At 46.9% G+C, this 71,390-nt stretch overlaps 2 protein-coding genes across 2 annotated transcripts; one reads left to right on the plus strand and one right to left on the minus strand.

Moving 5' to 3' along the window:
- The first annotated feature begins 27,694 nt into the window (after positions 1 to 27,694).
- Positions 27,695 to 32,664, plus strand: PCBD1 (pterin-4 alpha-carbinolamine dehydratase 1). Its single transcript, XM_010116978.2, has 4 exons — positions 27,695 to 28,019; positions 30,906 to 31,037; positions 31,397 to 31,477; positions 32,017 to 32,664. The coding sequence occupies exons 1-4, from the start codon at positions 28,017 to 28,019 to the stop codon at positions 32,113 to 32,115; spliced, it is 315 nt and encodes a 104-aa protein (XP_010115280.2). The 5' UTR covers positions 27,695 to 28,016; the 3' UTR covers positions 32,116 to 32,664.
- A 738-nt stretch (positions 32,665 to 33,402) lies between these two features.
- SGPL1 (sphingosine-1-phosphate lyase 1) lies at positions 33,403 to 53,978 on the minus strand. Its single transcript, XM_086752236.1, has 13 exons — positions 53,813 to 53,978; positions 52,010 to 52,077; positions 50,465 to 50,612; positions 49,049 to 49,128; positions 47,440 to 47,568; positions 40,802 to 40,890; positions 39,634 to 39,739; positions 39,064 to 39,162; positions 38,307 to 38,456; positions 37,706 to 37,944; positions 37,155 to 37,301; positions 36,546 to 36,666; positions 33,403 to 36,447 (listed from the first exon to the last, which is right to left on the minus strand). The coding sequence occupies exons 1-13, from the start codon at positions 53,943 to 53,945 to the stop codon at positions 36,307 to 36,309; spliced, it is 1,650 nt and encodes a 549-aa protein (XP_086608362.1). The 5' UTR covers positions 53,946 to 53,978; the 3' UTR covers positions 33,403 to 36,306.
- Positions 53,979 to 71,390: the final 17,412 nt, after the last annotated feature.

Below are 71,390 nucleotides of genomic sequence, written 5' to 3' on the forward strand. Positions count from 1 at the left end.
TGGGGCATATAGCAGAAAAATCAGAAGGCCAGAATACTGTTGCCCACCTAGTAAGCCCTCTCCACAATTCTCTATTTTCAACAAAAGCGTGGAAAAGCGTGCCGCTTTTGTGTTGCATTCACGTGCAACACAGTTGAGGAAAACGAGAACAAAAAATACCCCAGTAACAAATGCTTTCTGATCTGTTTGGAGACTTCAGCATCAGCTACCAACTCTTCACGGGCTCAGCTCCTCTCAAAAGGATAAATTGCAGCGAGTCATTAAAAACCGGAGCTTACTGCATACCATCTGCAGGCAGAGATAGTTCCTCTGTTCCCAAGCCGTCGCTGTTTTCCTGGCGGGCTGCCACTTCGACCTGTTGCGAGATGTCTTCGCGCCCGCCTGCCGCGTGCTCCCCGAGGAGATGGGTCCGCCGTAAGGGGGTCAAGTTTAGCCGCAGAGAGAGCGGAAGACAAGACAATTTGAACACGGCAGCATCCAAGCTACCAGAATATTCGCTTGATCCGCACAAAAACCAGAGCAAAACCCACCTGTGCAATGACCAGCTGCTGCTACGTCGGTTTATAACGGGAATAATGAGAGAATACATTTTCCCTTAAACCCAGACGACAACCCAACCCAGATAGCGGAGGCAAGAAATCATCTGTGGTGAGACTAACAATGGGCAATTTAGCTTGATTATATCCTTGCAGATCTTCCTATTTATAACCGTTTGCATTATTTTGAATGCAAACCGGGTTTTGGTTCGGTTTTTTGTTTGAGCATCAGCTCGCACAACCAAAAGTTGTCATTAGCTCCTGATTAAAAGCGGCTTTAAATAAAAGAGTGGAAACAAGCCCAAACAAAAAAAAAGGGGTGCTGCATCCCAGCCCTGTTGTATCAGACGGCAAATGTCCATTTTATTCACTATTTGGAGCTTTTTCTCTTGTAGGAGAGGTGAAACTGGGAATACTGGGCCAGGTGGAAGAAAAAAAAAGTCAACAGAGAAGAGGTAAATAAATAAGCTACCATAGGGCCTGGGTTGTGGTAGTTCATGCTAGCGACATACATCCAAGTTTGTCCACTGACGCAGCAAAGAAATTAAATAAGCTCCACTGGTGAGAGGCTGACCTTTTCCATCTTCCCCCCCAGCAGAAATCCCGCTCCGACGGGGACCAAGAGGAGGGTTAGAAATAGCAAAGATGACAAAGCCAGGCAGCAGAAGCACAGGAGACAGAACGGGAAGAGACAGGCAGGTGAAAGGACCACCTCAAGAAATCCTGAAATATTGCAAGTCATCCCCCGTCGCCAAAATACCACGGGACGTCACCCATCCCACTAAAATATCGGCAGCGGAGGATGTGACCAGGTGAGGCTCCATTTCGAGGGCAAGAGGAGTCTGCTCTGCTTTATACATTCAGCGGCTCCTTTCGGCACACGCTTGCCACGTTATTTTTTAGCGGAACAGAACTCCGCTCCAGCAAGGTGCAGGCAAGATTCTAAACAAGATTACTTTGAATTTTCCAGCCTCGACGGCAGCCAGACCACACGAAACCGCGCCGACGATTCCAAGTCGCAGGTTCCTGACCCCAGCGAGGGCCGAGCCACGGCCTTTAGGGAACGGCTGCACCGATTCCGCAGGCCCAACCCTCAAAAAGCAGGAAAAAGCCAACTTCAATAAATGCAAAGCAATTCCATTCGCTCCTGCCTTTTAAATGCAACACTTAATTAACCCTACCGGGGCCTTCTTTCGCTCTAACCGCTTGTGTTTCCATGCCACCGAGGTTAGGAAAACACTTTCTCCCTTTGCGCAGAGGCTTTTCCCTCCCTGCTCCGCGCCGGCGTTACGTTAACCAGAGGCCAGGCCCTCGGGAGCACGGTGCCCAGCCCCAAACAGAAACAGCTTTTCCTTCAGAAACCTGCGACCGGCTGGTAGCTTTGCTTTTTTCCTGCTCTGGTTGACCCTCACTTGGCCTCCAACCCTACTGGTAGTCAAGTAGAAGAGGAGAAACCAAGCTGCCAAACCCCACCAGATCCAACATTTTGAGCGCTAAACTCGCCAAAAACAGAGAAAGAAAAAGAAAAAGGAGGGGGTGGAGGGAGAACAACCCAAACCAGATGTTTCCAAGCAGCTGGCATCTCCATTTCTCCCAAGATGCTGATGAACGCAAACTCTGCAGCCTGCAGACCCCCATCAGCCGCCCTCTTCCTGCGAGCAGGGAATCCAGATCAGCGCTGCTGGATTTAATCATCTTCTCCCCTTAAATAATAAACTAGGGGGAGGAGAGGGAAAGGATTTATTCATGTCACTAGCTGTTAAAAAAAAAAAAATGTTTACTGTGCTAAAATAACCTGGGTTCTTGAACTGCAGGAATAAAAAAAAAATTAAGAAAAAAAAAACTCAGGGGAGAGAGAACGGTGAGACTATCGGCTCCGCACACGAGAGGCATGGACATCCCCAGGTAGACATCGAGACGGGACATACGTGAGGTCTTCCAGCAGATATTTACAGGGAAACACGGTGAAAGCAGAGCAGGGAGAAAGGAGGGGGAGGCGCTTTGGTTGACTTAGCTCAGCTATTCCAGCTGAGCTCTGCTTTTTGGACACAGCTGAGAACACAATTTTTTTTTTTTTTTTTTTTTTTTTTTAAGCAGAGCTTTGTGGCACGCATGCCAAACCCCAGCGCTAGCTCAACAGTTCGCGGAGCGGCTCCCCCTGGCCCTGGCCTGCCGCCCTCTGCGGTAGCAGACCACCCTCTCTAAAGCTCTGCGGAGAGGAAAAATGAGACATCAGAAGCGGGACTGCAAGATGCTCCTCCTGCCAGAGAAAGGTCAGGGCATGAGGACACCCTAGAAGTAGCCGCAAAAACTCAACGTACCAGAAAAAAAAAAAAACAAAAACTTTGGAGTATTTCTGGAATACGTCTCCAGCTTCATCACACGAGGCATGAACTCCTTGCAACAGGGCACGCGAAAGGCCTGCAACACAAATGTTTATGCAAACTGGCAGAAGTCCATCAAGGACTATTAAACATCGAGTTACAGATTAACTTCCAGCTCAGGAAGCCCTAAAGCTGGAAAATACCCCAGACTGGGAGGGAGCAAGGCAGGGGCACAGGATCCCTCTCAGGCACATCATGAGGTCCCATATCTAGGACCCCTTCATCACCTGCAGCAGGTAACTGGGGCAGGAACAGAGGAGACCCCACGTTGAGCACCTCATCCTGCAACACACCCAAGCGATGGCATCACAATTGTACACAGAGCAAGGATCGCTTTTCCAGAGCGTGGCCCTCAAAACAGCCTTTCCAGAGGCTGGAATACAGCATATTCCACCAGGACGATGAACAACTTGCCATGAAAACATCCCAGCCCCCCTAAAATTTATCTGAGTCTTATACAACCCAACCTGCCTCCTTTCTCTCCCGCAAGCTTCCATCCTTTTATACTGGTGCCCACAGCTGGAACCCTGTACAGGTCTATTTTTCGGTTGTTTTAGCACGTTCCCAACCTTCTGCAGGTCTCCTGTGCGGTCGCTGTTATTTCTCAGCCTGGGAGACACTCTGCTGGTGGGATCTAACAGCACAGCAAAGGCGGTGGGAGCCAAATCAGCGGCTCACATCTCCCAGTTTGAGGTTTAGAGGCAACAGCCACCTGCAGAAAACAGCCACCAGGAGAATTAGCCACCAACAGCACAGCCAGTCCCTGATCTTCTCACTGTCCTCACGTACCCTCAGGCTGCCCAGCATCTGGGAAAGCTAAGAGGCCTCTCTGGATAAATCACTGCAAAGCCACAGTGAGGACAACCTTATCAGGGATAATATTGATACAACTGAATCCAGGAACAAATTGTTTTCCGCTATAGACCATGCCCTTCACCACGCTCCACAGGGGACAAGCGATGGAATGAGATTCCCTCGTGTCAGAATTAAATCGAGACACCTATTTACAGGAAAATGAACTCAACTGCTGCACAATATCCTTTCGATATTCCTGTTTCACGATCTGGAGGTGGCTGAAGCACCACGGTTTAGCAAGAGCTGGAGGGCAGGCTGACCACCCATCACTCACTCTGTCCACAGACCGCAAGGACGTCGGGCATGCAGGATGCTCCTGCTTGAGAACCAGGAACCACAGGGAAGCAATTGCTCTGCGACAACTGACGCCTCAAACAACTTATTCCAGCAGCAGGATGTCATTCCAGCTCCACCTGCAGGAATTTCTGTCGGTGAGAAAGCCGTGAAGGTTAGATGGGAAAGGTATTGCTCAGGGAGGTGAGCAGGCTGAGGTCGGTGGGGAGAAGCAGGGACGGTGGTGAGTCTTGGGGCTGCATAAAAATACTATTAAAGAGCTTGGAGAGTCAAGAGGTTTGGGTTCCTTGCTATAATTCCACAGGCAAATGCTGAATGTACCTTCCCAAGAGCATGTTCTAGCAACGTTCACGAGTTCTCTGCTCCAGCCTCTCTGCACGGTTCAACAGCTGAAGTTTCCAGAAGGAACATTTGCTGAAAGGGAATTTTACAGGAATATTAGAGAACATTCGCAAAACGTAATCTGAATTGACAGAAGGGGACATTCAGAATACAAATGTCACTCAAAAAAAAAAAAAGAAAAAAAAAAAAGAAGTTACTCATCTGAATTAAGGAACCTACAATTGGTACATCCTTGCAAAATTAATCACTTATTTAATTACAGGTTTGAACATCAGCAGCTTACAGCACTTGGGAACCTACAGGCGAAAAAACATTGGCTGGTGAATAATCACAAACAGGAGCAGGAGAAAACTGTAATCTTCTCCCAAAAGGTTTCACCTAGAGAAAGTAAAAAAAAAAAAAAAAAAAAATTGTCACATTGAGATGAGGTAGATGCCCAGTAAACACACCAGTAGCAGCAAGCCAGCAGGTTCCATAGTAACCCCTCCTATTAAACAGGGAACACCAATAAGAGGTTCAAAAAAAGACCTTCAGTGCTTTCTCACCAAGGGTAAAGCCTTCAAACTTACTAGATTCCAGAGGATAAGGGGAAAAAAAACCCCTTCAAATCTGCACAATTTTAAAAAAATATATATTTAAATGTTATCCATAGAGCACCAACAGCAACAAGGAAACGTGTCAGCACATTGCAGCTCGAGGGAGGAATCCCTGCAGATAAAGGACAGCAAAACAGGACCTGGAGTACGCCAGAGAGGAAAGTTCACAGCGCGGATCGCCGCTCCCGGAGCGGGCGTAAAGGCACGGAGAGAGCCAGCAAACGAGCTGCACGCAAGAAACGAAGACAACCGTGACCTTGAGCTGCCGAATGGATTTGTAATAGATCTATAAAGATGCCAATCTCCTGTTTATACAGTGGATGAATACCTGTGCAGCTACCCAGGAAGCCATGCATAAAAATTCTGCACCAAGCTCCGGAGAAAAATCTCACGCCAGAAACTTCTCTGCTCCTGTCTCCATACCGATCCACTGCAGAGCTGTACTAAATGCCTCTTTTCCTCTCCACAGCTAACGACACCAGGTCTAAACGCTGTGCGTTTTATCTGAATTATCAGCGTTTGCTGGGTCTGGCTTTACCTACGTGGACAGCAATCATGGAAGGAAAAAAAAAAAAAAAAAAAAAAAGGAGGAAAAAGCCTGTACAGCTTATTCAAAGGCTGGTAATGTCTCCTAGCCCTTGTTGTTACAGGGTGATTTTCTTGCATTTCTCTTCCGACAGAAAAGCAGCACGGGAAGAACCCGAGATCTAAAGCGGCAGCTGGACTGACGAAGAAAAACGTTTGGTGGAAAAGCAAAAAAGACTGAGGGCCAGGGTGGTACACGCTGAGCAAAACCAATAGCAGCCTCTGCGTGAATCGCCCTCAATTGAACTGGTTTTAGCAGTTTTGTAAACCAAAATTAGGCTTGTAGGAGACTCCAGAGAACACTGGTGATCCAAAGTCAGAAAAGAGTCTTTTACTGGCTTTGCAGAGAAAGCCACAGCAGCAAGAATGTTCATAACATCAGTGCAAGCGCCTGTGCGTCCTCATTGCAGGGACAGACTGAAGGAGGCTCCCACAGATGCCACCACCACAGGTTGTCCACAGCGCTGGTCTTTGAAAGAGGAGGGAGATGCGCTTTCCACTTTGGAAACAACCGACCCTTTGGGTGTTCCCATGAAGGGAAGCACAAAGAGCTCACGTTAATCTTTTCCCCTCTGATGCTGATAGACCAACAAATTGATATTATTCTCCTCAAGTAGAGAAGTGCCCTCTGAGAAGCCAGGATTAATGCAGTCACAGCCCAAAAGGCCAAGCAGGCTCTAGACCCAATAGTATTCATGGAAACCATGGCCCAGGTTGAGATGCCTTGAATTTTCTCTGGGACCCTGTGCCAAACCATTTCTGTCAGACAGACACCTCCAAGCACCCTTGAAAAGCCAACGGGGAGCACCAGGCACGGGCACCAGCCCGGATTCAAGCAGTTTGCCTTTCACACCTCTGCCTTCCCAGCTTGCTGCTTTCCCTTCTCCAACCCTGGAGGAGCTCTCTCCTGCCGCAGCACCGTCCATGACCATCAGGACTCTGCTCTGAAATATGACAACGACAACAATGTGAGTTTTCAGAGCATCAGCTCAGGTCTCTCAATACCTTTCGTAACATCCACCCCTTTAGCGTTTCAGGAGCACACGCTGCCACAAAGACTCAAAACAATTCCACCCAGGGTTAAACTTCTCCCTCCCAAGGCGCTTGGCGCCCTTTTTTTTTTTTTATTTTTGCTTGCGAGCAATGATTAAACTACTGATTCAACTTTGACAGGGGACTATCTTGGACCCAGAGGAGAGGCACAGCAGGGAAGGGATGTGTTATTTAAAGGAGGGCTTGTGTCTTCCACCCCAGCAGCCACCAGGAGATTGCCAGGCAAAGCGCAGTACCACAGAGACAAAAATCCAAGTGCCCCTAGATGAACATTACGTGGTAACGTACGCTTAAATAATCCCTTTATTACATCTTCCGATTGTAATTTTAACAAGGCAAAAGTTTTACAGCTAACATTTTGGAGAACTGCAACAGCTTTTTTTTATGGCACGCCAAGAATTCACTGGGGAACGAGTCTCACACCTAAGTTTACTTCTTCCATCAGGGGACTAAATAGATTTTGCACATAAAATTACCCATCACACGGTGCCTATAAAAAGATGCAGCTGTAAACGTCCCAGTTTCAGCCTTACAGCCCAAAAGTTAGTATCACAAGGAGAAAAAAAAAATGGTTAACTGCAATAGATTTTACACCTGCCTGGAAAGCTCTTCCTTCGACACCGCGTGATCACACACGCTCCAGCCCCTCGGCAGGTGCTCAAGCGGGGCTGTGCTGTTGGTGTGCAGCAGGCACTGTCTGTGTTTGCCTATCATTGAAAGTCAATGTTTCTCCCTTTTTTTAAAAAAAACAAAGAAAAATTAACCTTTGGAGGAAAAAAAAAAAATAAAAAATAAAAATGCATGGACCATCTCCTGCAGTGTTGACATAATAGTTTTCATTTGCAAGCAAATGGAAGTTGAACTTAAACGTCAAATATTCATTTATAAGCATTAACCTCGCTTCCCCGCCCCCCCCCCCCGCTTTGCTCTGACAGGCATTTTTCTCGTTTGGTTTTAAGCGTGCTCACGGCTGTGTGCGTAAAGCTATTTTGTTCCTTTTGCTTTGTGATCGGCTTCCCCAGATCACCCCCTTGAACTTCTCTGACCCATTAGTTGTCCCCTGTGACAGGGTTGCCTGTTTTAGGCAACATTATTAAAAAAAAAAAAAAACCACACATCAAAAAAGTCAAAAAACCCAACAGAATCAGGCTTTCAAACACACTCCCAATTTGGGGAAATCCATTATCATTAATGGCAAGCCTCCCAGAATCTGTTCTTCATTTCTTTTCCATTTTAAAATGTCAATGTGTGTTGTCAGAATGCAATTGTTTTCCTTAATCATCCGCTGCAGTGAAGTAGAAAGTACTCATCTTTGTGGTGTGAAAAAGTCACTCGCTGTATTCACATCACACTCAAATTTTGAGAGGATGCTTTTCCAGGCTGATTTTGCCCTCCAGAATCAAGGCTTATACAACTCATCTGCCGTACGAGGCTGCGTGAGCGATGAAGATCCTTCCACTGGGAAACTCCGGTCTCTTCGCTAGGCTTGCCACTGAAGGAAAGGTACCAGGACGCGTCTTCACAGCACCCTGAAGGGAAAGCCATCTAGAAAACTGGGCGGCATCTTACTTTAAAGCTTGGGAACTGGAAAAAGAATTGAGGCACTGTTGTCATCTCCCATTTCCGTCAAAGCCAGAAAGGCAAACCGCAGAAGGTCGTTCCACTCCATCATCGCTTCTCGAGAGCCGTTCCTCCACGCAACAGCTACACACAATCTTGTCAGTTTGGCAACTGTTGGTTTGGTTTTTTTTTTTCCCCCCAGCAATCACAAAGAGAAGCGGGAAATAGACTTCTTAAAGAGCTGTTGACAACTCCCAGGAAACTTTTACATTTCAAATGCACTCTGCCCGCATTTCCGATATTTTCTGCTGTTCTTAACTTCCTCAATTTAGCACACAAAGCTATTTGCATGAAAATAGCATCTTGAGAGTTTCTTATGGAAGACTTGCAATGCCTTTCTTAAAAAAAAAAACAACACCACATAATTGTAGAATTGTGTGTTGAACATCTCAGGTAGCGGGGGTAAGAGGAGAATGAAGCTCAAAACTGATTGCAAACATTTTTCTTTCATTTTAGATCCCATCAAGTTCTCATTCTCCGGCTGCCACTCACAATGGTACTCCTGGACACATTAATCTAGTGCCATTATCATTCTCTAAAGGCAAGGGATGCTTTCATTAAAGCAAAGACAAATAAATTTAATGGCTTGATTGTCTGCGTTCCTAAAAATACACACTGACGACTTCTTGACCTGTAGGCAAGAAAATTCTATCTTGATGTATTCCTGGACGAAACCCACTGCCCATTTGGTAAGCACCCCTTTCCCAAACTCCTAGAGAAACGCCTGGAACCTATGATGCATCTGACAGGGTGGCAGGGTGTTAGCTGAGAGACGAAACCTGTTTCCAAACAAGGTAGTCCTATGCAAACCCACCAGACTATGGACTCTACCAAGACCGTGATTCGCAGTGGAGAAGCGTTACACAACCAAGGAGATAATCTTTTAGCTAGCAAACAACCATCTCACTTAAGGACGTCGCACTTCCAATCAGCGTCTTAAGTTGCATGAGATAGCAAACAGGCAGTTAGCACTTCAGCGTGCTCCAGAGAGAAAAACAGCAATATGTTTACCAGATTTCACACTTGCTGGCGTTCCAGAACATGCTGCAAGGGCAGTCTCACAGGAAGATCGCTCCCAGTGCTGGACGTTGGGATAAGCAAGGATAGGTCACAGCTGGCAGCCAGCCTGGGCCCTAGTGACTACGCAACGGTTTTAGACAACAGAAGCAACCTGGACCCTTCTGGACTCAACGTCTCCTCAGGTTGCCCACAAATATGGGGTGCTAGAGCTGACAACTTGGTCCTGCCAACCCCATCTGCCTACACCTAAAAGCAAGGACTTTCCAACCAAACCCATATCACACAGATGAGCGTACTGATCGACCGAGCAGCTGCATCAGTTAGTGGAAACAGCAGAACCCAAGGTGAAATACCAACTATGTCCCTTAGCTACAAATTCCAAAGGCAACTACAGTCATTTCCCTATACTTGGCTCCATCACCGTCAGAGGGGGGGTGAACCGATTGCAGCGGCTTGGAGGACGTCACAGCAATTACAAGAGGCGAGAAGAGGAGACAGAGGATGATGTAGTTTACCTAGCTGCAGTCTACCTGCTATCACCCATGAAGCAGCTGACGATGTTATTTCAACAGCCCGTGACTCTCAGGAATCGCAACGCTGGGTTTCCAAGAGACAGCCAAAGAAGAGAAAGGCAGCCACCATAGATGCAGGCTACACTGAAAAACTCTGGAGACACCTTGCAGTCTGTCTGATATCTCAGATTGCTCACAAGTGCCTTCACAAGTGGGTCGCTCAGAGCACTCCACCAAGGGCAGGACCAATTTTGGGTATTTCGCAAGCATTTTGCTTGCTTAAGTCCTGAACTCCTGAGCTCCACATTTCTGCTTCAAAGTTCCTAGTAAAGGAGCAACTTCTCACAGAGAAATCTTGAACTTCAACGGGAAAATCACTGCAGGAAGGCCAGTCTTAATAAAACTATTTACCCACCTGACCAGATGCTTGCAGAAATTAACAGCATGCTTTGGGCATCCCGTGGGAACTAGACCTGCCTTGATTTTGGAGAGATCCTAGCAAGAAAGATCTGTCAATTAAGACAATAATCAATATTCTGTAAGGCAACCATTTCCCTTAAGATCATTAGAAAGTCCTAAGAAAGAATTGCTGCCACCATCTTCTAGGCTGGACCACAGGAACTGTGTGTGATGTAGGTAACGGTAAAGGAAAAAAAATAGCGAAGAAGGGAAAGAAACTTCAAGAGGGAAGCGTGACATTTACCCCAAAACCGGAATTGCAACAGGGCTAGTGTGTTCAAAATCCTTACAGGATTTTAAGATCTGGCCTTATTGTCCTTCGATGTACGTGGTTTCTGCTGCAGCCACACAAACACCCCTGAACAAGACCCTGGAGTTCATTCTAAACGGATACCAGAGGCTTTATAGACGACTACAAGTTCTGTTTCACACCTCGCCCAAAATAATACACACACCTCCAGCAGCACAGACCAAAATAATGAGAGGAGATCACAACAGCAGGAATCTGGAAGGGAAGGAAAAAAAAAAAACAAAGCAGCAAATCACTCAGAATAAAGCCAGGCAGCACCTGGACTATTCTTTGCGGACATCCCAGCTTCAAGACTGCTCTTCTCGCGAACGTTGTCAAGATTCATCTAAAATGGCACACAGGAAGAATTTTTTTTTTGCATGAACAAATGCCAGATTATCTTGATGGCTAGCACTACTCAACACATCACCACATAAATTCACGTTTTTTAAATTTACAAGGTGACCTCCAAGCAACTCTTAAGTACCTCCTCTCATGCAAATGTTTGTGTGTAACACAAGAAAAACACAAACAAGAAATGCACTGAAAAGTGAAAAAATATAAAATCATCCCTGTACGTAGAGGAGCTCTCCCACGAGACAGCAGAAGATTTTTTTTTTTTCTTAACACTTCTGACTGTTATTTCAAAGGCAGGAAGAAAAGACAAATTAGAAAGATGAGAAGGCAGCAAAACACAAGGTCAGCAATAACGCGACTCCGAGGCATTATTGACTTCAGCCAAGGTTAATCAGAGAAGCCACGTTTTTACCTTGGTGCCTTCACCAGGTGCCTCAAAATGATATAAGGATCCAGCCCGAGAAACATTAGATTCTCTCATTTCTGCCTCACGAAGAAGTATTTGCAAGACCCTGGTTAATTACACCAATAAACCACAAGCGAAAGCCTGGCCCCGCGCCACGTTTGTACTAGCAAGTCGCGCAGGGGTGTCGCGTTAACAGCCGCTACCCTGTCGCGGGGGGAACAGGGGAGACGGGAGCGGGGAGCAGAGAAGGAGCAGCAGCAGAAAATACAAGATTAACCAGCTGATTTTCAATTAGCAGCTGAAATAAAAATGAAGTGCTTTTAGCGCTCGGCCTTCAAAGTGCCAATACTCTTAAATAACACAGATACCTGGCCGCTCTGCAGCCCTATTAAATCACCTTCGTTTGTTTTAAGCAAAGCTGAGCGATACTTATTTAACAAGCACTTCTTCAAGCATGACTCAACACGCAGGGAGGCATCCTTTCAGGGCAAAGAAAAACAGGAGGGACGCTGGGAGAATAAATTTCTCTTTGGATAAGAAATCACTCACCGCAGCAGCTTCTGGCCAGGCTCTGGAGATGCTTCGGATCATCTGCTTCTGCTGAGGCTGGGGTACATCTTAACTTTGCCCCATGAATCATAGAATCACAGAATGGTTTGGGTTAGAAGGAACCTTTAAAGCCCATCCAGTCCAACCCCCCTGCAAGGAGCAGGGACATCTCCAACCAGACCAGGTTGCTCAGAGCCCCGGCCAACCTGGCCTGGAATGTTTCCAGGGATGGGGCATCCACCAACCTCTCTGGGAAGCCTGTTCCAGTGCTCCACAACCCTCAGCGCAAAAAAAAATTTCCTAATATCTAATCTGAATTTATCTCCCTCTGAGGTATGTTGATGTTCCCACGTGGTAAAGGGGTGAAGGTCAGGACCGTAGGCTCCTCAACAGGCGGTCCCTTCAGTCAGGACACCCTCAACGTTCTCCCCAGTTACCCCTTTCTCCTTAACAGCACCTCAAACCTTCCTACCACCTTGGTTTTAAGTGAAACGGCTGATACGAATAAGAAGCAACATCTTCAGGATACGTGGCGCTACACATCTGCTATCCACAACCGCATCCTTCCCAATATCCTTGCAAGTCCTTGGCTGCCCAGACCATCACCCTCTGTCCAACCTAGCAGCACATCACAGAGCAGTTCTCACCTATCTTGCTTTTTTAGGGCTGAGTGAAGCTCCTGGAGCTCCTCTTCACCACATTTTAAGTGCTCAGGGCTTCAAGTTTCATAAACTGTTACTCTTACATTCTCATTCACTTCAGCTTCTATATCTTGATCTCTTTGATCCACTTACTGCAAGATCCACTTACTCCAATCCCCGACTCCTCATCTTTGATACGACACACACAACCAATTCTTCCTTGGAGCCCCTTTCCTCCTGCCAAAGAGCTCTCCAGCAACAGCTTTGTGTTACAGCCAAACCCATTCAAAGCCCCCTTCGCGCACTCGGTCTCTTTTTTAATCACTCGCCCGTTCTCCATGTGCAAGCAACTCTTGTCCACACGTGACCAAGGCTCTCGTGCACTCGGTACAAAGCATCTCAGAGTGGCGTTTACAAGCCAACGCACATTAATTTTTTCCTCTCAGAAACCTAAACACGGAGAACGACGGTTATCCAAAAGGCCTAATAACCATTCAAGAGCATGAGGCGCACCTAGGCCTCGCTGAGCGTTGAATTGCCTTCCTGGGATGGTTTGATGAGAGACATAATCACAGCAGAAGTATTTTGAAAGAGCACATCTTCATTCTCTCTTAAAAGTACCGATAATCAGTAGCTAATTTTCCCCGTCCCGTTAGAGCTCGTTCGACTTCTTGAGAAATTAATACCTGTCCTTAAGGTTAGGCTGATACAAGCACCACTGATTTTTCAATGGCTCAGCTTCAGGGCTGCTAGAAATAGCAAAATTATCACCATTTAAAGGTATTATTACCTTTAAATAGTGAAAATTCTGTTTTAACTAAAAAAAAAAAAAAGCACCAATATTGTTTGTGATACATGCAGAAGCACACCTCATTTCACATTTTTAGATACCAACATTTTGGAAAACAGCCCCAACTCTCCGGTACTCTCAACGTAATACAAAACTGGGATTAAACTGAAGATGTGGGGAAGGAGAAGCACCACACTGGGAACACAAATAGTTTCCTTCTCACCTGCCCCCATGCATCTAATTTTAAATCCTCCATGCCTTGCCTGCAGGACACTCTGAAAAGCAGCATTCAAATCCTGAGTTTAAAGCGCTTGTTGTCCAATGTCACACAGTTCTCTCTCTAGCGATGCACCTTCAGGGAAAAAAATAAATAAATAAATAAATAAATCAAATTGCTGAAGGCATCAAAAAATGCCCAAGAGCACTTAAATTCTCAACCCAAAGGGCAGAACGATGCTGAAAGAGCCACACCACTCGCCACCACCCGCTTCCCATTTCACTTGTGAGCTCCAAACCATGCAGACTGAGGTCACACAAAGGCATCCCCCCTCATCCCCCTGCCACGGGCCCTTCCACACCCTGGGAACGCGCGCCGCCCCGAGAGGCGAACGCAACCCACGCTCGGTCCAGCCTGGGGCTGACCGCATCCGCTCGGCTCCCGGGAGCAGACGGGGAAGGGGGTGTCTCGCTCTCTCTGCCCCCGCATCCCTCCATTTCAGAAGCAGTGAGTACAAAAAAAAAAAAAAAAAGGGCAAGGCTGCAGTTATTATTTGAGGTTTTGAAACCAGGAGGGATGGGGGAGGCTAGACAATGTCGCAGGCTTCTTGCGGAAGTGACACAGGCTGGCTCATGGGCAAATTAACACAAGCGGGAGAACTGGCTCAGGCTCATCAGGGTAATGAAATGTGATATCCACTGGAGAACGCAGGGGCAGGGACACGCTCTGCTTTCCTGTAGCGGCGATGCCCTTTAGACAAAAGACTCCCTGGTGAAATGCAGAACAACTCTGGGATGGAGTGTATTCAAACAGGATCCAAGGACAGCAAACCCCCGACCACGTCAATAGATTCCTTCTGCTTATTTCTGTGCCGCACGGGGACGCGCCAACCAGTACTTGGGGACGCGACGACTCCTTTCCTGTGAAGACAGATAAATTCCAGCTCTTTTTAAACTCTCCTGTTAGGATGGTCTGTGTCATCTCAAGAACACGCAAGGGAATTTTCCTTGCCAACGCATGGGGCGATCCATGTAGCGCTTGGCACGCCCTGACTAGGACGGCTGGTCCCACCTCTCCAGAATGGCTTTTTGGTGGTGTTCCTGTCCTTCATCCCATTGCACATCCTCCTAACAGCTCCCAGCTCACGCAGCTCTCTCCAGACTCGCAGACGAAGATCTACCTGTTGACCTATTATGGTGTTTCTGCAAGTCAACTTCATTTCAGGGCCCTCTGCCTTGTACATACCTCCCCATCTTCTGTCTCTACAGACATCGGATCAATTTTTTGCCTAAGCGGGGCTCCTGGAGACCTCTTTTCAGAGGAACTTCAAGGAGGTGCTAGGAAAGGTTCTCCAAAATACTAACTCCTCTTGTCCTAACATCATTTGAGCATTGTATATACATTACTAAGCACATGTATAGAGTAGGAAAATACCCATTACCTCACAGAGAACACTGCCTGAGAGCTCCTCTATGTGAGTCTGGTGTAGCTCTGAGTAAAAGAGAGACATCAGTCCTAAGAAGGGGGGGTGGGGAAGAGATCACAGCTTTAACTTTACTTTTCACACTTTCCCTCACAGAGGAAATGCTGCATTAAGATGTTGGGTGAAGCGCCTAACACATCCCACACTCCCCATCTCAGTTTGAAGCGTGTAGCCCTCCGTTACAAAATCCCAAATGGCTGTGCTCCAGCAGGTCAAAACAAGGCGATTCATTTGTTAAATCATTTCTGGTGTTCTTTGGACTTCAATTAGTTTTAACGAGGACACATCCAAAGATGCCAACACTTGTCCATCCAAGACTGGGCTGTTGTGACATCGTGACACGGGCTTTCTCCAACATGGTTACCCTCAAAATCATTTCCTGGACCTTGGTACCAGCAACGTACAGATGTTTGTTTCTCCATACAGTTTGGTTTGGGTTTGTTTTTTTTAAGGACTTTAAAAAGGCTATTGGAAAAACGTTGACTTTGCAAACAAAGTTTTCTACACAGAGCAATTTGTCTGCTATGTGGCATCTTAATTTGGATATGTGTTTTAAAAACGCTTCTTCAGGCAGTAAGCAGCTAAGCTTTGGGAAGTTACATAAATCAGTACATTTACATTTGTATGCGCTAACAAGAAATGAATGCCTCTTTCCCTTCCAGTTAGCATTCGTGTGTGTCACGGGCACTGCTCCCTCTCCCCGCTGTCTTCAGGATATGGCCACAGAAGTTGTCATACTGAATTACACTGATAACCCATCTAATTTAATGCCCTCTCTTCAACAATACCCCACACCAGCTGCTACAGAGGAACATTTAACACTCCTTATAATTGACAGTGATGGAACAGCACCACCACGAGGGACATATTTCCTCTGCATCAGGGGATCCCCTCCTTTCCTTGAGCACATTTTCATCCTAGCTCGCATACCTGTCAATGTTATACTTTGAGAAAATCTGCTTTGGCTTCTTTTTTTTGGGGAGGAGTCAGCAGTATCTTCCAGCAAGGAGAGTTGCAGGTTAGCACGCTAACCAGGTGTGCAATGCGTTGAGTCTTGTATGGCCAAGGGGCCATCTCTTAAATCTCCTAGAAAGGGCTATGCGATGGCGCGGGCTGACTTGCCTGCGTCGTTCACCTTGGTCATGCTCTTTCTCTTCTCCTGCAAATGGAAACAGTCTTAATGCAATTTCAGAAAAGCTTTAAAAAAAAAAAAAAAAGGTGACACCCACCATAGCAGGGAAGCCTTCCCTTGCCTCTAATCATCTTCCAAAACCTTCTGTTTGTGCCGGATCGCCCTTCCTGCTCGCTGGAGGGCTCCAGGCAACACGCCACCTCCCATAGATACTTCTACAAAGGGCTTCCAGACCTCTTTTCACCCCGTGGCAAGAAAAGGATGAGCCAGGCCAGGTTCAGCCCAGCTGGAAGTCTTCCTCCCGCAGGAGAGGAAGGCACACATACAGCCCCGTGACTCAGAGAAACAGAAGACGTGGCTAATTGGATGTTGCAGCCCTCCCATGGCAAGGAGGGGACAGGGTTGGGCCGGCTCGCCGAGTTCAGCTTTCTTCCTCGACAGGGGAAATTTGCAGTGTAATTAAAATGAAATGTTGGCGCCTGCGTTGCACGTTGAAATATTGATGGAGGGAGGCATAAAGCATTTTATGAATGCATGCTTCCATTTTGCGATTTACTGCCCCCAAACACCGTTTTCACAGAGCCTACTCTGGAAAAAAAGGGGAGAGATGAAAGAGCAATAGTGGTTTTATTGCTGCAGAAAAAGAGAACAGAATTGGACAAAGTCAAATACAAAGTATTGAGAGATAAGTCTTCCGCTCTGAACTTTAAATACAGCAGGAGCTCCCTCACACCTGGAAACGGTCCACTGAAGTCACTCATGGAGGTTTCTTCCCCTTTCCTTCTGCCGTACCACAAAACGCTGGGAAGGGGCTACGCTCCCTTTAACCGCAGTTCCAAACAGGTCAAGCCCCTGTTTGTAACTTCTCTTGGAGTAATATACTCCCAGTTGCGTGAGAAGACGATGCCTTTGCTGTAGCTGTAGTGAGGGCAGCGGCTAATTCTCCCTGAAGTTTACTTGCCACAAAAATGAACAGCCAGTTTGCCTCCAGAATGAGTGAAAACTCAGTTCTCAGCCAAAAATGAGACTTCAGCATCCTTTAAACCTCAGGTGAGAGGAACACGGAACAGCAGGGTACCACAACCCAGCTAATCCAATGCTGCCCACCAAAAGCCCTCTCCTGGCATTCCCTAACCCCCACTTCTCTTTTTATTCCCTCCTGCTTCTCTCCTCTGCTCCTTGTAACCAGGTGAAAGCAAGAGAACGGAGTTGCTGGCCCCATATTTGGGCTGGGAAAGGGCTGTGCCAAGGTGAGGCAGCGTCTGCACCCCAGGGTGAGCCCCTGTTAGCACTGTGTGTCCCTTGTTTCGGCACTGGACTCTCAAGCTTTCCTTTCCATCAAACCCCACAAGCAGATGGGGCTCCAAATTTGCCGGCTATTTTCCCAGAGGGTGGCAGAAACATCAGCCTGTTGCTCTCCAGAACTGCTCTCCAACATCTCTCTCCGGACCATCTGCACTGCCACTTTTTCAAACGCACAGCAAAACAGTGCCCCCAGATTCCAAGCTGAGGACACACAAATTCAGCACAGCTCTCCAAACTGACCCAACGCACCCGAAAAGGAGGATTTGTGTTGCACGTACGCAGAAGCACTTGAATCTTTAGGCTGGCACTCAAGCTTCCCAATTCCAGGCTCCTTGCTCAAGGTCCCAGCCACCCTCAGGTCCGACTGAGGTCACGGACAGACCCTCACGGAGCAGTTCAACACACCCAGGATCTGAACCATCCCTTGAGACTCGTTCAAGGGATGGTCCACCCCTTGACCGCACGGTGAGATGACGTACCCAGATGCTTCACCTCAGGGTCTACGCTGGGTTGGGCTCAGCCCAGCTCTCGGTGCTACTCCACTTGCAGACGCAGGTATAATCTCGTTTCACTTCTTTTAATTCCTTCTTGCTCCAAAAATGAAATTTGTTTCATTAGACTTCAGATTTACATTTTCTACCAACATTTCTTCCAAGTTTCACTTCCTTTGCTAAGCCCAAGAACTTGGCTTTCTGAGCCAACTTAAAAATATTAAATTTTGACTGTCTTTGAATTCAAGCATTTAAATGTACAGTTTTGAACCCCTAGTACAAAGCAGACGTTGTCCCATAAGGACGCCACAACCTGAGGCAGAAGAGGCAAAAAACAGAAGCAAACCCAACAAGTCTGAGTATTCAAAGCTGGTTGGAAGAGTCCTTACTAGCTACATATGCTGTGGAAAAAAAAAAAAACCAAACCATTTAATTTTAAGGTTTGATTCTGTTCTAACATAGAGAGATGGGATTTATACAACAGGGCAACTTTTTTGCAAGATGAATTTTTATGTTCCATGTTCTCTTTACAACTCATCCGCTCACTGCAATGCAACAAAACACTTTTGAAAAGTCCCTCGATTTCCTATTTACTCAGCAGAAAATATCAGCAAGAGAGGTCCGTAGGAAATTAAATATATGCACACAGGGAGAAAAACAGTAAGCGACAGATACCGCTCAATGAAATTTTATGCGACCAATAGCTGTTGGTGGATGTGGGATTCAAAGTTTGCATTAAATATCTGAAGCTTTAACTAATCACTGAATAAATAACTTACAGCGGCGGCTTCAGGCAAACGATGGATAGAAGGGTTCTCAGCAGATATGGACGCGTACCGACGGAGGTGGCTCCAAGTTCTACAGGAAGAGGAAAAAAAAGATAAAACCCAAAACAGTTTTGGGAAAACAGAGAGCAAAACGTGAAAGCTCACGCAGTGCCTATGGAGATGGGTCGGTGCTCCCTGCCCCACAGACCACCACCATCTGGGATGGCCAAACGGGTCTTTGGGCAGCACAGAGTACGCCTCCACATGGTGTACAACGCCTGACAGGAGTAGCAAAGCAGCTCAGCCAGCTCAATTCTTCCAAGCTTGGCCTTTAATCTCTTTTTTTTCCTCCCCAACCAACAGGAAAGGACGTGCTTTAGGAGAAAGAAGTATTTAACAGGGGCCAAACCCATCTCCTCCCGTGACATTCATGGATTGGAGGACCACATCATATAATCCAAGAGTAGGGGACAAACTTCAGCATCTCAAGAGGCCTCTCCGAGTTCTTCCAGTTTTTTAATCTCAATTGCGTTAATCCGACAAAAGGAGGAATTGCTTCAGGGCAGATTCAACCAGCAGGAAGGAAATTACACAACTTCCCAACACGATCAAACATTTGCCACGTTAGACCAGCGTTCAGGAAATAACCTTGCAGATGAGCAAGGACAGCGATGCCCTCTCATTCTGGAGAGCAAGGTTGAGCACGCAGCTGGGGTTTCTCACGGCTTCCAGGAAAACACCAGATGTCCAGTGAGGTCAGGAAACACTTCCAAGAAGTCTGATTCCTCCTTCCTGGTTTTGAGGTACAATTTTGGCCAGTTTAGGGTTACCTGGGCGCAGATGCAGCAACAGCACTGGCAAATTTAAGGACAATCACTTGGGATAAGAAGGAGAAGAGCTGAAGTTACAGTTCTTTAACCAACAAGGGGTAGGGAGCGAAAAGAAAAAAAAATATCAGCAAGGTGAGTTTTCACCAGGATGAGGAAGGGACTAGACAGGAAACTGTCCTTTTACTGTCACTTCTGGCTCGTGTTCCTGAGGTTGAAATCCAAGAGCTAATGAAGACAGATGGGTTCATCCATGCTGTTGGGGTCCGGATACTGATGAAAATTATTTAGCGGTCAAGAGCTGTCTCCGGGCACATGGATTAATTAGCAGAGCGAGGAGGAAAGTGACTCTAGCAGCACATCACCTACTAATAATAGAGCCCAGATTGGTCAGGGAGCATATCCAAAAGGAAGATGAGGTGATTGTAGGCTCGCAGCTCACCTTCAACTGCAAGCAACAAAGGCAGAAACTCTTCCAGAGGGCGTATTTCCATCTCCCACCTCCTGCTAGGAAGGGATACATCCAGGATGAGCTGCTACAGGGCCAGGCATCCTCAGGGTGGAACAGTGCCCTGGAGATGGAGGTGACCCCTCTCCACCAACCCAAGAGCGCGGCTGTGGATCAGCGATCGGGAAGCTCAGATGGTCATTCTGTTTCTCAAAGGATCTGCTGGTTTAAGCACCGCTTTTCCCTTTCTGCAAGGGGACCTGCAACCCTTTTGGCCCTGCCCAAGAGACCTCAGCACAGCCTCCCTGTAGGATGATTTTCTGCCTCCTACCTTATGAGGATGCAAACTTTTGAGGAGAACTGGGTCTTTAACACCTCTGAGGTCCTGATTTCCCCTTGCCTCTGTTTCTTACCTGTACAAATAAAACCTCCCCCTGCATCCATTTCAAGCACAATTACTCAGAGCACAAAAATCTCTCTCCCCATGTGTCTATAGGGCCTGAAAAGAAAAAAAAAAAAAAAAAAGAATAATATATATCATATATACACACATTTGTTAGAGCACATACTGACACAGCTGGGAAACACTGACAGCTCTGCAGAGCAAGACTAATTCCCAAGCACTGAAAATCATTTGGAGGAAAGGCTTAGGAGTAAAAATGATCCAGTCAGTCTGACAGAGCAGTCATCATTTCAGTGTCTAACATCTCAGTAATGCCTGAGCCACAAATTATCGTTCTGCATCAGCAGAGAGCAGAGGTCTTAATGCTTTTTGTTGACGTGACCACCAGCTACAGCGATTCAGAAAATAAGTCAGGTCCTCTTTGCGCCATGCTTACCGTCAATGAAGATACAGGCACAGGGCAAAGGGGCCGTTCTCCAGTTTGGTAAAGTTTCCTCCAAGCTCTAAAATACCCTTTCTGGGGTTCAATAAGGAAAGAAAAATACCAGGCATTCAGTGTAAACTGTGGATCAATAGCCGGATCCTAGAGAGAAACATTCTCTTTGCTGAGCAATGCTGCTGCTAGAGCAGCAAGGTTGCTTTTTTTGATCCTGCAGACTTCAGTCCTTGCTACCACAACAGGCAATATCACATCTCCCAGTTGCACTGGAACCGCTGGTCCTTTTTATTAACACAACTTGCTTGATCCACAAACAGGGCATGCTCCTGCTCCTCATCTTCCCTTTGTGTGACCAGCACAAGTACCAAGCTCTCACAAGGACCCTCTGGAGAGCTCATGGTTGTAAGCAGTCCTACAAGACCGGTTGGAGAGGGTCCAGAGGAGGCCACGCAGATGATGAGAGGGCTGGAGCAGCTCTGCTGTGAGGCCTGGCTGAGAGAGCTGGGGCTGTTCAGCCTGGAGAAGAGGAGGCTCCAGGGAGACCTGATAGCGGCCTCCCAGTACCTAAAGGGGGCTGCAGGAAAGATGGGGAGAAACTCTTCAGCAGGGCCTGGTGTGATAGGACGAAGGGTAATGGTTTTAAAATAGATGGAGGTAGATTCAGACTGGACATAAGGAAGAAATTTTTTTATGCTGAGGGTGGTGGAACGCTGGCCCAGGTTGCCCAGAGAGGTGGTAGATGCCCCATCCCTGGAAACATACAAGACAGGTTGGCCGGGGCTCTGAGCAACCTGATCTGGTTGGAGATGTCCCTGCTTCTTGCAGGGACTGGATGGCCTTTGAAGGTCCCTTCCAACCCAAACCATTCTGTGATTTTAAGACATCCTCCTTCCAGAAAAAGTCAGGTCTCTTTCCCAGCAAAACCCTTCTTCCCAACACTACAACAATATCTTCACTCTTCATGGCGCCTCAGATAGCGGCACCACCCGATGACAGCTATCGTACCACAGGACATTAGCTCCAAGATAACAACACAGGGCAGCTGGTGCCACCAGACAACGTTCCCCAGGAGTTCACAGCACCAGTGATTTTTCCACCTCAGGTCAGAAACAACCACCTCCCTTTCTCCTTCCTCCCCACCAGCTTCAACACTTTGCCTTCACAAGGTCATAAACCCAGCCCTACACCAAGCAGCCATCTCCAAGACCAGCTCAGGGTACTACTACCCAGACAACCTTCAACAGCACCTCAGAGTGAGGTCCAAGCACCGAGGCCAGCCAGTATGAGTAAGAGGTCCCCTCCTTTTGAGCCCAAAGTCCTCCTGGGACAGCTGCATCTTGGATGGGAGTGGAGGCAGCTGAAATTAAACACAGCTCCATTTCGCTGTAGCACATCAAACTTCCCAGGCTGCGAATCAGTGATAATTTGTAGTATTTCATCATGCCCCTCCTGCCGCAGGAACTCTTTATCCTCACTCTGTGAGGCGACCTGCTACGTTATTTAATTTCCTATCTGCAATGGGTGAGGCACAGCGGCATTCTGGTTTCTTAGGATTGCTGCGTACACGGTTTTCCCATTAATTTTTATCCCACGTCGAACAAACAGTGCAGACGGCAGGGTCCAGCGGTCACTCCCACTAACAGCAAGGACAAGCAAGGCAGATGAATCCGGTTTGTAAGAAGCAGAATAAACTCATTAGGCTGGGGAGAAACAGAGGTGGCAATATAAATAAGAGAGTAACCTCATCAAAAGAGTCTGTTTAATGTTAACAAGGAAAAAAAATAATAATCAGCGCTGTACCTGATATGAATTTCACACGAGTTTCTGCACCAAAAAAAAAACCCCACAGAACTTGCCAATGCACCTCCACGCCTGGGTGCTGCCCCTGCGCTTTCAGCAGTGCACTACACTTAACCCTACTCACCTTCTCCAGAAGGCTGGAGATGAAGCTGAGGCCCCAAACAGACTCCCATGGACAATCTGTTGCCTGCCGTTTCTAGATCCAATCGAAGAGCAGCTTGTATGCCCCAAAGCTTCTCCACCTTCTCTAATCCTGCCCAATAAAAGGTCTGTGCAGACAGGCCTTGCCTTTACATCCACACCTAGAGCCCCTCTTCCCATCCTTACCTCAGGGCAACCTACTCCAAGACTGGTAGTTGGGAAGCTGGAAATAAAATCCAAGGATTTCCAGGACTTGAAAAGAGTGATGGTAACCAAAGACTTTTAGCAACCTGTCTGGAGAGACATCCTCAATGCTTACGTAGCTATGGGCAACCATGCCCCAGGAGCACCAAAGGACCTCATGAGAAACGATTTGCTAGGGAAAATCCAGCTGAAGAGCCACTTTGCTGGAGCACAACCACACTTTAGCAGAGCTCATGCCAGGTACCACCTCTGGTTTTCCAAATCAGGTGGGTTTGAGACCTCCAACGCTATGCCCTCCTGCCAGGGGCTGCGGATTCAGGGAGCTCTCTCCCGTTTCTCAGCATTTTCCTGACCCCTAGTGACAAAACGTGGCTGTACAGCAGCCGCTTAACATGCGGCACCCAATTCTCCCCACATAAACAAGGAGCAAAACTCACTCTTTAGGATGGGAGAAAGGCTTCCAGCTCCACCACGACACTCGCCCTCCACAACCCCTGCAAGATTTGTCAGAAAATCCAGCCTGTTTAGCAACAACTCAAATTTGAACCGAAAGTCAGGATACAAGCTGAGTGCGAGATGTTTCCCTCACAGCGGGCTCCAGCTGCGCCCAGGGAAGCCAGGTTACGCGATTAATCCACCAGCAGACCGGACAAAGCAGTTTTGACGTACTGCCTTCCCCCAGGGCACGTGCATCCTGCGGCAGGGAACAGGGCGACCTCGGCAGGGCAGCAAACTGCGTGATCTCACCCCATCCACGGAGCAAACTCCTGGGCACCTGGAGGACAAGGCTCGTGACACAGGAGTACGTCAGCTGCCAGGGCCCACGGCTCTTGGTTTTGTCACGCTGCGTGGTTTCAAGGACAAACACAGAGTCAGAGCAGCATTATCCTTGCTCAACTCCTAGGTTTTCAAATCTAATTGATGCCAGGCATCTCCGTGCGTCGGGTTGTCTCTCCCAGCACCAGTTTGATAGAGAAGACATCCGTTGCAACATGCGCTCGGGTACCTTGGATTCATGCTTGCATCATCCTCCTCCTCTGGGAAACGTCCATCCCTTCAAGGCAACACTTCTTCAGCTCCCAGATGCTATGATATTCCACCGTCTTGCCCACGGCTGTCTCCCACTTTGGTATTCACGTTTGCTACGCATCGGAAGGGGTTACGCCACTTTCATTGCCATTTTTCCTTTTTTTCCAACCTAGCCTTCTCCAGGGGTACCTGTACACTGCCTGATCTCAGGGTCCTTTACCTAAAGCATCACACGAGCAGACCAGAGAAGCCTTGATTTGTACAAGCCTCCGATTTATTTTATTCATTGCACTGAGGCCAATTCCTAGCCTTCACTGACTTTGATAAAACGACGCTACGAGAGGTAGCCTCACACAGGAATAATTAACGATTCATCTCTATTTATTGGGCCCTTTTGTCAACTTAAACTTGTCATGACTGCCATAAATCCCCTCCAGTGCTAAACAAACTCTTTAATTAAATCTATTCTGCCACAAAAGCATACTTTAGATACCAGCGCAGCAGTCAGTGATGAAAAGTTGGCCCACCCTGGCCTAAAACACCATTTGAGGGCTGAGGTTCACCAGGACCAGGTGAACTGGATGCAGCCTCCAAAAATGTATTCCTGGCGAATTCCTGAGGCACCACAGCTAGTTAATTGTTTCCCTGCTGACTAAGCAGTTGTTCCCTCCTGCCCACAACACGAGTTTCCATCTCATCACAGGAGAAACCTCAAAGCAGTAAGTACATGGACAACTCTGTACCCACCAGGCAAAAATCTGTTCCCCCATCTCGTGGTTTGCTAACAGTCCTCCTGCCCTGGGTCTCCTCATCCAGGGAAAAGAAGTGAAGCATAACACGCTTTCCTCCCTCCCAAAAGGTGGGAAGAAGGAATGGTCGATGATGCCAGACCTGAAGAGGAAGCAGCACATCAGTTAAAGGTGAAGCAAATAACAGCACCCTCAGGATTTTCTAAAGGCGTTCTCCAAGGAGCAGGACCATCCTGACACAGATCCTGTCTCCAGCTGCAGCCAGAAGCGGACCTGGGAAATGCAAGAACAAAACAAGCACAGATTAAGCTTCTCCCCAGGTTCTGTCTTTGCCTACTCTCAGCCCAGGAGATCTTCACTGGATGTGTGTTTTCTGTTTAGCACACAGCTCCCACTGGGTCCCTCCTGGACGTGACAGACAAACCTCTCCCATGCAGTGCGGACACCCATCCTTTTTTCCAAAGTAGAATATAAACCAAACACTGCCCCTTGCTTGAGATAAAGGCTCCTTCTGCCAGCGATATCAGCAAACACCTCGCTGCCGAGTCAGCAGCTCTGCTAACAGCCCGTCCCATTAATACTTGCCTTGCAGCAAACAAGGTGGCAGAAGCCACCGCTTTCTTTGCTGGTTAATCCTATTTGCCTCACGAGAGGACCCAAGACGCAAAGTCAGAGTGAATTCCTACACACTGGTAGGAAGATGACATTGAGCACGTTTTTAATACTCAAGTGAGAAACCAGCATGGATCATGGGGAAATTAAAAAATAGAAAAGACAAAAAGAAAAGTCAGACCATGTGGGGAAAAAAACCACCAAAAAAGCCATTTGTTGCTGTGTTGGAGAGTCCTAAGCTCCCGCAAGGAGCTTCCCTCTCCTGGAAGTAGCAAGGATCACGCTCTCCACATCTCTGACGTGACTGCAAGCAGCCACATGTTGCAGCCAGCACGCTCCGAGAAGGAAGCTGGTATCCCTCTTCCCTCAAAGGGACCATTAACGTGTTTCAGGGAACAAGAAATGAGAAAGGGGGAGAATTCCAAAAGCAAATATTGAGATGGGAGATGGTCCATGGATCTCAACCAATGCAGCTTTCAGGGTCAGGTATGTTTTGTTAAAAAAGTATTGATAAAATAAAAATAACAGTAGGTGAATGATACGAGAGCTCCCCACAAATACACAGAAGCAACGCACACTTGTGGGTTCAGCTGCCATTGACCGAGCCCCAAAGGAGCAGAGCTCTAAACCAGACAACAAGGGAGGACAAAATTTAAAAAAAATAAAAAAATAATAAAAAAAAAAATCTGTTGCGAGTAAATGAGCCCCTTGCATGGGGCTGCAAACCGCTCCGAGCAAACACCTTGCCCAACATCGCTCAATTAATCATTAAAAGCAAATCCAGAGTGCCATCTCCAAAAGAGAAGTTAAAGCTGTGCAGAGGGGGAGTTTCACGCGCTTAGGAGGAGTTCAGGTGTCCGTCAGCCAAAGGATCAGCCACAATTTCACACCGCAGACCGAGGAAAATCACAACTGCCCCGCTGACACTTCAGCAAAAGCACATCTCTCCGTGAGAGATCTCTTGCGTGCAAGGCTGGCAGTTCAGGCTTGATTTATAACCGAGGAGAGAAAATGCCATTACAAAGGAGGTGGGTGATCAGCAGATGCTGTATAATTACTTGTTTTTCTCCTGATGTTCTCCAGCCATGAAAATTCTCACCTCTAATGAGCTGAGGTGTCCATCAGTTGCTCTGTACTGGCAGCACACGTACTGGTAAGGTAAACAGGATTGGCTCCCAGCTGTGCTGCGACAAAATCTGAGAGGGAAGGGAGGGTACCGTGAGAGTATTTGCTTCCTCCTCCATCTCCAAATCAACAGGGAGGCCTAGCCAAGGTGCATTCAAGGCCCCAACAAGTCACTGTCAACACAGCCACTGTATTTTCTTGAGAAAACCACAGCCAAGATCCCGTGGAACACAGCTGTTACCTGCAGCACCCACATCTCTGCCTGTAAATTCAGGACAATACTTGCTTCCTTTACCTCCTGCTTGTGCCACTATTTACTGCCAGTCCTGCAATTCAAATTTACGCCAAGAAAATACTGTCAGCCTTTCCCAGCCTTACAAACAATCCCACCTTCTGATTTCATGCTGGAAGTCATACAGCACCCCTTCTCTTCTCATCCATAAAGCTTCCACATTCATATCTGCACGCAATTATTTTCTTCTCAGGTGCTGCATTGCTCTCCAAGTCTTTCCTCCCCGGACAGACACTCAGGGTCTCCCAGGACACAAAAAAAAAAAAAAAAAAAAAGCTAATTTTTCCCTTCCATTGCCCTGCAAGCAAATCTATCGAGGCCAAAAAAGAAAAGAAGAATTTGCTTCCCTCTAACTTGCCTGCTCCAGAAACAAGTCAGTGCTGTGGCACCCACAAACCTTAACAGCAGAAAACAAAATGTGCGCAACACAAGGGTTAAAAAATTCACACTGTGCTAAAAAATTTCCAGGATCAGTTGCTTCAAGGGTACAGAAAGCCAAGAGGGTATAGTGGGGTGTGGGATTTCTGTCCGCCACGCACATCAGCACGGTACAAGACTGTTGTCAGTGCTGGAAGATCGCCCATCACGTGAGTGGGTTTAGCAGACGATGAACTGCAGAACACGGGCACAAATCCGGCAGGCTCGGAGAGCGAAAACGCGCCAGGGAGCGGCACGCGGCATCCGTGCAGACACAGTTCCCTCGGCAACGGGAGAAAACACCTTAAAAATGCTCTGAAGTGTTGAGCCGCACACGCTCCCCCCCATCATCCCGGCTCTCAGTCCACGTGCCGCGATATAATCCAGACAGTGCAGCCCTCAGCTCACTATTATCCCTGCACACAGCTCAAAGGGCCGGGAGGCACACGTATGCGCAGCCAGGACGACTGCCACATTCATCACACGTGTTGCTAGCAGCATCCCGCTGCCCTTCTCCATCCCGTTTTGCCTTTTCCTTGTGCAACAGGTTAAAAAAGTGGCCCTTCAGGAGAGGGGCAGGTGATGCATCACCGCTTTGGCGTGCAGGGGTTCAAAGAGCCCCTGTTTTAGCATCCCCCCCGAGCCCCACAGGGTTTCGTGGGCGGATGACCGCTGCCAGGCAGCGTTGGGAAAGGCCAGCACGGGCAGCAGCTCTCCGTGGGTGGACCCGGCCCCCTCGCCACGCCTCCCGTTACCCCGGACAAGCCAAGGCTCCACGGGGCTACGGTCTACGGCCCGCGCCATCCAAGCCTGGACCGGGGACGAAGGCCACGGAGACCCACGGGCGATGGTAAGTCGCTGCCGCAAAATCCAGCTTGTGGCTTTGCAGGCAGAGGACAGGGCAAGGAAGGATTCAGCAGCAGCTCCGGCCTCTGGGAAGAAGCAGGAGGCAAGGGAAAAAAGGAGCAGAGCTCTGCGCCGTGGTTAATAAATAACACAGGGAGCTCCGGCGGCTGCTGCTGAATTACCAAAGCCAGCGGCTCTCTGGGCTCCGTTCCTCTGTGAGGGGGAGGGAGAGGGTCTGTCAGCAAGGCTGGGCTGCCAGCAGGACCCCTCCTCAAACATCGCGCGGCAAGTAGGTCCCCCAACCCTGCTCTGCCTGCAGCCCACGCTGGCTGGGTGGAAATCGGCTTTTTTTTCACAGCAGCGGAGGGGACAGGAGGAAAAGACTGTGAGGCCTCGTGGCATACCTCACTCCAGCCCTGCCTGTGGGTCCTACTCACGCCAGGGCTGTCCCCTTCACCTTCTCCTCGGTGACAAGTCACGTTAGTTTGGGCTGAGAGGGTTGTTTCACCTCCAGAAAGCCCACAGCTCTTCCAGTTTCCCATGCTGGTTCCTCTGCCTCAGTTGCACAATGCATATACTTGGCTGCCTGCTGGCAAAATAAAAAAAAATTTAAAAATCCCAATGCCTTGGCAGTTGAGAGCCAGTAAAAGAAAACAAAATAATTACATTTCCCTAATGAGAAGAGTGTGTTTTAAAGGAGTAAGTGCACATGAAAGCACTAACGCGCCATGCTGACAAAAACAGCCAACCTGCTGGGGTGGAGGAGGAGGGAAGGGAGCGGGACGGTGCTCCGGGCAGAGTGTTCACCACCACAAGACAGAGCCGGAGGAGATGGCTTTTGCGTGGTCCGTTAGCCAAACCTCAGTCCAGCCATGCCTCCTGCCGGCACTGGGCTCTCGGAGAGGAGCTGGGCCTGGAAAAAGCCCTGGGGCCCATCCTCCCATGTATTCATGACCAGAAAAGGGTTCGGAGAACAATTAAGCTGCGTCTCTTCCAAGCAGCCTGGTTCCTTGCTCTGCCAGGAGGCGGCTGGCTCAGCACCCAGCCCCTACGTCCATATCCCTCTGCTCCGGGCAAGGAACATGCCTGGCTTTACGCAGCCTTTCCTCTCTTTAGGACACGCTTGGTCCCCAAACCTGGCACAGCCCCTACCCCACTGCCATGGGAGCCCCCCAGGGCAGCCCCCATGGGTGCCCCCCTGCCAGAGGCCCCGCGCGGAGCCAGCCCAGCCTCCGTCCCCACGTTATCCAGTTGCTAAGCTACCCGCGCCCAGCTTATCACGCCATCGGCGCAGAAGGGCAACGGCTGCGGGTTTATTGCGCTGAGCCGTGTTTACTCACCGCCTTCCCTCCAGATCCAGAGCTGGGGAAGGGATGGGGTCACCATGAGCTGGAGGTGGGACAGCGGAACCATCCAAAACTCGGATGGCACGGGCGGTTTGCGCGCTAGCAGTGAAGCGGGAGCACGCAGGGGCAAGGAAGGCTTTCCCCAAACGTCGTGCGAGAGGGAGAGCGTGCAGCTGCGATGCCAGGGCCGTGGGAACCCCCCCAATTAAGGTTTGGCATGCACCTTGGCACCCTCCATTTCATGGAGCAGGTGACAGCTTTCTCTAAGCCTACCGGTCACAGCTACGCAGACAGGTAAGCACCCATGTGGCCTGATGGCACAGCAGACCCAGTAACATGGGAATCAGGCGTAATCTTTCCAGTCTTCCTCAAAACATGCAAACCCAAAAGAACCCACACAAACCATCAGCTCTCTGGATTTCTACAGCCCGTAAGCAGGTGAACTACAGGAAAGGAAAATTTGCTTTCTTTGGTCAGCAGCCCCTTGAGACGCCACGCGACGCTTGGGTATCGATGCTCAGAAGCAGCATCTCGAACGCCCACGAGAAACAGTGGGCTGCATTTGTCGGGACGCGTATCTAACTTGCCACGCTTTGCTCTCCACAGCATATAAAGGAAAACAAATGGCAAAGAGATGTTGGTCTTCGTCATCGAGAACCAACAACCCTCACTGACTTGAAAGATCAGATCGCCCACTAGGAAAGAATTTTAATTGCCAGAACTTTTTCAGACAGAGCAATATCTCTGCACTCACTCCTGCCTTCCCCACTGAGCCAGAAGGGCAACCCCCATCCCAAGAACTCCGTTTGTTTCATCTTTGCCCATATTCGCTCCCCAAAGCCAAGCAGAACTGCTGCTTTTTGGTTTCTCCTTTAAAAAACAAATAACAGCAGCTCTGCCCAAGAAGGGAAGACAATGCTACATCACAATCCCTGCCTCTGCCCTTTGTTACTCAGGCAGAAACAGCCTCTTAAACTCCACCGTAAAAGAAGGGCGATTGAGAAGGAGCTGAACTCCAATTTAGTGTGACTCATCTCTCTGATTCACACCACTTCTTTCTCCTCTAAAGCAGGCTTCCAGCGCAGATGACCTGCAAATAAAGCCCTCCACGTAGGGAAGTTACTTCACCAACCTCAAAAGCAAGCAATTCTCAGTTCTAGAAGCTTTCAGGGTTTGGTTTTTGTTTTTTTTTTCCCCCCCAGAAAATTGTATGTGATGTATTTGGCAGCTTAACCTCACAGCCACCGATGCATAGTACCTCAGGTTATAATGAAGCAGTAAAGCGGTAGGTGTTGCAGGTCAGGGGACAAAAGCTGGACCAGGTACACGCAGAATGTACGCAGGGCAGGGAGCAGATGTCCCCCATCATCAGCACCCTCCCCAGTTCTGGTCTACACACTTTAACCCTCCCACCCAGTCTGCAGCTGCCTCCTTGGACCCGTAACTCCACGACCCATGGGAAGCCTCACTGCTCTGAGTATCTGCTTCATCCTACCTCTGCCACACTGATCTGCTCCTCTTCGCTTTCCTTTCTGCGGCGGCAGGCAGGAAAAGCCCACAGGCTGAGCGCGGAGGAGAGGGAGCAGCTGCTGCCAAACCTGAGAGCCGTGGGGTGGAACGAGGTGGAAGGCAGAGACGCCATCTTCAAAGAGTTCCACTTCAAGGATTTCAACCGGGTATGAGCATCAGTGGTACAGAGTTTTACAACGCGAGAGTTCTGGTTTGCAGAGCAGGGAGTCCCATCTGCAAGGCTCAGCCAAAAGGAACCCCTCTGTGTTTCTCCTGAAATGTAATGGCTGAGCAAGATTAACCTGCCCAAAACACCAAAGTGCTCGACCCAGCACATGGTTTGTCTTGGAAAAGCTCCCCAGAAAGAGGAAAAGCCATAGAAAACCCCAACAAAGATACAAAACATGCCAGGCCTTGTGTTTGGTGGGGTTACCTAGAAACATGGGGTGTAAAATTAATAGCAATAGGGTAAAAACCATGGGGTAAGCTGTTCAGAGCTAATTTTTCTTCTCACTCCACTGGGCAGGCCTTTGGCTTCATGACCAGAGTGGCTCTGCAGGCAGAAAAACTGGATCACCACCCCGAATGGTTCAACGTGTACAATAAGGTAAGAAAGAGGGATGCTGGGGGCAACCGGAACGCTTCGGGGAACACATCCCTTTTGTGAGGCATGAAACAGCAGCCGCAAATCCTGCTCAGGTCGGTAGAACCTCTTTCCTCAGATGCTATTCCCTTGGCATATCAGACAGCCTACAGCTATCATCTACAGATTCTTTCCTCCTCGTTTTTTCACCTGTCCATTAGCTGCCTGTAGGCTGGCACCAGGTCTGCTTTTTTAAATCAGTATCAGAATTAGCAGCAAGGGGAAAAGCTTCTGGAGAAAGAGTGGGTTGAAAAGTGGGCACCGCTAGCTGCTGTGACCAAGGCAGGGGTGGCAGTGACAGCTCCCAGCCAGGATGAGCCGTAGGAAGGAGAAAACCAGGCAAAACGCCAGACTCACCTCTCCCCACCCCGGGAAATTTTGCTAACAAGCCTGGAGAAAGTAATAGCCCTACCTGCCTTGAGATGCAAACTGTCTGCAGCACTGGGGGAAACTGCTCCTGCTCTTTCTGCCAGCAACACAGTCGGTCTGTCTGTCTGGTCTAGGTTCACATCACCCTGAGCACCCACGAGTGTGGAGGCTTATCGGAGCGAGACATCAACTTGGCCAGCTTCATCGAGCAGGTTGCAGCTTCTCTTTCCTGACTAGAGAGAGGCACACGAAGCTAAAAAAATCAACTCTGCCACTGCCGCAACCCGCATCTCGCCTGCGTGGCTGCACCTAGAGCCTTCTCCCACTTCCAAGCTAATCCCTGGATCCAGGCTGCCCAACACCACGTCAAACTCCCCACCACAGCTCAGATGGATGGAAGCACTTCTTGGGCACCATGCGTATATCCATCTCTTTGATCTCGCTGTTTCCGTTCTCAAACCCTCTACTAGCCGTGCCCTACCGGCCCACCCCTCCAGTTTTCAGCCGATGTGTCCTTTTACCAGGAGTCACGTTACACGATTCCACCGCCCGACCCCATCCAGCCCCTGTGTTATTGCTTCCTACCTCCTGGAATACGCTTTCTGCCCAAAACGTGGTCTGCGAACCCCCTGTAATGTACCAACTGTGATGTGCAATGTGGTTATGACGTTAACCTCTCCAGCAGTATTATAAGCAGGCATAGGATGTCACCCCTATTGTAACTGCCCTTTAGTAGGACACCAACTGAAAATGTTTACAATAAAAAGTCTTGATTAACCTGATGTCAGTTTGGAAGGAAGCCTCACTGTCAAAATTACGCCAACAGGTTTTCCCAAGGTCTGACTGTTCTCAAGAAGGTGCTTCTGCCACGGAAAAGCTTCTTGATAAAGCAACACGGGAAGAAATGGCATTTGCCTTCGCAGGCTTGCACCTTAAAGTGAACAGGGTCTGAAAAGAGAATGAGATTATCAAAGCCAGGGCAAACAATCAGAAGCGAACCATGGCTAAGGCACAGGGAAGGCACAAAAGTGGCCCAGGGGCTGCTTACAGTGGGATACCCTCCCAAAAGAGGCTGTAGGTGGATTTGGTGGTGTCAGATCTCCACTCCAGTAACACACTAATCTTGGCGTTCAGGGAGCCTGCAGGCAAATTGCTGCATTTTCGGTACAACAGGAATAATTTTGCTGTGAAACCAATGCAAGACAGCGGAAGAAACACTACAAACATCCAATTCAGGTCTCCCCCCCCACCTTTTTAACCCTTTAAAGTTCTATAAAGCATTAAGAGAAAACACATAGCTCTTAAACGACAATTTTCAGCATCCTTCAACATCACACACAGGATGTAGCCACACACATCGCCTTTATCTTGACAGAATGAAAGTGCAGTGAGACGTATAAACCATTCTCCCTGCCACAGACTAGGCTGTGCACGAGCAAAGATCAGGAGCAACAGGTCCTCATTCACACACACACAAAAAAAAAAAACCCACAAAAAACCAAGAGTTCGATGAGCCTAGATAGCTAAACGCACCATTTTAATAGAAACTAGGCCCATTTTCACCATCTCTTCAGCTATTTCAGCCTACAGTTTTACAGTGGCAAGTTAGAACAATACAGAATGCTGCCGTCAGGTGAACTTGTCCCATTTGTTCATTAAAAAGTCAACGTGTATTTATTGGGCAAGACATTATTGTGTTGTATGCGACCCTTCCACTCCCCTCTCCCCCAAGTCATCAGAAAAGTGCAGGTGAAATCCATGGCATGAAGACACACATCTCTTCTTGGTCCATCCCATCGGATATTCTTCGGTCTAGTACCTCAGAGCACGCAAAATCCCTTGGGAGCAGCTTTGTACAAGCAACAAATTCTAGCTTGGAAAACCTGAAATCTCGCAGGTATTCATCGTCACAAAGATCCCTCCAGGTCTAAAGTACCATCCAGTTTCAGATCATAATCCAGTCCATAAAATTCTTCTTTTTTTTCTTTTTCAATAATTATACAGCCTGTTAATCGCACCGCTTTCCTAAGACCGTTTGGCATGATAAAGGAGATGCAAATTACACGTTAGATGACGAGGATGAATAAAGACTACACACCAGTAAATTACAGTGGCCTATTCCTGACCAAATTACATTTACAGTACAGAACAAACACACAAAATAATTAAACCCACAAATATTACTAGGAAGTGAAGTCCAGAATGGAATATATCAACTTACAAATAACAGCTTCAAACACATCCAAAAATGTGAAATGGAGCACTGATCTGTTCGATCCATCTACTTCCTCAGAGGAGGATGCAACCAGGGAAGGGAAGGGAGTTTGTCTCCTTCATCTCACCCCACTCCATCCCCTCTTTCTTTTAAAGCAGAAACAAAAAAAAGAGTACCTCCCTTTTTCTTTTTTTTTTTTTTTTTTAAATCTTGGTTCAAAAGAGAACCACCACAGTAGGCAGACACTTAAGGCTGTCTCCAAAGGACAGCAAACTCAGAGATGCAGTAATGGTCGCGCTGGCAAGGCGTTAACAGAATAAATAGGTCCAACAGAAACGCTGACTGCAGAGGTGGGAACATCGTCAAGAGACTACTCAAATGGGCTCAGAGACACGCATAAAGTCACCAATTTAAGGGCAGATGGCCAAAACACTTTTGTCTCCTAGCACTGAGAATAAACCGGTTAAAAAGCAAGTATTTTTCCCACAATCACCCGGCCCAAGGCTGCACTGTTTTGCGCAGCGGCTGGTGAGTAACCTTCTCATTATAATTACTGCGCAAGTGTGTGCTTCAGCTGTGTTAAACCAGTGAGGGCCAGCTTGGGGCTAACAAACCCACCACAGCAGAGAGACAGATGCCTTCAGGTGCCTCGGTACAAGACTCTGCAGATGCAGCACGAAGTCTTCTCCCACGTGTTGAGCTCTGCCTGGGAAACTCTCAGTAGCACGTAAAAAGCTGAGGAGAAACACATGGGAAAGCTCTGCAGGAGTAAATTCACCGCTGGTTAATAACTCAAGAGATCCTAGCTTGTCCTTAAGGACAAGTTGCACTGGGAAAACTCTCTCACCATAAAAACAGCGGAGAAAAATAGGAAGGGGGAGCCAAATGCCCAAGGCTTTAATATCTCCAACTTGCTGCATCCTATTATCTCCCTCTCAGAGCTACACCAGCATCTTTGTAATACTGTGAAGGAGACTTGGCTCAACACAACTGCTATGCTACTTTCTCTGAGGCCAGTCTGCCTTTGAGGTTGGTTTTTTTTTTTTCCAGTATAGTACCATAATGAAACGACCACAGCCAACGCTGCGGTCAACAGCTGAACCCTCAAACCCTCCCTGGCGTTTCACCAAAAAATAAAAAAGCCAGAGAAGCATCAAGGCACAACGGTGAATGCCCTTTTGAGAATGTGCCTTAAAAGAATCAGTGCAAAGAGCAGAGATCACTACTATTACAAAAAGTCACCTTTTTATACTAAAAGATCGTGGTAAAAAAAAAAGTCAGCTTTGGCGCCATCCGTTTGCACGTGAAGTCCCCAGCTGCGACACACGCCAGGGCGTGGCTGGCTCTGCGACAGCATTGTGAGATAGTGCAAAACCTTCAAGTTATGAACAGCGAAATCACCGTTTTGCACGTCCCTCCAGCATTGTGCAAGGTCCAACAAGCACTCTAGGTGGTAAATGCATGTCTTCTAGAAGAGGCAGGGAAGCAAACCAGTTACTACGTACCTAGGATTTTCAGTACCATCCAGTTCCTCTCATTGCACTTGGTTTCTATTTCTGCTGTTATTCAAACCAAGAGATTCCAGAAAAGGATTTTGTGCTGGGTTTTTTTCCCCCTCAGCAGATATTGATTGCAGTTTCACCGAGATCTCCAGAGGGGATTTCAAAAAGAGTACATGACCATCTTTCCTTTGCCAATTTATCAGCTCTGCATTACACAGATACAAGGCTGGCAGCACAGCCTGTTAAATGCAGTAGCTTGGAGGAATACTCAGAAGAAAACAAAATGTTCAATTTATTTTCTACCTTCAACTTCTGGGAAGACTGAAGCTTTGGAACACAACACGAGAACTCAAATCTAACACTTGGCTGGACACCGGCTGAATACCAGGTCTGAGGAGAAGAAACAGCAAGGAATGAAGTGACATGCAGAATACCTGAGGAATTTGGAGTCGTGGAATGGACGCTGAATTCACCATCAATAGTCATGATGAAAATAGGCAGGGGAGAGGGAAGAAAAGCCCAAGTGAAGTTGGGCATGAAAATAACGCAGATTTCAGAACAGACTAAGACAGGGAAGGAAGTTTTCCAGATCAAGCCACCATCAGACCTGCAATTGTAGGAACAAAGGCTTACTGCAATCTCTTCCCTAGAAAACCTTTAGGCCCACCCCAGCGCTAGTCGGCAAGGCACCAATTGTTGCACTGCAGTCAGTGGTGGCCGGGAGAGCCGTTCATGTGCTTTTCACTGCAAGGAACATCCGTGCTGTAGAGGCCGTCCAAGTATGCCTGAGAAATCTCCGCCACCAAGCTCCTGTCTGGGACGGACTGGGCCATTCCATAGATGGCTCCCTAAGCAGAGAAGAAGAGGTCGTTACACAGGATTGTTAATGCCACCAGAGAAACACGCTCACCCCAAACACTCCCTGGCTATACGCTACCCTCCTTACCATGCCTGTGGTCTTGGCGTTGAGGTCCTTCATGATCTCCTCAATGCTGTCCTTGACATCTTTCAGGAACTGTTCAGCCACACCAGCCTTCGTGTGCAACTGCGTAATGCAGAGGTGAATGCTGGGCAGGCAGGGGAGAGCGGAGAGATTAACCATCTCAAGGAAACTCTCCCAGAAACATTCATTTTATACCAGGCTGGAAAGATCACTGAAAAAGATCAGCCCTTCACTGCTCTTTCAATTACCTTCATCTTCAGTGGGCAGCAAGAAGATACTAAAAATAAATAAATAAATCTGCAAACCCTCAGTTAACTAACATGAGATAAAGCCCTGGCTATTTATATCTTTCTGCTTGTATTGGACAGAGGTAGATAGAGAGGGAGCCTCAGATACGTCCTCTGCCAGCCTCACTAAAATTACTATTGCCTTATCCTCACCACAGTAACCTTTGTATATCAGCAATTACAAAAGTAATCTCTTCTCTGCAGAGGAAGAGTCTACGTACAATTACAGATACAGACAACATCACTCAGCAAATCAAGAGAGTTACATGGCCTGGAGACAACCATCTTGCTATGCACATCACTCCACTGGTGTCCACAAACTCACCTTGATGGGAACTGTAGGACATTTAAGTTCCATCCTTTTGCTGCTAAGAAATTAGATAATCGATAAATGTCGAAAGTGTTTGAACCGATGGAGAGGACGGACACCTCAGGTTTCCCAAAAATGAAAATGCTGTCAATTTTTCTCAACCTTAAAAAGAAAAAGGAGAAAAGAAGTGACTGATGAAGGTTACAGGGGACAGATATTCTGTCCATCTACCTGGAGCCTTAAAGGAAAAGCTACAGAAGGGAAGAGATGACAGCACAACCCTACCAAAAAATTCATGCAACCACAGCTGAGGCAGAAGAAACTCTCGAAGCAAAGTCAGCTAAATAAAGATGCCTACATCCCTCCCCTCTGTGCCTCTCCGCTATCTGGCGCAGGGCAGCAAAGCACCTTCTCCCAGAACTTCCCGATGGATCCCCACCCAGCAGGTAATGTGCTATGGCTTCTCCAGGGCAGGGAAAAAAGGTTGCAAGAGAAACAAAAGCAGTTTGGAAGGAGTCCAGAACGGGGTTAAAGAGCGCGATCAAAACATCAAGGCGCACACGTACTCTGATTCGAGGAAACGAGCCGTTTTAATGATCCTCTTCGTCGCCTCAATGTAGCCCGATTCCCCTATGTGCATCAGAGTCGCCCAGCACGCGGCTATGATTCCACCGGGCCTGGAGCCTGCCATGGAGGGGGAGGCGTAGATGCCCCCTTGCCAGTCGGGTGCTATAAAGAACTGGTAGCTCCTGTACTTCTTGTCACTGTACAGCACCACTGAGGAGCCCTTGGGAGCATAGCCGTACTGCAAGAGGCAGAAAAAGCATTAAAAAGCTGTAGGAGGGCACAGGAACCCATTCAAGCGCTCAGCAAGATCCCACCTGCCCGTACTTTGGTGCGTTGCACAAAGCATCTGAACAGGGCAGCCCTCACCCCTCCACTGAGCAGAGCAGAAATGTCTGAAGACACGGGTGGCACTGGGAATTGCTCCCCAGAAATGAAAACGTTGGAAAAGCTTTCTCTCCCCTCCTTCTTACCTTGTGGTAAGAAGGGCAGCCCTCACCCCTCCACTGAGCAGAGCAGAAATGTCTGAAGACACGGGTGGCACTGGGAATTGCTCCCCAGAAATGAAAACGTTGGAAAAGCTTTCTCTCCCCTCCTTCTTACCTTGTGGGTGTCAGCAGAAATGCTGGTCACGCCTTTTACACGGAAGTCAAACGGATGCTTTAGAGGGAATCCTGCCTTGTCCATGAAAGCAATGAGAAAACCACCCAGGCAGGCGTCAACGTGGAAGGGGATTTTGTACTTTACGGCAAGCTGTGTGCAAACAGGAGATTCTAGTGAGTAACACAAGCAAGAGAATGATGCGGTCAGGGCATTTAAACTCCAGTCACCAAAAGGTACTCCGCATTTCACAGTTAAATGTTTCCTGGACCCTTTTGGAACATCTCAAGCTGTTGAGAACAGGAGATCTGGAAGGGCTGGCTACTTGTGGGATGCCTTCTACCTTCCACATATATGAAGACGACCAGCGAGAGGACGAACATCGCGTTCTGGCAGTTTGCTGTATTTGCCAAAGAGATGTGACAATTTGGTCCGAAAGGAGCATCCCCAATAAAATGTAAGGGTGTGATCCAAATTAAAAGATCAGAGGCCCCACTTGGTTACATACAAAATAACCGGAGCACGGAGAGAAAAATCAAGAGGCACGTTTGAGAAATAAGATCCCAGCTCTGACTCCTACTCCCTCCACGCATTCCTCCAACTTCTGCACCAAGTTTGCTACAACCAGCAGGCCCTAGATCAAAGCCTTTTTACCAGGTGGACTATTTTGCTGTTATTTCCTCTCAGATATCAAGGAATGATACAGAAGGGCAAGCTAGTTTTATTGCTTCAGCACCCAACAGTCCCTGGGGCACCCTACCTCCGCCACCTCTTCAATTGGGTCCATGATTCCGTGTGGGAACTGGGGAGCAGAACAGACCAGCATGGCTGTGTTCTTCGAGATAGCTCTCCTCATTGCCTGAAGATTTAAAGAGAGAAGATGCTCATATTCCATTTACCAAGTGCCACCCTGCCAAAAAAGATAAAAAGTGAAGATGTGCAGCATCTGGTCTTAAAAACCAACACACAAAAGTCAATAGAAAGCAAATAAACGAGCTACAAGCATCAGTAGACAGAAATTGAGTCATTTAATTCATCCACTTGGAAATACCAGAACACTTCTGTTCGTCCTCATCTGAAATCGGGGGCTATTTCTGAAGTACATGAGTTGTTTGATTCTATATGAATCACACAGGACAAAAGGGATGGTTTACATCCAATTATTTCAAGCAAAACCTTATCTGCAATGACAGGCACTTACACCTGCCATTTTTCCTTCTTTCATCTATCTCTATCTACTGACTCGCTACCTGGGTAGGTAGATTTCTTGCTATTTCCTCTACAGTGCTAGTTTCCCACGGAAAGAGCGCCGCGTTGCCTAAAGCACTACCTGAACATCCACTTCCATAGCCTTGGTCAACGGTATGTGAATCAACTTCAGACCAAAGTAGTGTGCTGCCTTGTCAAACGCCGCGTGAGCGCTCACCGGGACCAACCTAGAAAATAACAGATTGTATACGTCAACCCAAGCAGCATCTACGCCTTACCATGAAAAGAGGGAGAAAAAAAAAACAAACGAAAGAAAACAACCTTGTAGATATTTCTGTGTGACAGGCAGGTCACAAACAGGCCCATTACATGTTTCAACTAGCCAAAAATCATATCGACCAAAAAGAGAAAACTGTTGGGGAAAATGCTCTCGGAGGTAGACAAGAGGCCATGTGCTGTGTGAATCAGGAACCAGAGATCCCAAGAAAGCCAATTTCTTGTCACATCAGACAATATTGTACTGTCTGCCCTCCCTGAGAGGGACATATGACAACACAAAAAGGAAGGAGCAGCATCAAGAGACCAAAAGAACATATTTGCTGTCTCCCATATCTAACGGCAGTGGCTGAACAGCCTTAATTAATCTCATTTCCCGAGGCATCGTATCTTTATCAAGGCCTTTAATAGCATGCAAAAATGTCAGGGAGGGAGAAAAGAACCACAGGAGTTCAGCAGAAGATGAACGCCACAGTGTTTCATCTCTCTTCATGTTTTCTCCCCATAAGCAATTAACCAGAGAAACATTTTTGATGCGCCATCTAGAAAAGCAGCAGCACGTTGGAGAGAGCAAATCCTCTATTAGCAACATAATGATTAGCACAATTCCTCAGTTCAGCTCCAACTTTAGTCCCAGAGTTTTCAGGCTAAATCTGCTTTGATCTGAATAAATCAAACCCCTTAAACACTTCAAAGGGCCTGACACAATCTCTGCTCAAGAGGGGCCCAAAATGGAAATGAGGAGGCTCTGTGCAGAGCAGCACACAGGTATTGCCAAAATCCATCTGCACAGCATCGCTACCACAGCCCCCCCAGCAACATTCGTCCCCCCCAGGCTGCTTAAAGGTTCCTGTGCTGCTTTCAACCCAGGTTTTCTCTCCTTCAGACGCAGATGGCCAAGGAGGAGGTGGCAGCGAGCTATGAAATGAAGGAATATTGGGGTCTAGCAGCCACCTCCATGCAGAAGAACAATAAGTCCAAAGCAAAAACCAAACCACGGAGGCGTTGCTCACATTTCCGGCTGTTTGATGCCTCTCTCGTAAGCCAGGTCTCGGTACGCCTTGCAGGCCATTAGAATGCTCTCAGTCCCCCCAGATGTCATCTGTAGCAAAGAAAAGAAGCAAACAAGAAAAAAACAACTACTTAGATAGACATTATGGAAGAGAAAAGCAAAAAAAAAAAAAAAAGAAGGGATGCTGCCACAGCATCTCTGCCTGAAGATGCTTCAGATGCAAGAGGTGTCCAGGACAACCCAGGTTTCAGGGGCAGAAGCTAGTGAACAGCGCAAGGCAGCTTTCTGACATTCAGCTTGAAAGGACACATTTAAATAAATGTTGACTCCTCTATTTAAAGGAGGAGGGGGAAAGGGCAAACAAAAAAAATATCCAACTCAAAAACCTGACAAGAGGGGACCATACTGCACAGTCACTAGCTGGCAAACATGACCGCACCTCATGAAGCTACCAGTACACACTTAGCTCTTGATTACCCAGGGGTTGTTTACCTGGATTACAGATTAATTATGCCACGTATAAGGCAACAACAGAGTTGATTCTGTATTAAGTCAGCTGAAGTCCAGGAGCGTTTATTAGGCCTGGTGCAGTGCCACGCTGAGGCACGGAGCCAGCTCAGCATTGGCACCGCTCCTGAGCCACAAAACCTTCCCAGAATCTGGAACGCTGCAGAGCACAGAGCTCTCCCACCTTCACTCTGCGGAGGCCAGCCAAGGTCTGATCAACACCAGGCCAAAGCTTCTAAGCCCTCAAGGACCCCAAAAATGTCATGCCAGGAGGAATTTCTGCATTACTCTCCCCAGCAAGTCCCCACCACCCACGCTGTCCCAGCCCTTGGGAGTCCCCGACCACAGGAGAACAAGGGGGTTTGCACCAGGAGGTGGAAGAGAGGAAGGCACACACACCGGCTGTTCAACCAAGTTCATTACTGTGTACTAAAAACAAGAGCTGTTGCAAATAAATAAATGAAACTCTCTGCAGGAAGAAATCCCTCAAGTGGGAGGACTGTCTCTTGTCAGCCAGCCTTTATGAGTTCTGACACGCAAGGGACAGAAGAGTGCGTGGGCACAAACCTCCCGAAGTAAAACTTTAACCTAGTGAAAGGGGAGGTTGGCTTTTCAAGCAGCCTGCAGGACTGACTACCACGCTGGGTGAGCCTTAACTTCAGGACGAGCGGTACCTGGGACAAGTAAACAAAAATGCAGGAAAAAATAAGATTTTAAAATTACTTAGAGTGCTCATGGAGGACTAATTTCCATCATCAGGTCTGCTGAACCAACTGCAATTTCCCCTTTTAACCTCTTCCCCTAAGAAAATAAACATAAAAAGGACGCAATCACATTTGCACGCCTTATAAAGTCTGTTAGTCTGGGATTTCCTTTGGTTTTTCCCAGCTGACACGGCAGCTAACCCCCAAAACGCAGAGCAGTGTGACTGCGTGCCGACGACTACACATTAAGTTCAGAGATAAGGAACAAAGTTCATGGAAACAGCCCTGCCACATTTGTTCCTAACGTGATCCAAGCTAGCAGCAGCTGCCACCACAGGCAGTGTGGAAGTGACTGTCACACCACAGACAATTTCTGCTTTTTTTTTTTTTTTGGTAGTTTAAAAGCAACAGCTGTCAGGGGAACAAAAAAAAAACAGCTGGTACAATGGTATAACATGGATTGCCTTTCCACCGCCGGGTGGGAGAAGAGGAACGGGATTATTGCATACGTGTCACACCGCTTGCAACACCGCTTACAGTATTGCAACGATTGTGAAAGCTTTGCCAGGAGGGATTTGGGGATCTCAGGATTCACGCTACTGAACACCAGACGCTCCATGCCACCAAGCCTGCTCCGTGTTGAGCAGTCACCGCTTGGCTGTTGGACTAGATGATCCCTTCCAAGTTCCTTCCAACTGGAAAAGTTTATTCTATTCTACCTCTACTCTGATCTAGACAATCTGCTCCTCAAAAAGCTGTCCCTACACAGTCTTATTCTCGTTTTGACCTTTCCAAAGTGCCAGCATCTTGCCTTTATACATAACAAACCTTTCTTCAAAGTCTGGCTGACCAGCTGCACGCAAACGCTGAGCCACAGTTTGGGGGAGGCCAGAGTTGACGCTTTTCAGTGCTTGGTCTGATGCGGGATCAGGAACGGCATCCAGGATGAATCCTCCTCCCAGCTACCAAAAAAGCTTGTTCAGGCAGCTGAAAATCCACCCAAACAGCTGAATTCCAGCCAGATCAGCTTCCTAAATTGGCCCACAGTCAGCACATCAGTACCAACGCGAGATGAAGATGTGCCAGAGCAGCTTGATCCACAGCAGCACCTTTAGCACAGAGCAGCTACAACAGCAAAAACCCTTTTGCTCCACGTGGTTTATACCTGCAGAGAGTCTGCTCCTTTACAGGAGCCTTCACCAGCTTCGCTATCGACAGCAAACTCGTTCTGCTGTAGCCAGGGCTTGAATCACTGTCACAGGACAGAACTTCCCCGCCACCCGCAGCACACCGGCAGCCGGCCAACACGCAGTGATTCAGCACCCGCCAATGGCTCGCACAAATATTTTTTTTTTTTCCCTCTCCTCTAAAGTCCACGGGCTCAAGCGATGCCATGGGGGAAGAAGGGCTGGAAACAGGCATTGTTTTAAGCAGCTTTCTGACCCTGCGCTATCTTCAAAAGCCAGGCAAAGCGTGTGGAAAAAGGCAAGCAAACTGACTTTGTTCTCAATTTATTTATTTATTATTTTCCAAATGGGAGGGGAGAGGATATTTTTCCCCTGTGCTTTCTCCTTTCTAGTTTCTAAACTTGGTCTATCCCTTCCGTTGCTCCCTCCCTTCAAATCCCAGTGCTCTGGAACCTCAACATTAGTACAGCAACAAGAGGTACAGTCCCTATTCTAGGACTTCTTTGGCCATGCCGCTTTTATGTCTGACAGTTTGACAGTGACATGCAAGAACACTTTGATTTCCACCTTAGGAAACACCCTGGAGACAAAGCTGACCAAAAGTTTCACTGAGCTGAACTCCCCCATGAATAAGAAAGCAAACTGAATTTATTTCCAAGATAGCATTAGACTAAAAATACACCACAATCCACTGCATGGTCGTAACGTAGTGGCAGACACATAAAAACTCCCTAAATCTGCAGGTTGTAAATTCCACTCGTCGTCTCTCTCAAGGTGACCTGCTCATCACTACAGATAAAACCTGAGAGATCTGCAGAGTTTAAGCCCCCCCCCATGATACACCACTCACACTTCCCTGTTGAAGTCCTACTCCAAACGCGCAGCCAGCTCTACGACAAAGCTTGGAAGCCCCAGGATTTAGGAGGAAGAGACAAGCTGGCTTCTGCAAGGAGACTTAGGTTTGCATCTGCCGATTTTGCCTCCCTCTCCTGCCCTCAGCTGCAGAGTGAAACGCAAAGAAGAACTCAGAGAGATTGACATCAAACACACGCGCGCACCCGCACCCCCCCCAATTTTCCCCCTGTGCTTCAAAGCTGCCCTTTCTTTTAAAAGTTCAAAAACTACTGAAAAAAAAATAAATCATTGAAGCTTGCATAAAAGTGGTGATTTCTCCCCAAATGAAAGGGGAAATCCACAGAGCCAGCACTGCAAAACAGGAACACATGCACGCATCAGACAAGAACAAACTCCCCCCACTCCCCCTCCACACGCTGAGCTTAATTAGTCCTTCCAAATCATTGCAGGAACGTGATTAGAATCTCCCGGGAGCCAAAAATCACCAATTCCTGTCTCTTTGCTCTTGCATAACACGATGAAAAGAACAAAAGTCGCAATTAGTGAGAAATAGGAAGCATCCACCCCACCGCTGAAAAGGATTACTTTTCAAACCTGTTCAAAAATCTGGAGGATCTTTCAATTTAAGGCAAAAGGGACGCCTGCACACCCTCCCACCACAAGGGCATTGTTGGAGTTTTATGCCCACGTTTAAACAACGGAGAATTATAGCCCCCATGTCTCAAACAAAGGCAACTTCTACGAATAATGCAAGCTGCTCATCTGATTTAACACTCAGAAATCTAAAAAGTCATGTTTCATTTTAGCATTTAGGCACATCAGAAACCTTCAAAGAGGAAGGAGGAGACCGCTCTCCAGAGATCCCGCTGAGGAAGGTGTCCACACGACCCGGGGCACAGCCACAGATATGCTCCCCAGAAACACCAAGCTCCGTCTGCCTTCAGGGACCATCAGCAGGTACCAAAAAAAAAAAAATCAGATCAGCAGTCCCAGCTGCTTAAATCAGGTTTGTAAACCCACTGGACAGGGACCCAGCACTAAGACACACTGCTTCTCAGAGACGGCGGCGATGAAATTCAGGTAAAAAAAAAAAAACATTTTTTTTAGATTTCAACACTGCAAAAAGTTGTATCGATTAAAGCAGAAACCTTCTCAGCAGAAAAAGCCAGCAGCACCTCCTGAACGGATCAATTTAAAGATAAAGATAACTCACAGCACTGCTCCCTCCCCTGTTCAGCCATGTCTCCTTTACAGCCTCACTGGTTACTGAAGCGTAACTCCAGCAGCCTGAGCCACCAGCTACAGCAGGGCCTTCCAGAGACAGAAAGCAGAGTATCAGTTTGAAAAAAAAAAAAAAAAATGCTCTTTTTAAATTACTTCGTAACTGTCCGAGTCTCCAGAAATAATTCTGAAACGTTAATTCTGTTTTGGGGAGAAGAAAATAGGAGAAGTCTTTGAGCCCAAGAGCACGTGACCTCCATACATCCACCCACATCTCTCCATCAACGACGAGCAACTCTGGACACTGCACAGTCAGGAAGGGCAACATGGGAGGAAGCCAAAAAGTCCACTGGAGACACTCGTTTGGATGAGATAATTACAGGGATGCAATTAATCTTCTGTTTCCGGCCAATCAACTTTTCAACCTTCCCTCTCACCCTGCAAGTTTGACTGTTCTACCAGCTAGAGCGTAGCTCCACTGCAGGTTGCTTTGCTTCTGCTGGAATCTCAGCTGCAGCTTCCTCAGAAGGGGAAGAAAGGAGCAGAGGGAAAAGTGAGATTCCCCAGAGAGCATCTGTGGAGGTCTCGCATCGCCTGCGATCATTGTCTGATTGTTTTGGAGCCATTTTTTACCCATTCTGAACCTCTCCCCTTAGGCAATTCTAGTTTTAAATCTCAGTGAAAGAGCATGCAGGGCCAAGGTTGACACTTATACAACACACGCTTTACGCAACAAAAGCTGAATGCGCGCGTTGCAGGCTTCAGCAACATTCTCCAAGCGGATGATAAGTGTCACAGAGCTATCTGACCGCTCTATCAATTGACATCTCAACCGTCGATAAAGATGGAGTTTCAACAGCTTTACAACCAGCCTCTTCCCCACTCCAGGGATCAACTCCTTGCTTTCAGCACTGCAAACCAGGAAGGACACCAGGTGAGGTTAAATGCTTTTTATAAGCAAAGAGAAAATGTTCCTTCTCTAAACTTGACGGTGGCACAAGAAACAGAGACCTGAGAAGACAAGTCAGGTCGCAGGGTGCAACCTCCTGCTACCAAAAGCAATCACGATTCACACTCCTAGACACTGCACAGTCCAGTTTCATCTTCAATCCAGTTGGAGTTTGGTCCCAACTACACCTACACTTCAGTACTTACCTCCTGAACACAACCAAGCCTCCAACTGTCAGATTAAGCCCGTTCAAGGCCAGTTCACCTCATAACTTCTTGTGTCAACACTGCCTTCCCGTATCGATCTTCAGCCTTTGCTGGCCTTCTCCCTCCCTGGCATATTTAGAGACAGTGGTCACCTCACACTCAGTCTCTGAAAAAAAAAAAAATCTCATCTGGATTCTTCTCACAAATGGAACTACTTCCTCAGGAGTTAAGCTGTTTGTATCACAGCTACACCTGACCACCATGCTAGGAGATAAGACCTCCCTGTCCCACACACCATGTAAACAGGGAGAGAATTTGGCCAAAGGAATTCCAGATCCTGACCAAAAAGGCAAAGCAAGAGAGTATTAAAAAAAACAACATGACTTCTTTTTAGAACAATAATTCACAGCGCAAGTTCACAACTTTTCCTCTTTGACCAACTCTGAAATCACCAATTTGAGGACACTGGACTCTTGCTAGGAACTCTATCAAGGCTTTAAAACTGGTTTCCACCCTAGCACACTGGAAGGCCACACAGGCCTGGAAAGACAGCTTTCCAGCTGGACAGGTGACAATAAATGCCATGCCTGCTAGATCACCAACACCTCAAGCTGCTTGTTGGTGACCAGCCAGTCAGTCGGCCGGCCTTGTCCCCAATCTTCACGTTCTGGCAGGCTCACACGTTTCCAGCTCAGAGCTTAAAACTGCTCTGTTCATCAACGCCCACTGACAACCAGCCAGGCTGCATCACACTTGTTCTCTTTTCCAGCTGCCATATCAAGCCTGTACTGTTCAAGAGGGTGGGGGGAAAAAAAAAAAAAGCTGAAGTAAACGGTCTTGTCTAAACTACTTCCCTGAGTTAAAGCATCTTCTCATAAAGCTTCACCAAGAAGAGCAATTCACAACCATTTTCTGAACCAGAAATGAGCTTTTCTAAACCAGAAGGTGCATTTACACTTAAATCGAAATATCCCAAATGGCCACGGGACACTCAAAGACAGGCTACTCACAGCACCGCAAGAGTTGGGGCCCCCGTTGAAGAGCGTACAGGCAACCCTCACTACTTCCGCTTCCATCTTCCTCAAACCAGGGAATATATCGGGATGGAGAGGATTACTCCAGGCAAACTCTTCATACACCTGCAGAAAACAAAGACAGCAAGTTAGCCTTGCAGATGAAGCACTGAACTATCAGAGCAGATCTACTCACCGTGCACATTGTATGAGCAAATTAGCTGCATTTAGCTGTAGACAATAACTCCTTGGACTTAACTCCTGCTGCAAATAAATATCACAAGCTGGGAAGCTAAGGCTGAAGGAGGAAAAAAACCTCGTTAGTTTTTCTAGGGCATTCTGGAGTGATCCTATAACATCCCAAGATTTCTTTTTGTAAAGACAGGCTGAATCATTGTGCTCTTTTTTTTAAAAAAGGGCACAATACGCACCCTGTGATTGCTTTACACAAAAAAAAAAAACTTAATTTTCAGAACTAGTTTTCAAGTTGATTATTCAAGGGGAATTCCGAAGAGGCTAGAAAAGCACAACTGGCCACCCACACCGCAACAAAAGCGGCCGTGGAAACCAGTATTTCATGCTCGTTCTGCAACTGTGGGCTCACAGGATAAGGCTGGAACAGGCCAGTTCCAACCTCCTGCTGTCAAGATCAAAAAGCAAGAGCAGGAATGTTAAAAGAAATAGAGCAGAAAAAAAAAAAACAGCAAACAATCAGCACAAACAGAGGGAGTGTTTCCACAGCACTCAATCCATGCTGAGACCCCTCTAGAAAGGCTGCTCTGAGCTTTATGTTCCCCCAGAACCAGCAAAGAAAGTGTCAACGAGAATAACACACTAATAGCAGCCACCGAACAGAGCTCGTTCCAGCTGTTATAAAACTGTTCCCAGGAGCAAGAAGGATAGACTTCCCCTTCTAGTAGAAAAAAAAAAAAAAAGAACCTCTTGAAGTAGATCTATTTGAAAACAGACCTTTGGGCTGTTTAGGTTGTTTTCCAATCTTCTCAGAGGGAAAAGTTCCCGAGTAGGTAAACAGACCAAACAAAGACACCACTGAAGCATGCCAACACTCCATTGTTGTAAGGTTTGGACTGCCAAAAAACATTTTACAACCTTCTTTTTTTGCTAAAGCAAAGAGGAATTCAGTTTTGCTCCAAGAAGCAAGTCCAAAATCCCACAGCCTCCCAGTAAGAGGAGCCAAGGATGCTTTGACACGAGCAAAGGCACATCTGTTGGAGGGGCTCGCTGAAGCTGATCTCTAGCAATTCCCTGAATTGGAAGGTCAGTATCAGTTTCCAGTTTGCTTGTGACCGGCTTCTTACTTTCTTACTCAAAACAACATCTCATCTGCTTGGATCTCGGTTATCTCTACACTATGTTTTGGCAGGGAAAGTCACCTGGACAGCTTTACGTTTCCCAAACACTTTGCTTCTAATTCTCCTTCCACCTACATTTACCCTAGGCTCTGCCTTCGTAGCTGGGCAGTCTTAGCTTCAGATCTTCCCTATTTATTTTGAAAGACGCTGGAACAATGTTAAGGGGTTTCTGGTCACCTTGGAAACGCTAAGGATACCTGCAAAGATGCAAAGTTAGACTGCTCACACTTTACCTTCACTAGCAGATGGGTGAGCTTCTCTTCACCACTGTACACAGTCCCCGAGACCTTGCCGTCCTGCCAACGTACGTCTCCTGAAAAAGAAGGAAGGGCACGCTGCTGGTAAACACAGCCATTTTCAGACAGCATGCAGAAGTCCTCCCACCAGTTCCGCACACGAGGCTTCAGCTTTTGAGATTTCCCTGATGAAGAACAAGTACAATTTTTGTGCCACAGAGCTGTGCGCGATGCTAAGCAAAACGTACGCCATGAACTTAGCAAACCGCAAGTAGGCCATGACTAAAGAGTCAACACATAAACGTTTAACATCTAGCTGCAGCAAGCAGTTATATTAGTATGTAATCCTCTTAATCCCCACCCGGTCTTCCCAAACTACTGTCCAGCCAGCTGAACTCTAAAGTGGCTAAAGCTAAAGCCACTTTCAAAGGGCACCCATCACCACTGTAAGCCAAGAAGAGGTGGAAAGGCCCTCCTTTCCTAGCAGCTTTCAAAGGGGACCGCGTGTGGAAAGGAGGGGATGATATGAAAAGAAAAAAGAGAAAAGGAACTAAGAACCCGATAAAGGAAGGAAATCATCATTTGAGGGAAAGCACAGACAGAAGCTGCATAAGCAATACATAAAAGCAGAAGAGGAGGAAGTTGTTGTCGAGTACGCGACTGCAAAACTGTTTGTTTCTGAATTTGGAGTAGATGCACTGTTCTACCGTAAAATTCAAGGCATTTCTCAATTTTGGGATAGGAGCAGGGCAGTCATATCTCATCCTTTGGACAGCAAGTCACCCAAACTTGCTCCTTACGAGTAATGGGTAGATGAATCAGGGGGGAAATATTTACACAAGTGAGGCAACTCAAATTAAGTTTCAGACACTGTTTATGTGGACTCAAGCCAGGAGAAGAATATAATGACTTTGCCTTCCTTAAGTGGCATTTTCAAGGTGTAAACCATTATGGCTTCAATTAAGACAGACAGTCTTGGAAATTTCCTAAAAAAACTGTTTGGAAGTTGTTGGGGTTTTTATTTAATTATGAGTACTCCCTGGGGCTTCACAGAAAACGTATTTCTGGTAAAAGTCAAACATCAAGGCTCAGAAATGTAATTTAAAATGTATTCAAGTAGTTTCCTCCATATTTCTCTTCTCCTCAGTTCTCCCATCATCAGTCTAGAACTCCTGGGGAAGGAAGGGAATTTCATTGTAAATACCCAAATACAGTATTAGAAGTCATGAATATTGATCTTGGTCGCTTCCAGAAGGAAAACAGACAAAATCTGCAAGCAAAAAAAGATCAGGGAAGAAGTATTTAAGATGAAACCATGACCAGGAGTCATTAGAGCTCATTTAAGAGAGCAAGTCTAACATTAGGTCTACGAAACAGACCCACCTCTGCTGCAGCACAGACTGACATTCATACCTTTTGAGCTGTACTCTTTCATCTTCTCCAGTACTTCAGGTTGGCTCATGCCTTGTTCCGGCAGCGCTTTGATATAATCCTTTTCATCCTTCAGGAAGGATAAACTGGAAGTGACATCACTCAAGGCTTCATCAATCTTCTTTTGAATCTAAGAAGAAAGGAAAACCACATCAACAATGGTGCTGGACAGATAAATACTTGTTGAGCGCATGCAACTGTTGCAGCTCTGTGACCAAAAAGCTTAGAGCTGACAGCCACACAGTTCAACTGTGCCTTCCTACCAATCTCTCTCCAAAAACAAGCTGCTTGGACTGGTAAACTGGCATGTACTAGTCCCTAAACCACACTGGGAACCGCCTGTAGGAATGGTGCTGGCACAGCCCAGAACTGTGACAAGGAACCAGTACGGGTGACTGCAGAGTGGCACCTGGGCCACTGCTCGCTTGCGTTTCATTTAACAGCACAGACACCACCACCACCACAACATCAGAACAGAGTATGTTCTTTACTGGGTATCGGTGAGGAGCAGAAGCTTTGACCCCTTCCTTAATGCTTGAGAAAACGCTCAAGGCAAAAATACTGCATTTTTATCCACCAAACCTTTTTAAGACACAGTTTTTAACTTGTAGAAGTCTCCAGACACGTTCTAATTTGCACCTTGTCTCCTCTGCCATCATACACACAGTTTAGAAACTCGAGAAAATAGAGAGAAACAATAAAGAACTCTCCACTACAGGCACAGCTAGGAGATCTCTTTCCTCCCTGCCACACCTTACACTCAAGGACGCCCAGATTTCTTCTCACAACACATTCCCAAGAAGACACACATCTTCCAGGCAACATAGGTGTTGGGATATCATCAGCTTTAAAGACTTTTGGACATTGGAATGCCTCAAAGTCAAGGCCTCCTGTAAGCAACTGATAGGTTATCAGGTAACAGCCTACCAAAGAGCGGTAAGAGTACAGGGACACACAAAAAAACCCATCTCTCAAACACTACAGCTTGTCTCATTTTAACGACTGCACAAACTTCTGATATCTTCGTGCTACAATGCTAACCACTGCTAACAGGCATCTGAGCTCTAAGCTAATCATGGCCAATCATTCGATTAAAAGAATTATCCTTCCACGTTGCACAACAAACACCTGGCTATCCCAGACTTGCTCAAGAATTTGTTTCAGAAGAACAACTCAAGTTCAATCCTGTCCCCTCCCTTCCATAAATAAAGTTATTTTCTTAAAATCTAACAATGAGGAAATGTTACTGGAAAATTTTGCACCCACACTCATCGATTCTTGGTTAAAAAAAAGGATAGCACCTCCATTTTATGAGAGTGATATTATAAGAAAAAAAAAAAAAACTAGGTAGAAGTTTTATCTTTCATTAAACCAGGTGGCAGCAGAAGACCTTCAAGATGTGTATCCTCGGATCAACATGATCACACTAACATGAGAATAAAGATGCACAGAACTAAGTTCTCCGAGAGCTACGCAGGCTGAAGCAAGGACCCGGGGTAACATTAAGAAAAGTTGTTAACTACTTACTATGGCCCCGACAAACGGCATTTTTCTCAGTAGTTTAAAGAACTGCTTTTTAGTTCGGGATGTTAAACCTGAAAGACAAAAGTCAGAAATTAACCCAACACAACTCAAGAAAAAAAACAAATGGACTCAGAGCACAATATCTCCTATAAAGCCCATAATGCAGGCTCAATATTTCTGGTCCAGGCTAAAATAACACAGTGACCAAGGGGACAGGGTGACACAGGTTACTGTATCAAAGACCAAGGCTCTGAAACAGACCAGGCTACAAAAACATGTGGCCTGCAGAACAGTAGCCATCTATGGGAATCAATAATTTGATTAATTTTTTTACTTAGGTAGGAATTGGCACCCATATGTGGAATTTTACAGAGAAGAGAGGGACTCCAGGATTTGCTAAAGGCAAGGTCTTCAGCAAAAAAAAAAAAAAAAAAAAAAGGAAAATACTTCTTGAAATTATTTTCTGCATCTTCAAACCAGACTAGTACTGTAACATGAAAACACTTAGCGACGTAAAACAGGCTCCCAGATCAAAGGGGGAAATAGCAGTTCAGCCGTAACGTGACAAGGATTCACCCCGTATCTGGTCATTCCATACAGGAAACGTGTGATGCAACGAAGGGCAACTCAGGGGAAAAGAATGGACAGAGGGAAGAGTAGAAAATCCACCACAGTCCAAATACTGACACGAGAGGAGCCACTGATGACAAACACCAGAAAACTCCTGGGGTAGCTTTAAAGGCAGGAAGATACAGATGCTTTATAGCCACCAAAAACACCTTTGAGTCCTACAGGCACTTCAGTTGAGCACTAGCAGCTACAGGACACTTACACCAAGAAATAACTAATTCAACTGTTTCAGGACTTTGCCATTTTATCTATGTTTTCCTCATCACTTCACGTCTATTTGGAAAAGCTACAGAAGGACTGTTAGCCAATACTCAAAAAAAAATACTGTGCAACAGTACAAATACTAACCAAAAAGCAACACAGCAAAACCTTCACACAATTTGTTCCTTCCATAGATGTTCCCACTACTCCGCTACTCCCACCTTTAAAAAGAAAAAAGGCTGGCTGAGGAACAGAGAGGCACAGAAGTAAACAAAGTTTAAAAAACTCAGCTGTTTTTAACAAATCGCCACTGGAGTGCAACCCCAAGGCCTGTGGGAACTGCGAAGCACCATGTTCTCCTCTGAGAGCAAGGTAGTTATCTCTGACCATCACACGGATAGAGGAAACTGCAGGTTCATCAAGAGATCCCACCGAAGAGCTGTCAATATCAGAAACCACTCCAAACAGGAAGACACTCCAGAATTAAAAAAAAAAAATCCACCCAACATCACCACATGCTATTATCTGGAACATCCTGAGGATGAAACATGCCTCCAACACTGATTCAAAACCACGTCTCCTCCTCCAGGAAGGGAAACAATCACGAGCGATAGCTATCCAGACACTTTGCACCAGTGATTAAGTCAACAAGAACTCAGCTCTCAGATAAATTTCTTCAGGTTTTGAGCAAGAAGAGAGTGTTGTAACAAATAAACGGTTTAGCCAAAAGCAAAAGGGAGACAGGGGAAGGGAAGGAGATGCAGGCGCATTCCAGGCTGGTCTACCGCACCCTCTGAAGGAATGGGGGAGACAGGCCTTGATCTTAATTTGGGAGAGGGTTTTGTTAACACTAGCTGACAGCAGGCGGTCAGTTTTAACAAGGGTTTGGCCTTGTTTCACCCTCCTTCCCTCCCCACAACTCTGTTCCCCTGCCTTCCCGCCAAACACAAGAGAACTCCTCTTTCAAACACTTACTCTCAGACTGGAAGAGGAAGCCGTACAGCCATACACTGAGAAGCGTAGAAGAAAACGTCAGCCCAACCAGCTGCCAGGGTTCAAGCCCATCGCACTGGGCATTCACAAAGCGTGTCGCTTTCTCCCAGTACATCTGAAGGACTTCCTTGTAGGGAATAACGGCATCCTGCGCAAAGGAAAACGAGAACGATAGTGAGAAAAGTTCAAAAGCACACAAACAGGGCATCAAAAAGGAGTCTACTGTTTACCAAAAAGGTGTTTTTCAGTAAGCAGACCCCATGCTTTCCTGTAAACAGAACAGGTGGGAGATAGTTGTCATTCATTTCCAGTCTAGAGCTACCAGTACGCGTCTTGAGAGATTTCAAATATTCAGAGAAAAGGGCCAAGAGTAAGATGTGCAAGCTTCACAGTCCCAATCCCCATCACCAGATCTTACCATGGCCCGAGAGACGCAATTTGATTAATCTCACTATTTTTTCCAAGGAATTATCAGGTGACGAGCGGAGACTGAACTACATCCATCAGAGAGGAACCACCATTCACCACGTAGCACCAAAACAGGTCTATTGAGTACCCAGGGCTGGATTTTTAAAGAAGATGAAAGTACCGAGTGACTCCTTAAGTTTAAGATCTAATTAGTACGTTCCATACATAAGGAGGAAGGAAGAGACAAACACTACTGCTGCCAAAAAAAAAAAAAAATAATAATAATCAGAAAACTGTGATGCAATAACAATTACAATGCCTAACTAGCAATTACTGTCAGGACAGAGCCCAAGCATGTATTCAGTCGCTTCGAAGCACACACTCTTCAAGAGTCTGAGTGAGGAAAAATGGATGTACACGAGGGAAAAAGGCTATTTCTCCCAAAACAGGGCTCCTTCAGTGCAATTCTCTGGAAAAAGGTTTCCAGAGATAAGGATATTCCAAGCAACCACAACTTCTTTGGAGCTATGACCAAAAAAAAATTGCCTATATCGCCCAGTCCTTCTCCCCTCCTAACCTACCATCAAGCCTACTTTTCCCAGTTTTGCTGGAGAGCTTTCTGGGAGAAATCTCCAGCATTACAAAGCTTTACAGAGAAATTACATTTACAAATTACATCTTTCAAAAGACTTGTTAATAAACCTTGGAAGGAATACGTCCTTGATACCCACGCTGCCGTACTTTTGGTGGGTTTACAGGAGCTTGCAAAGATGTTAAAAGCTGCTAGAACTTCCCTTCTCAGCACACTCCATAGATCTCACTTCTGGGTCATGTCAACAACAGAAGAGGACATAATTTTTTTTTTTTTTTTTTTAGGCCATCTTTAGGAACAATATGCCACTCCAATCCAACTGGACAGGCTAAAAACGGCCTAAAAAAGCCAAGTTCTTCCAAATAATCAATGGAGGAAGGCAGGATTCCTTATAAAAAAAAACATTAATGAATATTCACTACTTTGGAAAAAGCAGTAAAATGCATATAATGCAAGAGAGTTTAATTAAAGTAACCCAAACACAAAGCTAAAAAATTCCAGCAAAACAAGTGTCAAGCCATCACAGAGGAGTAGCATCACCCGCATCCCAGCACACGCGGAAGGACACGGAGTGAACTGGGCAAAACCAGGTCTCCTCTTGAGGAGCAGCGCTCGGCTATGAGAAGTCAAATTAGCACCCATCCGCTCGGCAAAGGGCAATTTAAAAAATACACCCAGCGATTCCAGCCTTGAAAACAAGACAGCCACATAAACCGCTGCAATTAAGCAATGTCCAAGCCAATGCCCAGCTTTCCAATCCAGTCACCACAAAGCTGGTTTAACCCTAGAATTTAAGGGAAGAGCCGCCTTTTTCAACTAACCAGTACTTACGTTGCATCAAATTTGTACAATTTTCTCTGAAAAAAATCCTTGGAAAGGAGTGTTTAGCCAGCAATGATGACTTCGGTTCATTGCTTAAGAGTTGCAGCTCAGCTATCATCCAGTTTTGGAATTGCACTTAAAGGATGGAAATGGAGCGGCTCATGTGGTGGTGTCTTGATAGCTGTTCTCCACTGAGGGCAAGAAAATGCTGCAGCATCAAATATAAAGTAGGTTGTACTTTTTTTTTTTCCTGAAGATGGAGGATACTGTAAGCTGTACACCCAAAATCAAAACAGAACGTGTTCTTCTAGACAGAAGTTGCTTAAAGTCAATGGCCAAGTTAAATATAATTTTTAAAAACCCACAAAACTAGCAAGAGACTGATCTTACTCTTGGTGAAAGCTGTGGACGGAAGACCCCAAAAAAACTGTACATTTTGGTGTCAAATCACACGCTTCACACTGAGACCACCACATTCTGCAGCACACCAAACCAATACCAGTGGCAAACCTTCCATCCTGTCACAGAGATAAGAAAACCCTCGGAAAAGGCTTTCTGTGCTCACTTTTCCCAGAACCCATCAAAACCAGTGCTTTAGTTTGGAAATTCAGGCTGCTGGACTCCAAACTTCAGGTGGTTCCAAGCAAAGTGCAGATGGTACGTCTGCAATGCATGACACCACCATAACCCCAGCGTGCATGAAAGCATATTCTCAGCCAAAGAAAAAAATAAAAAATAAAAAAAAATAAAATATCTCAGGTGCATAACAAAGCCATCATGGATGACTGAGCAACAGCCACACTTCCGCTCTTCACCTATGCACCCCTGCCTCGGCTCACTTTTCCGCTACTGAGACGCAAGACAAAATATTTCACCTTAAATTTCCCCCAAGCTAAAAGCGTGCATGCCAGCGCTTAATGGCATGTCTAAGTTTTGAACAAATAAGAGAAGATTTTCATGACGTTAATCCTAAACCACTGAAGACTTTCCTTCTCTTTATTGCTTTAAAAACAATCAGGGATCACGCCACAGAGAATACAGTTTGACACGATAAAGTTTTCTCTCTATTTCTTTCTTCTTCAGTCATTTTCATGCCTACAGGGAGTCTGAAGCATGAGACTGTTCAGGTTAGGAGGATACTAAAAAAAAGGGATTAAAAAACCCTGAAAATCGGCACGGAAGACAAGCTAGCAATGAAATATAATTTCTCAGCTCCCTGGCTAACCAAGTACGTTTTTAAAGAGCCTTTTTGCGGCAAAGTACCCAGCAAGATACAGGACACCTCCGCTTTCCAAATTACTGACTTAATCTCAGAGAAACCAGAGGACATTTAGAAGGTCACCTGCTCCGGTTTTATTACACCCAACATGTGATCGCAGCCTCGCTGCCGCTTCCTTATTTCACAAGGAGGAGGGCAAGGGCAATAAATAAATGTATTGCCTACATTCAGCCAAGCCATTTGAACCCCTCCCCCTGCAGCCCTGAAGGAGCTGCTCATAACAGAGTGAAAAAATAAGATTTTTTTTTTTTTTTCTTTTCCCCCCTCCTTTGTAATCAATCTCAGCCAAAAGAAAAGTTCGTCACATGTGGCAAGAAGGGACGCACTTCCAGCTTTGCAGGATTATAGCATCCATTCCCCCCTGCTATTACCACTCCTCCAGCTGGGCTAAAGACAACAGGCTGGCCTGATTTTAAGCCTATCTACAGGACAGAATTCCATGTAAGACAATAACGTGCTTATTTGTGAAGGCATCACGAAAAAAAAAATAAAAAATTCCCTTCCCACTGTAGGAGAGTAGATAAGCTGGTGTTATTTTGAACTTTCCCCCCACAATATCTTCACAAGACACTGGATTATTTTAGAAGCAGTTTAAAAGCCCGACTGATGAGCACAATAAAAAGCATAGGGAGGATTTGGTTTTAATTCTCAGAGCGCTAAGACAGGCTCAGGTATCAGATAAAATACTAATTGCTATCATTAGGACTTGCAGCGTTCATTTGTACCGATATTAACACACTCGGCAACCCAAGCAGTTTCCATATTGGATTTTTAGCTCCACGGATTAGGAATCCATCCTCAGTACTTTATTTCTAAAAGCCATTAGCTAGCTGAGCTGGTTCCAGGGACAGCACTTACGCCACTACAAAAGAGGACAAATTAACTGCAGTAATGCTCTTCTGTCCCAGATGACAGAAAAGACATGGGGGAAAAAAAATGCCAATGCTAACGAGAGCACATTCCGCAGTTTTGCCAGAACAGCATTTCCTGAGCTGCAAGTTTTAGGACTCAAATAAGCCTTAAAAAGAGAGAATCAGAAAGGCAATAAACTAGAGGACCTCACACTTTTAAAGGCAAGTTTATTTTAAGCAATAGCGTGAGTCTTAGGCCCAACGCGCGAGTAGGAACTGCTAAAAATCAAACCACATCCTCAGCTTTCACCTGAACCTAAGCATTTCCAAACCAGGAACTCTCTGACCCGCTCCCCGTGCCCGAACCGCGAAGTCCGCGTCGGCCGTTTGTCTCTCCTCGCTTCAACGGGGCCAACGAACGAGGCCGCGCGTCGCGCAACTCGGCACGTAGTAAATCAAGGCATTGGGAGACGGCTCACAGCGGCTGCGCGGGCTAGGCCAACTCTGATTACGGGAGCGCACGGAACGCGGGTATCGCAACGGGAAGGCTTCCTGACCCAAAATAAACCGCACAAAACCAGCAACGATGCGGCAGCCTCGTTTATTTACTCTGCTCCTACGAAGAAGGAAGACTCCAATTAGCCATGCCTTAGCTGACACCTTGGTGCCTCTACAAGCTCCAGCCGCAAAAGGCCAGTCTGACCAGCGTAACTACGCAGCACAACTGGCCTATCCGCAGGGAAGTACTGGACTCGCAGCCGTCAGCCAGCCAGCTTCCTACTGGGAAGCCAGGGAATGGGATTGAGCAACTCCACCTCAGCCTCGGAGGGTGCTCCTCGCCGCGCGCACCTGCAAGTGTTTCGGTTCGTGACCCAGTAATGAGTCTGCGCCGCCATCCCTCCCCGCCACCCCCCAGCGTGACAAAGACCTTTACATAAGCAATAAGAATATTTCTTAGTCAGCTCCTAATTATAGCTGGAGGTTTGGACTGCCTGCTGCCCTCCACACCAAAGGATGTGGGCACGCAGAGCCGTACCAGACACGGGATCTCGCAGAAATCAAGAATCACGAACCTTTCGATGTATGGGCTGAACTAGGTGAGAGAAAAACACATTCAGCTAACGCGCATCTTACCACAGCTCTCGGGTACCACCAGCTGCTTCTGCCTTGCATTTATTTCCATCACTGCCACACCGAAACCATTTTTTTCACCTCAGAGGGACGGCTTTTTTGTTTTTTGGGTTTTTTTGCCATATACACTGCACACAAAATGAATGTATACAGACTATCCCGCCAGGCCTGAGAGTTCAAGGGGAGTGGCTAGGCACTGGCTAATTATAGCTTCAGCACAAAAAAAAACAAACAAGGCAGCAGCTCAGGGTAAGACCAGCAGCATCCCAGCTTCCACTGCAGAGAAGGAAGGTAAAACTATCAAAACCAGACGGAAAAAGGCCGATTTAAGGCTCAAAACGTGTAGTTTTAAGAGAGCTCAAAAGACTTTCAAGATCAGGCGCAATTCCAAACTTCATTTAACCCAAAACACGTACAAGCTGTTGTTACCTATCGTTCACTTTGCTCGCTACAACAAAGCAATTTACAAAAGCAGAGTCTCCGCGCGCATCTAGGCACGCTCCAGAGAGCGCAGATCTCAAAGGAGGCAGGGTTCACTCGACAGATCTACGTGAACCCGTTACGGCTCTCCTCGCGGGTCACCGGCTCCAGGACGGCGCAGTTTCTACAAGGAAACATCTCCAGGCATCCGCAAGGAGTAGGATAAAAGAAGCGCTCCGCTCCCTGCGTGCTGGGACTCATCTGGACACATTTGTTCGTCCTCTCAGATGCGGATCACGCGGGCCTTTCCGCACGCCTTCCGGAGAACAAAACGGGTATTTGTTTGGAACGTTTTTGCCAGTAGCTCGGTGCCACGCAGAGGTACAAGCGGCATTAAGAGACAAAGTCTTGGCAGGAGCTGTCTGAAAGCAGACGACAGCACGGCGATTGTTCTGGGAACAGGCATCCAGGAACAAAGGCAGCACCAAGACCTGGCACAGCTTCCCAGCAGGGTTCTGCAAGCCTCCGACAAAACCCCTAGCATCAGCACAAACCGAATGCTGCTATTAAAAATTAAGAGCCTTGCTCTTGTGCAACTTTGACCACGGCGCAGGATCCTCAAAGCCTATCTTATCAACATCAACGTGCAAAACCCTCCGGTCCCTGCGACGTGCCCTTCCCAATACGTGGCAGAGATGGGTCTCGATGAGCAAAGGGAACAAAAACGCTCAGAACACAAGCACTTCCATGGAACTTTTACCTGCAGATTTCTAGGAAACACAAATCTTTCCTAGAAAAAGAATAAAGAAAATCATATCACAGCCATCACAGCCCACTGCAAAGAGACCAACACACCTGCTACTACAACAGGAATGAACAGAATCCAAATTTCAGTTACACATCACACTCTAAGAGCATTACTAAAATATATTTCAAAGCATCTATCGCTACGCTAACCAGTCGAGGGCCAGAGCCACTTAGCCAGCACACAAAGAGATTTCAGTACTAAACCCTCCAGAAGGAAGGCCTGCTAATACTTACAATGGAATGTCGTTGACCACCTGGGACGCATGGAACAAGAGCAACAGTTCTAGATCAAAAATAGTCGCAGCAAGGTCTCGATCACTGCCCCACCAGTCAAACCACAGGCACGCAATAAACGCTGTGATTAGGTTTATCTTAAGACCACCAAACAGTGGAAATAAGCACTGGAGAAATCAGAGGCAAGGAGCGAGGCGTCACCTCAGCAGACCCTCCCCTGCTCAGGTTAGCAACTAATCTGTGACTTTTAAGGGCAGCGAGGGGATGGAAAACTCTTAGTAGCCTGGAAGTGCACAGTACATGGAAGTAGTAAGATCTTTCTTCATCTAGGTAAGAAAATTTCCAGTGCCTCACAATCCCTTTTGCTAAGGGCCGCAGATTAAAACCACAATCTAGGAAAAACGCTACGTATCGGTGTTTCTCCAAAGAAAGCTTCAGCCTCTGAGTATACAGCCAACTTCGTTAGCTTTCCGGCTAACCCCGGCTGTCTAGTCTAACGCATAAAATAGCAAACCTGCACAGGTCTTCCAGACACAGTAAGCAGCCGTTTTCTCCACAAAGCCTTGGCACAGAGAGACTAAGGTGAGAACAGCCTGACCACGCAGCACGCTTCCAGAAACCCCACGCCAGTCTAGACCACACCGCGCACAAGGTGTGCGGTATTTACTCAGTTCCAAAAGACCTAACGTTTGGTGGCCGAAAGCCACCAAAAAAAAGCCGTGCGAGCTCTTGACGCTGCCCAAGGCTACACGCATCGACAGATGGAAGGCAACGCCGTGGGCCCTGCCTTTGTCCCCCACTCCGAGCTGGTGACACACTGGCTGGGCACAGCTCCACGCCAGAGCGGGACGAGGAAGCAGCACTCGAGGGTCTGGGCCACCGGCAGCCGCTCCTCGTGACCGAGTGGGAAAAGGCATTTGGTCAGAGATAATGATGCTCTTTCATCAATTGCAGTAGCTGCTATGATTTCAGGCACCTTCCTAGGGGTAAAAACGTAAGATAGCATCCCTCCCAGGTTTGAGGACTCAGAAATGACTGACAGAGACAACTATGTTTCAAGGATCCCTAGTTACAACTGAAGAGTTTGCTTCTTTATTAACTCTAGGGAAAAAAAAATAAAAGTAAATACAGTTTCTATTAGCCAGATAACTTTCAGTAGAGCTCAGGCACCATCACCGAAATCCAGAGCAAGCAGAAAATACAGTTTCTACCCCACCCCGTCGAAATAAACCCACGGAGACAGCAAAAAAAAACAAAAAAAAAAAACAAAAAAACACAACCTTTTCTAACCCTCCTTGCCCTGAAACCAGACACCTGTGGGAGGCAGGGAAAGCACTGCACGGCTAGCAGGCCCGCGGAAAGCGACTCCCCCCCTCGTTTAGGGGCACAGCATGGGCCTCACCCGGCCGCCGGCGGGGGTCCGGGGAAGGGGCTTCCGGCGGGAAGGGGCCGATGGGCCCCTCCCCGGCGGCCGGGCGAGGCCAGGCAGCCCCTGAGATGCGACCGAAAGCCCCCGGCCCACACCCACCCCTGGCCGGACAAGGCCCCGGCCTCGCTGCCTCCGAGCCGGGACAGCGCAGGCCGCGCCGGGACACCCCTATCCCTCACACCCCTCCGTACAGCCGGCCGAGCCAGGGGACCCACCACCCCACACTCCCCGCTCACCATCGCTGCCGCCACCTCCTCCTCCTCGGCCTCGCAGCGTCCCGGCCCCGCTCCTCCCAGCTCCGGTACCGAGATTGCTGGGCGCCTCCCCCGCCCTCACGACGGCGCCCCCTGCTGGGCGCGCCGCATGGCCGCGCGGGCGCGCTCCCGCCGTAAAGGGAGGAGCGGCCCGCGAAAAGGGAAGCGGGGCGGGCCCCGCGTGGCCTAATGTGGGGCCTGTCCCTCAATTTAAAGGTTGGGAAATCAGTATATTTCAGTTAAAAGCCAAAAGAAGGGGTTTAAAAACACTAATCCTTGCCTGGTGTTGATACCCTGAAGGAATTTGTTCCTCACACCGCTGCAACCAGGGAAATTTCCACAAAAAGAGAGGAGCTCCTGGCTAACAAGGATTTTGGGGAATTAATGAGCAAGCAGGTCTCCAAGCTTGAGTCACCAGCTGCTGCAAGACACAAGGAAACCCCACTTGCTTCAAAAGCACTATATTAACACACCATTATCCTTATGCATTAATAGTTCATTAGCACAAGATTAGCTGAAACTGATGAGAAATTTTATTCAGATATTATTCCAGCATCCAGTTCCTCTGAAGCCACATCACTGGTTTTACAACACATTTATCAGATGCACAGCAGTCCAATCTGGCCTGGAATGTTTCCAGGGATGGGGCATCCACCACCTCTCTGGGCAACCTGGGACAGTGCTCCGCCACCCTCTCAGTTTAAAACCATTTACACTTCATCCTGTTGCAGCAGGCCCTGCTGAAGAGTTTCTCCCCATCTTTCTTGTGAGCCCCCTTGAGATACTGGAAAGCTGCTGTAAGGTCTCCCCAGAGCCTCCTCTTCTCCAGGCTGAGGAAATTCTTCCCTGTGTCTGGTCTAAACCTCCCCTGCACAGCTTTGAACCATTCCTGTGGATCCTGTCACCAGCAGACAAGACCAGCACCTCCATCTCCACTTCTCCTCAGGACAAACACCACAGGAGCATTTGGCTGAAAATTAATGCACTTGTTAAAAAGTTCAGATTCATTAACACTGAAGATTCCCCATTGGTCACTCCAGAACACATCTTGGTGTTAAAATATATACATCTGTGTGTGTTTGCTTGCACAGATTCAAGTGTGACTTTTTCAATGACTGCATTTAACCTCCCCTACTTTTGTTTTCACAGTATTTTGAAGTGGGTGTACAAGCATCAACTCATGGCGTTTGTACTTAGCACAAATATTTAACTCTGCTACATCACAAGCGGTAACTGTTTTTGTCAGCTGTCACCATGCCATCCAAGCTGTCTCCTCGCAGAAGATGGCATCTTACATAAGCCAGGCAATACTTTTATCTCCAGAAAACTGCCCTCGTGGGATTGTTTTTAGAAGTATTCCTGGATATCAGATGTTCTTTTTAGCAGAAAAGGGAACAAACAGATCTGTTACTAACCCGCTATCAGTCTCACAAAGCAGGTCGTCTTCTTCCCCTATGCTTGCCAAAGCATCTGTTTGAGACGACCCTGAAAGTGCTGTATTTCTGATTGAAAAAAAAAAAAGCCTCTGCAATAAGCACTGAGACCCCAGAACTTCCAGAAAAGTGTTGCTATTTGGAACATATCCTTAGAAAAAAAAAATGCCTAAGTGACATTTTCCTCTCAATAGGGGGCAAGAGAAAATCTTATTTGTTCCTTCAGCCCTGAAAAAAAAAAGCCTCTTTGGATGCATCGTTGCAAGCCTTGATGGTCTTTACAAACATCTTCACATAATATGCCAGGAAACCAAGAGCTTGGTTTGTTTAATCTGGTTCAAAGCACAGATAGGGAGGAATACCATATCTCACTGTAAATACATGGGAGTGGGAGGAAGGGACGCACCGTTTGAGTGAGAGGACAATGGTGGTACGAGAACAACTGGCCCTAAACCCATTTAAGCGGGGAGGTGGACAGGGTTTGTAGCCATGAGAGACCTGAGTTTCTGCAACAGCCTTTCCATTACAGTAACAACAGCTTACAAGCCTCAAAAGCCAGAGCCACTTCTCCAAAACTCATTGCAACGAGGGACCATGGCTTCTTCACAGCTTTGCATCCAAGTTTAAGAACCTATCTCGAAACTGGAAGACGTACTCCAAAAAGATTAGGTTTTCCACATTCATTTAAACCAGGGTTTCCATTTTTCAGTGGTCCATCACAATATTGCTCTTGGCCTTTGCCATCTTCCAGCAATGCCAAGAGGTCCTCTCCTGCAGAGCTGCAGTCTGGCCACCTCCACTCTGCCAACAAAGGTGCCTGCCAGTGTCTTGACTTGAGTCCTGATTTTGCAATGTTCAAAGACCCTCCTTGCTGGCAAGGCTGTTAAAATTACACTGTGTGTAAATATTACAGGTTACATTTGTAAGGGGAAAAAAAAAAACCACAAACCTCCATCATCAGCAGGACTAATCGCTTGAAGGGCTGGTGCAAAAGTCAAGCCTGGAAGTAGTAGGGTATGAAAAAAGCCAAATGCTTTTTCCTTTGTTCACGAAGTAATGAAAAGAGGGGATTATAATAACTTTCTGAATGGAACAAATCCCTCTTTCTTCCTTTGGCCCTGGCTCTGCCTGCTCACTCCTGCAAGCGAGCAGCAACCAGTTGGCTGAGGGGAACAAAAGCAGTTGCGATCCAGGAGCATGAGCCAGCATCTCTCAGTTCAGGTACCAGCAGCATCCTGGCTTCAACCCTCATTGGTAAGGTAGAGAGAAAAGCATAGATTTAAATATTTTGGGTGATGATTTTAAAGGGGTGTTGCATTATTGATGTAGTTTAAAGGTAGTAACCGCTCCACCTCTTCAATCCCATTTTTGCTCTGGCAGTCCTGGCAAGAAGGTATGGGGTAACCTTTAAAAGGATTTAATGTAGATTTAAGGTTCTTGATCTACATCCGATCAGAGGGCTTTTTAGAGACAGTTACTTTCTCTGACTCGATAGGACGTGCAATCATTCATATTTGCCATTTACAAGCAGTTTCATGTTGCCTATCTAAGCATATCTCCAACACCACATTAAGAAACAAATCAATAGATAAGCCATTAGCAAACCTCCAGCTGTAAATTCTCAGACCTGAGGAAGGTGCAGTAAGCTCCTACAAGAAACATTGCTCCCCACTTCAGCAACAGGTAGGGATTACAGTCTCTGCTTCAGCCAGCCATGGCTTGTGGGAGATGGAAACGAGAAACACGTTGGCTTCCTAGAATACATCACGATGTATGTGTTGTGTCTCACCCCAGGCACACCTATCTCCTTCCCATGCATTCCCTGCTGATTAAAGACCACCATATGCGTTGCTGTGAAGTTGCCAGCAGCCGCCAGCCATGCCAAGAGCACCAAGAAGTGTCAAGTCAGCAGATCTGGACCTCCAAGAGTTCCCCTACCCCACTGTACCAGATAAACCCTCTGTGCTGCACGGCCAGGAATCCAAAGCATGCAGCCGAGGAACCCACACAGCCTCAGCACCCAACCCTGCCAGAAAGGGTCCTCAGCGAGTTCACATGAGGATCTGAAGTCCACAGCTGCACAGGAGGAGCATGGAGCTGCTGCTTCATTTGATTTCAAGAAGACATGCTTCTGAAGTATAAAAGCAGGGTCAATAAAATTAAAGTCACATGCATTGCATGCTAATGCCATTTTAGCCGAGGCTTGAAGTGGCGTAGAAAGAGTCTGCTGACCAGTTTCACTTGCTTGTTTGGAGGCTGTGAAAAGCCCAAGGAGGAGATCTAATTCCAGTTCCAGTACAAATTGTAAATGAATTAAGTAAGTGGAGTGTTCCCTACAAGTGGTTTTTGTGGGTCATATATCCGTCCAAACTTCCAGGCTATTAACACAGCCCACATCACACTTCTTCTGTCACTTTGTTTTGTTAGTGTGCTTCTCTAGAAGTCTCAAGGGAGCAGAGGACAAGAGATTTGATGGTAAAGAGGACCATCTTCCCCTCCCTTTGCCTTCCACCGCTCCATGGCTCAACATCAGGCAGATGGCCACATCCTTCTTCTCAAATATTCAGACCTTCATCAACAGATCTATTTCCCATCTTGCCCTGAAGAGTGACAGAGGCAAATCTGGTCTTGAGCAGATGCTCTAAGCCTCAACTCAAAGTACAGTGCAAATTTAATCAGAATTCACAGTGCATAAAATTAAACACATGAATACATCTTTGAGGGATGAGGACTGGAAGAAAATTCCTATCAGTTGGAGGAACAGACTTTTACAAATCAATATAGATGAGCTCAAAAGGTCCTCACAATGAAAGCCTAACATGGGTTTACATTTAAAAAAAGATTAAGTCTGGGTAACCTAGAATTTTCCAGTTGGTTTGATTTATAACTAAACAGATTGAGAACAGTAGCTATTTTCTACACTTGCAAAGTTCTTTCCTATAATCTCCATTGATGCAACTTTACATCCTGCACATACAGGCTCGGTTCCCGAAACAACGGTACAGTACTCCAAGTTGGCAGGCAGCGTCTGTTCTCATCTTACAGAAAATTACATTGGAATTGGTGGAATTAGAAGGAATGCCACTTCTTCCCTTGTTTCCCAGTTGTTCAGGACAGAAGCTACTCAAAGTGCTGAAATAGGAGCACTTGGATATAAAATATTTGTGTTATGCGTTTTCTGTGTATATTAAGAAAGAAATACAAAGCTCTAGTTTTATATAAACTCTACAGAAGTTAAAGAACACTGTGTGATGCATTTTCAACATTTTCTCCCTAGAAACTTAGGGAATTACTTCGCTCTGACTGCAGGACAAATTGGGAAATGGCAAATAGAAGAGGGGCAGTTCTCTAGAAGAAATAGATACAGGGGATATTTTTTCTCCCTTTTCTGTCCAGTTTTACAGCCCTACATGTAGGTCCCCAAAAGAAATTTTTGTTGCCTTTCCAAAAAAAAAGTCTACCAAGTACATTAACATTAGACATCATCCACCACAAGCTGAAAACAGGAAATGTTCAGCTCCTTCAATAATCTGAGATGCTGAGCAGCAGATTGCAACATCTACATTTTCCGGCCAGCCTGAGGGTTTCTTGGAAGTGCTGACTCCAGCACTCCCAGACCAGACATTTCTGGCAATGTTTATGGCAAGAACACTTCGGGCTTTCTTTTCCAGGAGGTGGTCCTGCTAGAAGGACACCGATCCCCCTCCTGCCCTAGCTGGGACCAGAGAGAAGGTGTTTAAGGGTCACTTGGGAGGTGACACCTCGTTGCACCACTCCAGACACGTCCTCATGCCACCCTCTGGTCCTGCCCAAGCCAGCGTTCTGTTACCACTGTTGTTCTGGGACCCTGGTTTCATGTCTGCTTTCTCATCCCTCTGATCTCTGTAGGTCTGATAATTGCCCTGCCCAGACATTTCTTCTTCCCAAAGACCAGCGGCATGGAAAGACCAAGTGGACCAAACGGCATCAGTGTAAGCACTGTCTTCCTAATGTGTGTGATTTTCACCATCAAGCTGCATCTCCACTGCCCCAAGAAAGCATCTAGACAAGCACCAAGAGGTACCAGAAAAAAAAAAATGTATAAATGAAATAAAGGTCACATTGCTGCTAGGAGGCAGGCCCTGACACTCTCAGATGCCCTTTGGTACTGCACTGCTGCCCTCTCTGCTGAGGATGCTCTGGATGCAGGAAGTCTGAGAGTCCTCACCCAAAGCAGAGAGGTTGGTTGCTTACACGTTTACTTTATTACCATCACCTTTTCAAGGCAGCAACAGGGCAGGAAACATCCACAGAACTAGTCACCTGGGAGCTTCACCTCACAAATCCCCTCTTCTCCTCACATGGTTCACTCCTGGTCCTCAGGACTCGGCGTGGGGCAGGTTACAGGCACCCAGGAGCCAGCAGAACTCAGCTCATGATCCTGGACTTTCTTCCACAGCTGCAAGAGCTCAGAGGTCTGGGTTTGGTGATCTGTGAGATCCCGTTCAGCATTACAGCCCTTAGGGAATCACTGCATCACCTTCTGGGTTAACTGCATCACACAGGCTACATGCAAAGGCACATCAGCTGAGGTTTGGGTGAGATCCTCACACTTTCAGCTGTCTTTTAACAGCTGGCACTTGCACAAGCACTTCAACAGTGTTTCACCACCCTGAGCACCAGGATCCAGCCCAGTTTGGAGCAATTCCATGGATTACCACATCCTGCTGCATGCTGGCTTGGGTCAAAAATCCAAGCAGCATACTAGCTATCACCCCAGAAAGTTTTGGTTTTGTTTTTTTTTTTTTAACTACATCAGGTGATGTTCTTGGGAGTCACAAAATAAACCTTAAAAATAAAACAAACAAATCAAGAGGATGACAATTGCCAGTAAAACAGCAGTAATTTTACCATTGGACTGAATTAGCCCGATAAATATTAAAAGGCTTGGATGCAAACCTCTTACCATTCCTTTGGTAGAATAAATTCAGCCCAGGCTAGAGAGCCATGCAAGCTGTTACCAGACAATTAGACCACAACCGAGGCAGCCTCTAACACCTTCCCAGCTGTTTGAATTTAAGAGAAAACCCTGCTTGCCAAGGGCAAGGTAGAGGCACTGCTCCCTGCCAGGGGCACCTTTCCAACCACCTTTGGATTCTTGCGACAAGTACCTCGTGGTCTGGAGTTGCTGTTTCAGCTCGCTCTTCCAGTGTTGCAATTGGTTTCTTGTCAGCGAAAGACTTGCTAGCTTCACTCTGGAGGCAAGGGGAGAAGAAAGCAATAACCCCTCCCTTCAACACAGAAACCCCAGCATTTTGCAAGGCAAGGAAGCAGAAATTAAAAGCCAAGCATCATGAGGGACCTGTTCCTGTAACACAGCTGCAACTACTGTATTTGATGCACAGACATGTAGTAGCACTCATGGTCCCCTTCCAAAGTCCAATGACTGCAAGCTACTCTCAACAGCCCCATGGTGAAAATTAGCCTGAGAAGACGGTATAATTGCTCCTCACTACCTGTGCAGCACCAAAACCACAGCCTGGATTTATGCCATTTCACTGAAGCACCTGGAGTATCTGCACCTGATGGAGAAGATTCTGCAGTAGGATCAACCATGAATGGGCTGCATTGCCTTCAGAGGTGTCCCTTGCTCTCCTGCTCTCAGTGGACCAGCTCAGAGGTGACTGAGCTCCTAAGCATTTTAATTTAAGTCCTGAAAGCAACAAAAGGAGGAACCACTGCCCACATCATGCCTTTCGGCTCTGCTAAGAGGCACCTAGAGATGTCAAATCCACATGTGCTCAGCAGCTGGGGATGCAAACCCAAAAAGTGCACCTCCACATTCCTCTGCAATCCTTTAAGGGATTCTGCTAGTTTAATAGACCACAACCTCATAATTGCAGCAAATCCACATGGGCCTCTTGTTGAAAAGCCACATACTGCACATTAGCCTCTAGGCAGACTGTAGGCAAGAGTGACCAACATGGTGAGCATCTCCATTTCCTGCCAGATTTCCAGTGTGATACAAAAGCATTTCATAGAATCATTAAGGTTGGAAATACCTCCAAGATCATCCAGTCCAACTGTCAACCTAACACCACCACACCTACTAAACCATGTCCCCAAGTGCTGCATCTACATGTTCTTTGAACACCTCCAGGGATGGTAACTCCCCCACTTCCCTTGGCAGCCTGGTCCAATGCTTGGCCACTCTTTCAGTAAAGAAATGTTTCCCAATATCCAATCTAAATCTCCCTGGCACAACTTGAGGCCATTTCCTCTCATCCTATCACTTGTGACTTGGAAGAAGGTACCAACACTCACCTCCCTACACACTCCTTTCAGGCAGTTGTAGAGAGCAATGAGGTCTTTCCTCAGTCTCTGCTTCTCCAAAGTAAACAACCCCAGCTCCCTCAGCCGCTCCTCACAAGACTTGTGCTCCAGACCCCTCACCAGCTTCATTACCCTTCTCTAGGCACACTCCAACACACCAATGTCCTTGTTGAACAAGAACTATTTCAAGGTCTATCATCTTTTAATGCAGAGCAACATTTCCATACAACCAGTCCTGATTATTCATTTGCAAATGCTTTTTGTAACTCTTCTGACATCATAGTAAGTGCATTGGCTCAGGCTCACGATTCAATTCCCAGCTGAAACACTTGAGAGACTTGCCACCTTGAGTGGGCTTTACACCACAATTTTGGGAAGAGGCAAGACTTCAGCGTCTGAACAGCGGAGACCCAACTCTGGAAGAGCATGATCTGGAAAGACCTCCTGAAGGAAAGTGTGTCTCCCTTTTTTGACCATAGAGGGAGCTGACTCTCCAGTGTTAGCCTCTAAGAAACCACAGCACTCAAGCTCCAAGTCCCGATATAAAGCCCAGAAATTCTATTGCCCCCCTCACTCCCCAGCACAATACCCAGACCTCCCACGTAGGGAAAGAAGGCAATGTGGATTAAATAATTAATGCTCCTGGATACTGTTTCCCCCTAAACTACAGGGGATCACAGAGGAAAAAACCCACTTGCTTAAATATGATTGATTGCTCTTTGCTGGCACAACATGAGAAGGAGAAATCAGTCAGGAATATTCTTCTTCGTTCCACTGGGGCTTTGTCAAACACTGTAGCTCCCACATTTCAATGAATGATAAATTGCTTTTAAGAAGTATTTTCTCGGTGAGCATGTTATTATCGATTGCTCTGATCTCACACTGGGGGAAAAAAAAAAAGTCTTCATACCCTACTGATCTTTAAATCACCCAGAGAGTTTAGGGGTTGCTGTCTAACAAGCTCCTAAGTTGTATCTTCCTTGTCAATCTTATCAACCCCTTGTTTAATTGTAAAAATGTAAATAAAATGCAGCAAGCATTGGCCTAATGCCTCATGACTCTTGTCTCTTCCAAAGAGAGAACTGAGAGATTCTTCAGCTGCATTCGAGGCCTGTCATGCATCATTTTAATTCTGAGCAAGTTCTGGCTTTCTCAGCACCTCGTCCGACACCAGAGCACAGCAGCAGTTTGATGAGTAACAAGACACATGTCAGAGCCAGGAAAGCCTTCATGATTTCCTTCTTATCTGAGGAATATCAGTTTAAATACCAATTTAAGAGTGAGACCCCCCTGGGACCACCCATTACTTTCATCGCTATCACTACGCCAGTGATACTTTTGGTGGCAGAGATTAAGAGCAACTGGAAGATGATCCTAGCGTTGGCTTCTCTGGCCAGTTTGGTGTTTGTTAATGGACCCTGCTCTTGTAGCCAGCCAGCTTAGCTTACATAAATGGAATATCTTGCTTTGGACATCAAGATGCTCAAAGTGATTACATCCCAGTGTGTAAACAGAAACATCGCTGATGATACCATGTAGATTGAAAATTAATGGCCAAGGACTTGAATGCACGCTGACACAAGGCTTT

The sequence above is a fragment of the Chlamydotis macqueenii genome, chromosome 7 (assembly GCF_036417535.1).
Source record: "Chlamydotis macqueenii isolate bChlMac1 chromosome 7, bChlMac1.mat, whole genome shotgun sequence".
Lineage (NCBI taxonomy): Eukaryota > Metazoa > Chordata > Aves > Otidiformes > Otididae > Chlamydotis > Chlamydotis macqueenii.

What these genes read in the sequence shown, in the direction of transcription:
- PCBD1 (XM_010116978.2), top strand. An exon ending in ACTTCAAGGATTTCAACCGG is followed by an intron (nt 31,038 to 31,396) that starts GTATGAGCATCA and finishes TCCACTGGGCAG; the next exon opens with GCCTTTGGCTTCATGACCAG. An exon ending in GGTTCAACGTGTACAATAAG is followed by an intron (nt 31,478 to 32,016) that starts GTAAGAAAGAGG and finishes TGTCTGGTCTAG; the next exon opens with GTTCACATCACCCTGAGCAC.
- SGPL1 (XM_086752236.1), bottom strand. Translation starts at nt 53,945, where the DNA reads ATGTACTGGGAGAAAGCGACACGCTTTGTGAATGCCCAGTGCGATGGG. An exon ending in GCCCCAACTCTTGCGGTGCT is followed by an intron (nt 40,891 to 47,439) that starts GTGAGTAGCCTG and finishes TCTTTGCTACAG; the next exon opens with ATGACATCTGGGGGGACTGA. An exon ending in GGCATCAAACAGCCGGAAAT is followed by an intron (nt 39,740 to 40,801) that starts GTGAGCAACGCC and finishes GTTATTTTCTAG; the next exon opens with GTTGGTCCCGGTGAGCGCTC.